Raw genomic sequence first — 72,089 nt, forward strand, 5'->3', positions numbered from 1 at the left:
AACGGTGTGATAATGGAGACCTTCAATTTCTATAAACCAAACCTTCACACCGTTGGCGGATACATTGGAACAGTGAAATGAGCGACAATGTTTATATACAACATTTATATACCTTGTACAACAATGAATCACGGAAGGCCATGTGGAAGGTACCGTTGATAAAAGATCCAGTAAGAATGGGCCACGTGTCACTAGCCATTGGAGACAACGAATGGAATTGTGCCACGTGTCCAACGGTTTGTGAGGTATATATAGAGATGTGGGACCTTATTATTCATTTTTGACTTCCATAGATCTCTGTCCTTGTGTGCGACCACGTCATTCCCAAGGGAAGTTTCCACATGCCTTCAAGTAATCCAGTGTAAGCTTCTTGCTTCCGTAACGGTGCGAAGGGATCAAAAGCAGCATGTGGTTTTGTCCCTATCGCCGCACAGTCTGCAGACAACGTTGTAGGGGTGAGATGACAAGGTTGTAGGGGGCCCTTGAGTTTGTCATAGAAATTAGACATAATACCTGATGTTGTAAGTGGCCCCCTCTCCGATCCAAGCCCTGCCCGGTGCTAGTTCTACCAGAGATAGAGCTGTGTTTTTAGCCGTTCGTATAACGACACGGAGGTATCGAAAGCAACATGCAGTTTTGCCCCCAATCGCGCCGTTTTACGGACAACGTTGTAGTGGTGAGATGACAAGTTCGGTCCTTGAAGCAGTATATGAACCCCTATCACTATGCAAACCTCTCTTTAAAACTATAAATTACCCTTAGGAATGGCTATGGAATGAGTAGATCTACTTCAAGTTTGTATATTTGAATATATTGTGATGCTTGCATGTGAATGTTCACTCAACCAATAGGCTAATTCATCTTTCTTAATGGAGTAAAGAGCTTAACAAGAAGGCTACTTTTCCCTTCTTGATAATGTCTACTCCTTAAGATTGCTTCACTCAATAGCTTGTTTTGTTATCGTAATAGTTTGTTTCATTCACTCATATTTGTCGCCATTTTACAATAGTTAGTTTCATTATGTCTATTTGACAATAGCTTGTTTCATATGATAATAGCCGTCCGTAATGGCACGAATCCCCTGCTTCTTAAAGGGAATTACCACCTACTCACGCCGTAAAATAGAATGTTCTGCATGTCCTTTACTAGAAGTACTTTATTCATTGATCATCCATTGAAAATATGTGGAAATACCTTATCCAACCTCCTTGTTTGTCTTTGGTGTGTGTGCCTGCATATAAGTGTATGAAGAACAATTTTTTCTTACTTCTTTTTAGGACATCCTTTTGTTGTGTGCCTTTTTGAAACAACTAGCCATGTACATCCTTTCTTTATTTCTTCTTGTTTGAGGGTCTTCTATTGATCTAGAAAGGATTTTGACTACTGTTGGCAGGGTTTCTGAAATATTTCTTAGTTTGCAATCTATGGCAAGGACAAAGAAAACTGCAAGGAAAGTATATATTGAAGATCCAAAGATAGCACAGGTTGCAAGAAAAGAAAGTCAAGATGGTATTATATGAAGATGCATTTTTCAAAGATCAGGAAGGCCCAAGATGACAATCATCATCTTATCCCAAGGGCTGCCTTCATCCGTGTAGTAAAGCAAACATGTGATAGGATTGGTCTCTTGACCAAAAGTAATACCCCATTCAAAAAGTGGCAAGCTTCTGCATTGTGGTGCTTGTAAGGAGCAGCTGAAGACTTTCTTATAGATTTCATGAATGATGCTTATATTGCCTCTGCACATGCACACAGGGTCACTTTAATGAACAAGGATTTCTCAGTGGTGAGCAAGCTTAGGTATAGATTTGATAAAGTTCTCAAGCCACTTCCCACCACAGATACTAGGGCCTTTGATATCCTGACAATTCCTCCCAAGAGGTCCCGCAAAGCTGAAGGGCCTACTATTGAAGATGTTACACATGAGTATGAAACAAGAAAAGCACTTGATCAAAGAGAGATGCTTCTCAAGAGGGAGGATAATTTTTATAAAGAGTAAGTTAAGAGACTTGGTGCTATGAATTATGATAGAATGGGCAAGGTATTTGGTCAAATGATTATCAATGTCTCCTCCAACCCTGAGAATGAATATTACTTGAGCATTTCACTTGAGGACAAAGTGATGTTAGAGAAGACAGATATTAAAATATCTGACTCTGTATTATTCTGTTGCATGAGGTAAGCATTATTCTTTAGCCACATTTTTGTCCTTTTCTCTCCTTTTTGCATACTTAATACTATCTTTGATTATAGGGTATACATTTCTACAATGCCCACAGAGGTTTCAAGCAGCATATTTGTGGTTGATCCTCTAATGTCAACAAGTGATAAAGACAGGATCAAATATTGAACGGTTTTTTTAGTGTATATGGCAGCCCTGAGAAACTATTATATATTCATCCCATATAATGAAAGGTAGTATTTTTTATTAGTTTTAAGGTAGTATTTTTTATTAGTTTTAAATTCATAACTCATGTGAGTAGATATTTTCTTACTATTGTTTTATTTGCAGTCACCATTGGAGTCTTATACTCATTGATGTTTTGGATAGAGAGGTTGCTTTCATCATGAACTCCTTAGCTGGTATCCATGGTCAATGCAAAATGTAAGTATCTCTTTTCATCAACTACCATATTATCTCTTTTCATCAACTATCACAATTTTGTTATAAACATTGCACCTATTTGATATGCTCTTTATTGCAGTGCTTGCAAAATTGTATTAGCATATTTAGAGAAGAATTTTAAAGACCTTGTAGATCCAAAGAAGCCATTCAAGTATCTTCAGCAAGAGGTATTGAGAATTTAGTTTGGATGTTTCTTTGTTTGAAGATGGCTTTCTTCTAATTACACTATTATTTCAGGTTCCAATTCACTCTGACATTACTAGTTGTGTGGATGGAGGGTGATTTTGCAAATGCTTGCAGGGCAATAGATTTTAGGTTGTTAAAACAACAATTCAATGTAAGAACCCCAGAGAATCTCCTGCAAATGCTTGCAGGACAATAGATTTTAGGTTGTTAAAACAACAATTCAATGTAAGAACCCCAGAGAATCCTTTGCATTGCTCTTAATGTATTTGTACATTATTTTTCTTAAAACTCCACTTTTTTTTGCCAGTGCAATAAATACCTTGAATCTTATATTTGGTGGATAAGAGAGAGATGTATTGAGATTATATTGGACAGAGCAATTACGCCTGTAGATCCCGACTCTCCTCCTCCAAGAGATTAGGCTACTCAGAGAAAAGGGAAGGAGAAGAAGCTGAAAAGACATAAAGGTGTGTGGTACATCAATGTCATCATGTGTGTGTGTGTGTATAATACAACATCATCCCCATCATAATACAATGAATGAGTCAGTCTAAGTAAATGAGAATCAATGAGATGATGGCAAGTCGATATCGTGGGTGAGTCGTAGAGGCTATCGGGCCCCATGCGAACACCACTACAATAGCAGCCAAAGTGTAATCATACTCAATAGCAGCCAAAGTGCGATAGTGGCCAAAGTGTAAGCATACTCGTCCTCCAAGGATCCAATCCTGTCATGCCATAACTCACCAAATATATCCCATGAATGATCACCATGATCATCATCACCCATATAATCATCTATGGCCACATCACGTACACATCATCATCATCCTCATAAGTATCTGTGTCTATGTAGTCTGCGTCCTCATCAGACACATAATCACGATGAAGTGAGAGTGTGGGAAACTCAATCAAGTCACCAAAAGAAGAATCATCTCACGCAAACAAGACTAAACCATCCATGATGTAACCAAGAAATGAAGTGATGAAATCATCGTGTGTAGACCACCTCGACCATCTGGGCACATATCTCCTCCTCATCAAAATATAAATGCTGAAAATGACTAGGCATTAAATTGTGAAGCTCGAACATCCAATACTAGTATGAATATGCTTCCTCATGATAGTAAGACGTCGGTGAGTGAAGATGTAGAGGTTTAAGCCTCGAAATTCCAAAGGCATGAGCAAATGAGGGAAAAAATATACAATACACGAGAAGACAAATCATGATAGCAATCATAGAGCCATGATGATAGTGTATGAGTGGCTCTCCTACCATCAAAATCAAAATGCTGTTAAAATGATGTTAATGATTATGTGAATCTGCACCATGGCGATCAAATGAAGGATAAAAGTAATAGGAACAACCCATGGTTGCATGTGAACAACCACTAATAAAGCCAAAGGTGAGTAAACAAACACCCAAGATCCCAAAATGTGTGAAACAAGCGCACAATGTGCTAACACAAGTGAGAAAGGCTATAAAACCAAAAATAGTATGAGCAAACACTAACAATGCCCAAGTGTGTGTGAATCAAGGCTAACAATGCACAAACACACATAGCGTGTGAACAAGTCCTAAAAAAAATCAAAGCATGTACACAAAACCCATGACATGCATGTCTCATGTGAGCACCTCAAACATAGCATGTGAAATATTCCCCAAGACAAAGAGTGTGGAAAGGTATAAAGCTCAAATGTGTGCAGGCACACAGAAGTAAAACTGAAGTGGGTAAGATGCAAGATATGGACAAAATGGGTGTGGCAAGTGGGCTAGCCCAAGGAAAAGAAGTGTGAAAGGTCTAAAAAAAAATAAAATTAAAACTAAGTTTCAAGATTTTAGTCTTCTCCTTCATGTAGGCAGCCACTTCCTCTTTCTCTCTTCCTGCACACACTGGTTGGTTGCCATTATTCTTCCTCCTTCTCCTTCTCATGTGTACCAAATGATACGCTGTAGATAGCTTCTCAACAACGCCATCAGAAACTCCCAGAGACAGAAGTTGCTGAGTAGAGAGAACGATAGAAACGCCTCAGAAATGCCTGCAGAAGTGGCTTGTTTCGTGCGATCGACTTCGCAGCAGCTTTTGGTCGTCTGCTGCAGTTATAGGGTTTCCCTAGAGCGATCTGCAGGTGTTACTGCTGTTGTACTTAGCCCTGTGAGATCTCTACATTCAGCAGATTGGCCACCACGAGCACCGGAAAGGGGAGCGCAAAATCCATGTCTACTTGACCAAGCTTGCAGAGCAGGACGAGCAAAACCACGCTGACGCTTGCGCTTGCTGAAAAGATGATATGTAGAATCAAATGGAAAACTGTCTTTGTAGCAATATTGCAGAAACCTCCTCAGTTCACGTAGCTGCTTGTGATGCACTGTAGGGAGCTGGTTGAGCCGAAACGAAAAAGGCGATGAAGCTTAAATGTTCATGTTTAGCTGTAATATGTGAGAGGGAGTGCCTCTACGTGTAAAATAGTAGTAAAACAACCTCTTTCGGCCTGCAGTTTCTGTATCCCACCGCCATGGATGCTTTTGCTGCTGTTGCAGATCATGGCAAGATCTCCACGCAAGGTGGTGGCTCTGCTGCAAGGCTGATTCGTAGGCCGGAAGGTGGTGATCATCAAGAACTTTGATCTTTCATTTCCTGATCATCCCCTTCAGAAGATTCCAGCTCCATATTCAGCATTGGAACACTCCTTGCATAGGTGTTGTTTACCAAAATCTTTCCTCAGAGATGCTTGTTTGCCTTAATTTTTAGTGCCAGAGTCAGGGATAGTAAGCTGCTATAGTTTCAACTCAAGGGATGATAAGTTCACTTAGCATGAGCAATAATCTCCATATGGTCATGTTGCCCCATTGTTTACTACCTTCATCAACCTTGCACTTCTTTACCAAGCTGCATAAGAAATCTTCACTGTGCTTTGTTTCTTGGCAGCCTTTCTTTACATAGCGCTGGTTCTTTGCAGAAAATTAACCAAGAACGGCAAAAAATTTGAAAGATTGGGCAATTACACCATGTTTGCACTCCAAATCTCTACTCTGTAGGCTTAATTTGCATAAGATCTTTAGAACAGTACACTTTCTTGATGAAACTTGCACCACATTAGTGTTGTCCACTCTTTTAAGAAAAGATTTGAAATCTGATCAAGGTTTCCATTGTCAAAATTGTTGTAGACTTGATTTGTGGTAAAATTTTACTCCAATTCCATGCAAAAAAACTTGATTTGCAAAATACCTTTGTAAACTTTACAAATCTGCACCAAGATTCTTCAAAGCTTCAAAGAGTACCTAATATTTGCTCAAATCTTAATTTTACTTTGAAATCTTTATAATTCTACAACATAAACTTGTTCAAATTTGAAATAGAATTGTATATCTGCACAATGGCTCTATAATAATCTACACATAACTATAATCTAGAGAGTAACTCTGCACTAATCTTCAATTCTACACTCAAATCTGCAAGAAATTTGTAATAACTCTGCAATAGATCTTCAATCTCTTGATTGCTGTTGAAAACTGCTCCAAAATCCGCAATATTTATAATTTGTCTCTAATATCTCTGATAATCAACACTTTTCTTAATGAATCTTTCACCAAAAACTGCATAGCAACCAAGAATCTCCCCAAAAATGCAAAGAACTCAAAGGATCTTGCAAATGATAGTAGGAAACTAGGGTTTGTGTGAAGATTTGATGAAAATAGACTCTAATTCATGTAAACATTCTCCAAAATTCAAGAAAATCAAGAAGATTTTCATGAACATCAAGAAATGTAAGAAAATCAAGAAAATGCATTTTGAAAACTATGGAAATTACTAATCTAAGAATGATTAACACTAATCATGATCAAGAAAATGTATTTTAAAAACTAGATTAAGAATAATCCAAAAATAATTCTCATCTAATCACTCCCTAAGAAAGGATCTAAGCCAAGAGCTCTGATACCAACTGAAATAGAGTGATCATAAAGCTAAGATTAAGGATAATCATTATGTTGATTAACATATAATTAGCAAGGATCTAAGCCAAGAGCTCTGATACCAATTGAAATAGAGTGATCATAAAGCTAAGATTAAGGATAATCATTATGTTGATTAACATGTAATTAGCAAGAAATCATACATAATGCCTAAGTGATTCAACCTTTCTCAAAAGGAAGGAAATAGCCTTCCATAAGCCAAGGTTTGAAAGCCATGAGGCTCCAAGAGTCAAGAGGTCAAAAGTTATCAAAAGGTACAATAGTAGTCCATGAACCCCCTTTTATAATTGAGCCCATGACCAAGGTCCTAAACCTTATCTAAAGTTTTTGCTTCATTACACATAAGGAATCCATTTTAGCTTGTTGCCACATGCTCTTAGAGTGAGAATCGCCATAAATACTATATCAGATCATTTTTTGGGTGCTCATCTAAGTTTTGGATTGGGACATCGTTGCTTCAAAGATTGATCATACATGCTTTTGGTGTCTTTGTCTTTGCTATTTGATGTAGAAATATAGTGGCAACTCCTATTAAACCCAAAATTTAAGAACATATAAGTAAATAGGTCTAGTATATGTTTTTGCAAATGCACATTCTCTCTTGTCATTAATTATGTATGTAAGATTTGATTTCAACGAGCTAACATAAGTATGAGAGTGGGGGTGTAAATTATTATTTTTCTCTCTTCTTGTTCTTCTTCGTTTTCTTCTTTTTGGACAATCCCAAGCAGGTTTACAGTTTTATTTCAAGTTGTGGTGATTCGAAGGCTTGTTAGCAATGGAGGAGATATGATATGGGGAGGAGGGTCTAGAGGAACGTTGCACAATCATCAAAGTGAGAGAGTGAATCTTAGTTCCTCATTTGATACATTGAAGTAATGTAAATGTAGCTTCTTAGATATTGCTTTCCCTATTTTGCAGGACTTTGTCAAATTATCTTGAAGTAATCGTGAATTGGACCTATCCTTACATTTTCCATCCCATGTGCTTTCTATATTTTTATGTATAAATATATTTTGTGCTCATTCAGGCAAATATACAATGAAGTTCATTAAAGTGAGTGAATTAGACTCTTGAGGCAGTTTTCGAGGGGCTTCACCTAAAAATATGTAAGTGTAGCACGTGAGAGGAGGGCTATATTAATTTAAAAAAGTTACAAAATTACAAGTGGGGATTTTTAAACCAAAATTTGAAAAAAAAAACATAAGTTTATGAAGAAAAAGGGGTCATTTTATTCACAAAAGTATGTAAGTGTAAGGAGTTTTTTAACAAGGTAGTTGTTGTAAAGTCAAAATAATTAGAGAGGCATGGAAGAATTCTTTTAACTTGCAAGGTTAATTGAAAAGTTCTTTGCCTTTTATGACGAAGAATTCTTTTTACTTGCAAGGTTGATTGAAAAGTTCTTCACCTACTAGAATCTTCTCCATTACAAAGTGATAATGCACCTCAAATTACGTACTTATATAGACACTGGCAGGTACACAAAGTGATAATGCACCTCAGTGTACTTATACAGACACTGGCAGGTACATTGAATGCGTCGAAAACGATGTATCTTTTGATAGATTTTGTATGGATACACTGATGTAGATTGGGCTAGTAGCATCTTGGACAGAAGATACACTGGCAGTTTCTTTAGATGAAGCAATGAATTTTTAAGGCATGTGCATTGTCTAATGTGTGAATTAATAAATAATTAAAGATTAATTCATCTCCTTAAGATGGGCTCTTCTCTTATGCAAAAGAGAGCTAAAATCCTTAATTTTGTGAGCTTTGTGTTAATCTCATGCAATAATGCATCAACATACACTCTAGATGCACTCCTAATCACGTTTTTTAAACTCACATTAGCCCAAATACCACTAAAACTTCTATTTTTTTAAGTTTTTCTACTCTTTCTCTTCACTAATCACTTTCGTAATGCAAACAACGAGTTTGGTTCGTGAAATTAGTGAAAATTAAGAGTTCTTTTATGATTTTTAAAGATTTTCTTTGATGATTAAGCTAGCTAAAATAGATGCTATCTACTCAAATACAACAAAAAACTAATTGGAAGTGCAAAAATTAGTATCTAAAGTCTATGAAAAAAATATAAAAGAATAGACTACTTCAAATACAACAAAAAACTCATCAGAAGTGCAAAAATTTGTATCTAAAGTATATGAAAATTTTATAAAAGTGAGTAGAACTTTCACTAAAATGCTTCCCTAGAATGCTTAATGTAATGTAAATGATGCATTCTAAGCCTACATTATCCTATGTGGATGCTTAATGGACTGCTATATATAACATGTCATATTTGATTATTTTTGCTATATAATATAGAATGCTATGGTTAAAAAAATTGTAAGAGGGTTCATCCACACTATGTGGAATTTTAAGTTAGTGGTACTACATAACATTAGGAGCTCTTTATGGATGAAGGTGTCAAATGTGATAAATTTGTTCAAATACCAAAGTATCTTTATGATCCTTACATTTATCAGTTCACAAAATGTTGTGGTAATGTACTTAATACTTCTCACTTGTAAGCATGATGTCAAATGGAGATATGAATTGTATTACCTTCATGAAATTTTCAAAATACTAAACTTCTAATGAGAAAGGTCCATCTACAAGATTTTTTTAATTACCTCCATAAAATTCCCAAAAAACCTGGACTTCTAACAAGAAAGGTCCACCTATACGAGATTTTGTTTAATTTCTTATTTTTAGATTATAAATTCCATTGTTTTCTAGTTTAAAACACATTCTTTTCAAAACAAGAAAGGGAGCAAAAAGCAACTAGAATCACCACAAATCTCCACCAAATTAACTCCTTTTTGTGGGAATCCACTACTAGAGAGTATGGGAAATGGGTAGGTTATAGATTTAGAAAAGCCAAAGTTTTTCTCCCCAGAAATGGCACCAAAAATGTTACTACCCACTTTGGCCTCTCCTAGAAACACATTCACAAGTGATTACCTTTACAAGCTACAACCATCGTGGGAATGTTTTCGATGGCTAGTGAGCTTGAGCACATCGCTTCAAGATCTCTTGTCGCACCATCACGTTGGATTGCGGGTCCTTGTCCCTCCTCTTATCTCACACCACTCTCACACACTCACTAGCATGCATTAGAGAAGAAGCTAAGAGAGAGCATTAGCAAGATTAAGACTCAATTGAACAATGGGAGAGTATGTTGCGTTATGAGCGAAATGACTTTTATACAAGGCCATTACTATTCACACAGACTTAAACTATGGCTGGCCAAGTGCACCCAAGGCTCATAAGTGGCCTATTAATTATACAATGCTTAATCTCATAATATATGCATGAAGTACATTCATAAGCAATGCATTTTAGCTTGTTGCCACATGCTCTTGGAGTGAGAATCACCATAAATACTATGTCAAACCATTTTTAAATTGGGACACCGTTGCTTCAAAGATTGATCATACATGATTTTTATGCCTTTATATTTTCTATTTGATGTAGGAATATAGTGGCAACTCCTCTTAACCCCAAAATTTAATTTCATATAAGTAAATAGGTCTAGGATGGGTATTTGCAAATGCACATTCTCTCTTGTCATGGTTTATGTATGTAAGATTTGATTTCAACAAGCTAACATAAACATGAGAGTGGGGGTGTAAGGAGGGAGAAGGAGATTTTATTTATTTTTTTTGGGGGGGGGGGGTTTGAAGGAGGAGGAGTAGGGAGGGACTAAATGTGTAAGGTTTCTTGATTTAAATAGTGAAAAGGAGAAAAAACATTATGTAAGGGGTGTACCTAAAATACAAAAACAAAGTTAGTAGGGGTTTTTCAACAATCCCCTTGAATACATTTACTATATAGCTTTTCAATAACCCTTGAATGCATATACCATATAGCTTTTTACATAGTGAGCCCCAACACCACCCTCCTTTCTCTCTGACTCCTTGTTGCTTGCCCATAATGCCTTGTAAACATAAACCACACCTATTGCACTTATCAGCACATGGGATCAACAGAAGGGGTTTTTAAATCCCTTTTGTACACATTTTTTACATACAGAAGGGTACCATTTAAAGGGGGTACTTATAGATTGAGTAGAAAAAGGGTGTGTTTTATTCATGAAAAATTTACAGATAAGGGGTTTTTAAATTAGGCCTTGAATGCGCGTGATATAGAGTTTACATATAGTGAACCCCCCGAGAGACTCGCTATAGATAACATGTCATATTTGATTGTTTTTTCTATATAATGTAGAATGTTATGGTTTTAAAAAATCGTAAGAGGGTTCATCCACATCTCCTTATGGATGAAGGTGATCAAATGTGATAAACATGTTCAAATACCAAAGTATCTTTATGTTACGTTCATCAACACAAATTGTTGTGGTAATGTACTCAATATTTTGGACTTGTAAGCATGATGCCAAATGGAGATATCTTTATGTTACATTTATCAACACAAATTGTTGTGGTAATGTACTCAATATTTTTGACTTGTAAGCATGATGCCAAATGGAGATATGAATTGCATTACCTTCATAAAATTTTCAAAAATACTAAAATTGCAATGAGAAAGGTCCATCTACAAGATTTACCTTGAAGTTCATAAAATTCCTTAAAAAACTAAAGTTCTAATGGGAAAGGTCCACCTACAAGATTTTGTTTAACTGCTTATTTCTATGAATGCAAGGAATATTTCTATTTGGAATTTCTCAATAAAATAAGATGATTGATCTTGATTGTGTGAAGTAATGAGCATCTTTTAGTGTGCATATCAGTATTATATGCAAGCTCTATTCATATTGAAATCAATGCAAGTAGCCTTTATTGTGTGTAGACATTTTACTTTTAGTACATTGATGGTAGATGTCAAAACATGTGATATGGTAGGTTCCTCCTTGTGAATGAAATTATTATGGGGTTGAAATTTGGATACATTCTCGTGTGCATCATAAAGGATTACATTTAGGCTACATTCTCGTGTGCATCACAAAGGGTTAGCCAATAGAATTGGTAAAGTTACAGGATTGCCAAACACGCATGCACAAAAACATGCACATGAGTTAGATAATGTGTGTGCATGCATGTACACACACCTTGCATATGTGTGTGTGCGTGCAAACACACACACACACATGCATATGCACGACATGTACACACACCTTGCATACGCACACAGGCACACCCATACGTATGCATTATTTGCACTTTGCCATTGCGAATTTGATGAGTATATGTTTTAAGTGCCCCTCAATTTTATTAACCAAAATTTTCAATACACGATTTGTCTAACAATATTCAATGTGAGCTCTTACACATATGATTTTGGTAGGCGTGGAGGTTGTTTTTTGCCCAAGGACTTGTATTTCAAGGTGGTTTGATAATTCCGAGCTAGTAGCCAACGGCTGTGGAACAACTCCTATGAGAAAAAATGGTATTACTTCTTTTATTTATAATTATTTCATGTAGAAACCAAATTTTCAATTGTGATTTCTCAAGTTTAGCCGGCGAATGCCATCTTCTTCGAGGGGGAGATCCTTAATCCAAAGTTACGGGTGTTGAAGATTCTCCGTAGACTTGCTATGTGTGTACCAGTGGCTAACATCAGTGTTAGTGAGGAATCATTTATAGCTGACTTAAATTACGTCATAATTCTTTTCACTAAGGGCCTTACGAACTCACTTGGCCATCTCAATTGGATGACCCCATCCGAGCTAATTTTTTTTCATTTCTTAGACATTAAAAACTATCAACCCTTGTGGCATGTATTTGAGTGGGTGTGTGTGAGAGAGAGAGAGAAAGGAGGGCCTTCCTCGTGCCTTAAGAGGGGTCATGACAAGTGGAAGGTTTGTCTCTCTCTCTCTCTCTATCTCATCATGGTTTTCTCCTCATCAGGCAGCATCGCCACCCTCGTGCCTTCAGAGGGGTCATGACAAGTGGAAGGTTTGTCTCTCTCTCTCTCTCTCTCTCATCATGGTTTTCTCCTCATCAGGCAGCATCGCCACCCCTCGATTCTCTCCCCACATATCGCACCTTGGCCCAATCGAAGCATTGCTCCCGCACCTTTCCTCCTGATCCCTTGCAGCACAAAAGAGAATCAATTTTCCTCTCTAAACTCGAGATTCCACCCGCCAAAACCCAGTACAATCCGGCGACAGTAGGAAGCGAGCAGGGCCCAGCTCCCATCTCTGCATTTTTTCATCATCCCTCTTAGGATCTTCAGCCGTGGTCTTCATCAAGACATGCTGGTTAGTGAGCGATTGAAGAAACCTGGTGGCAATTCAGAAAACCCTAACAGTCGAAGCAGGCAGCAGCGAGGAATTTGTGGGCTATCTGAAAACCCTCAGATTCAGAAGTAGGCGATTACAAACCTTGTTATTGAGAGCAATGGATAACTGGGCGATCATAAAACCCAAAAACCATAGAGTTTAGACTGCGGAAATCAGGAAACCTCAAAAGCAGTAAGTGGGCGATACAGAAAACCCTTAATGCCATAGCAAGGGTGAAATTGACCCATCAGCAAACCCTAGAATTGTGATCAGAATAAAAGGAGAACCCATTTGAGAGTACAACAGACCCCTCTTATGAATGGAGACTCTCCATTCTATGCAGGTTTCTTCATGTCACCTCCCCTTTACAGAGAGCACAAGGAGAAGAAGCCATGCATTCCTGCTCACGTCAGCTAAGCACAGGCAGAATGTTAATGCTGGCTGGAGGGCCTTCTCCCAACAACAACAGGAGAAAAAAACCCAGGTGAGATTAGGGTTTCCTTCAAAATTACCCACATCAGGGTCTCCTCCAAGTTTAAGGTTTCATCCCAAAAGGAGGGTTCAAATCAGAGTAGAAGCAGGAGCAGCCACAGTTTCGTCACCTTTTCCATCAAACGGGCCTGCTGATTTCTCACCCAAGAAGAAGATTTTGGGCCTAGAAACCACTACATTGAAGAAAGTGATCCCTCTGGGCCTCATGTTTTTCTGTATTCTGTTCAACTACACCATCTTAAGAGACACCAAGGACGTGTTGGTGGTCACAGCAAAAGGCAGCAGTGCAGAAATCATCCCTTTTCTCAAGACATGGGTGAACCTGCCCATGGCCATTGGGTTCATGGTCATCTACACCAAGCTCTCCAATGTATTGTCCAAGGAGGCCCTCTTCTACTCCTGCATTTTACCTTTCATTGGCTTCTTCGGTGCATTTGCGTTCCTGCTTTACCCTCTCAGAGATGCTCTGCATCCGATTGGCCTGGCTGACTCTCTTCTGGCTACATTGGGGCCGAGCTTCCTTGGGCCAATTGCCATTCTTCGCATCTGGACCTTCTGCTGTTTCTATGTGATGGCAGAGCTATGGGGAAGTGTGGTAGTCTCTCTTCTCTTTTGGGGGTTTGCAAACCAGGTATGTTGATCTTTTCTTCATTCACATAACAAACTGGGCTAAAGTTTTTCTTCACATGATTATTTTTGAACTTTTTGCAGATCACCACAATTGATGAGGCCAAGCAATTTTACCCTCTTTTCGGCTTGGGAGCAAACGTCGCACTGGTTTTCTCCGGCAGAACCGTCAAGTATTTCTCTAGCCTTCGAACAGAACTAGGACCTGGGGTAGACGGATGGGGGTTTTCTTTAAAGGCAATGATGAGCTTAGTGGTGGCACTTGGGCTTGTTATATGTGCCATCTACTGGTGGGTTAACAAATTTGTGGTTAATGATCCCTCCCTCCCAAAAGCAGAGGCCAGGAAGAAGGTAGATTTTGCTTCCTTTTAAGTTTCCATATTTACACACATATAGAGATAGATATATACATGCATGCATGTGCGTGCATGTGTGTGTGTGTGTGTATGCATGCCTGTAAGGTCTTATGTATGGTCCTCATAAAGGCCTGGTTGAGTAAGTGTGCTTTGAACGAATGATTTGTGTAGAAAGAGAAGCCAAAGCTCTCCATGATGGAGAGTGGGAAGTTTTTGTTGAACTCGAGATACATCCGAGACCTCGCAACTCTAGTGGTAGCATATGGTATCAGCATCAACCTTGTTGAAGTGACTTGGAAATCAAAGCTTAAAGCTCAGGTGAGGCAAGAAAACCATTCAGACCCGCACGTGAAATAATTTTCATCTTTGCACGTGGCATTGTTGCAAACCTAAGCTACTCTCTGATGCATACTTCCTTTTTCTTCTTTTTTGCAGTATCCAGGTCCCAACGAGTACTCAGCTTTTATGGGGGACTTCTCAGCCTACACTGGAATAGCAACATTCAGTATGATGCTACTTAGCCGGTTTATTTTCCGCAAATATGGATGGGGAGTAGCTGCTACCATCACTCCAACAGTTCTTCTTATCACTGGGATAGCCTTTTTTGGTTTAGTGCTCTTCAGTGAACCCCTAGCTCCAGCCCTTGCCCAGTTTGGGATGACCCCTTTGCTAGCAGCTGTGTACGTAGGCGCCGCACAGAACATATTCAGCAAAAGTGCCAAGTACAGTCTTTTTGACCCTTGTAAAGAGATGGCCTACATTCCTCTTGATGAAGATACAAAGGTGAGAAAGGTGCCAAAATTTATGCATTATTGAATCTATGCAATATGTTTTTCACTTTATAAAAATATGTAAGATAGAACGTGGGCTGACATGAGAGGTTTTATAATTACATTATTGAAGATAAATTTACATAATCATTATGCAATTTTAAAAAAGTTTGTAAGTTTATTAAAATAAGGGCTCATTTTTCAGGGCCAAGCTTCATAGTTAGGTGTTTTTTTTCCCCTCCGACTGACCTTAGGCCCAAGATCCTCCCGTAGTTACTGTTTTTTCACCGGCTGTAAGCGCTTTTTATAGGCAATGCCACCAAGGACGCACATTGTGGGGTTTGGAACCCAAGATCTCCTGATCTTAGGCAAACATCTTCACCACTTGAGCTATCACCTCATTGGCATAGTTAGGTGTGTTCTATACACTCTTTGAATGCACATGATATGGATGGTTATTAAAAATGCAACCCTGACATAGAACACGAGTTGATTCAGATATTGTGTGCGCGCGCGCTCATGCACGTGCACGCGTGCGGTGTGTGAGTGTGTGGGTGTTCATGGCAAGTCATTGTTTTGGGTCTCTGATGTGCAGGTGAAGGGAAAAGCGGCCATTGACGTGGTTTGCAACCCTCTAGGAAAATCAGGGGGAGCACTCATCCAGCAGTTTCTTATTCTCGGATTTGGTTCACTAGCTAATTCCACACCTTACCTTGGAGGCATTCTTCTTGTCATTGTGATAGCATGGCTATATGCAGCACAGTCACTGGACAAGCAGTTTACCCCATTAGTGCAGAAGGATCTCAAGAGCAAACTCCTTGAAGGAAAACTGTCTGCAATTTCATCCGCCTTGGTCGACAAGTTCAAGAGACCCACACAGGCATGCATTTCTATGCATTTTAAGATGATTCCAAAAGTAATGCCATAAGCTCCTGCTTTCACAACCACAGCATGTTTTTTGCTTTTTAGCTTTTAATTTTTTTGGGATGATACAGGTCACCTATCGGTTTGTGAGTGCTCTCAATGAGCAAGGTTTCATTGAAGGGAAGTACCTTCCTGTAATGGGTGAGGATGAAATTCTGTCATTGGGTTCAGATGATGGCAATGGTGCTGCGACCGACGGCGGTGCTGCACAGGAAGGTTCCCAGGTTGGAGAGAATGTTGCTGGTAAGAATGGGGCTTCTCAAAATGGGGGTGCTCAGGATCATTCAAAGAGTGGAGCTGGGGGTGGGGATGGGAATGGGGGTGTGGGTGGGGGTGGGGATGGGGATGGGGGTGGGGGTGAAATCTCATCACTTGGTTAAGCTTATTGTGTGCCTCTTTCCCATATTGTTGGGGCATGCACTGCCAATCACTTGAAAGACACTGTCAATCACTATGTCTTTGTAAGATTAGTCTGTTTCTGTGAATACAAGCAACCTTCTGGTTGTCTCTGTGGCTACAGTCCTTAAGGATCTGTCTGCAAGTAGCATATTTTCGAATTCTAAGGGAAAATCTGGTGGACTGTTTACTGCTCCAGGATGTTGAGAGATCTTAATGGGAGCCAAAATAGGTAGCATGTTTCTTTTGCAATCCTAGGCAAAATTGCAACCGGTTTTTCTCAATTTGAGCTCGGTGAAAATTACACTAAAGGACTGTTCAAGGATGATTTTTGATGGGCTGGGTCACTTTTCAAAATGATGGGTTTACTAAAAATAATGCTTGTTTTTTTTCAACAATTTACTTTATTTCCTGGCGGTCACTCAAAATAAGTGGCTGTATTTTACGGTCAAAATGCCCAAAAACGAGCATGGCGCCCGCCAAAAAAGCAACCTTGATGGGGATGCTTCTTCCTAGGTATAGCTCATTTGCAAGGGCTTAATAATTAGCAATTGGGCATGATTAAAGATATCTAAAGATGGTGAAAACTCAACTTTTAGAAGGGTTGCATGGTCAGCTAATTTTGTTTTTAGAAAACTAACATTACCACATGGAACTAAATATTTAGACAAGCTACAGTTTTGAAATCATGGGTTGAAATACTTTGTTTCAATCATGGCTAGAAAGGTCTTTTAATTCTCTTTCCATCAAAATCATTAAGTATCCAATTCCATATTTCATTTGTAAACATAAATCTTATAAAAATTAATAAGTATTAGATGATTTTGGGGCAAGCTTTATATCCTTGTGGTAGAATGTTCATAACTTTTGACTCGGATATCCGTGTTGAAAGGTTTTTATATGGGCGCGAAGCGAGCTCTGCGCATCGAGAAACTTCAATTTTAGTGCAACCATATGTATGAAAAATTGCCTCTTTGTTTATTTGCTATTTTTGCATATTTAGTCATCATTTCTTTTTATGGTGATTAATTTCTCTTAACATCTTTGTCAAATTGCAACCCCATGCATTTGTGAATACTTTTTATTGTATTTTACTTTGATATGTTTCGTCCTAACCACCGACTTTTCACGGATGAGCCATACTAACACTCATATGTTTCTATTCACATTATGTTGAGTTGGAAAATTTTCTTCCAACAAAGGATTGCCATTTTATTTGGAGCGGTGAGGTTAGCCAAAATCGTCTCGCAGACCATTCATCTTCCCCTCCATGAATTATGATCTTAAATTTGGTGTGTTCATTTTCATCTTAACTTAGGGAGAGAGAGAGAGGTAAGGAGGTGGTGAGGTTTCATATAAACGTGTTTTGGATTTTGAGAACTAACCAAAGTAGAACCCTCATCTTTGTGTCACATCTTTTGATGGAGACGGCAGACAAGTTTACTTCAGAATCTTTGTGACTTTACCCCACATTGCCATAAATCTTGACTAACCCAATATGAGGAAAATGCAAATGGTTATAGGAAAAAAGCATGCATATAGGTGTTATGACATAGAATTGTATGTTTATATTAGTGACTTAAAATGGCACCACTTATGCTATTCCATTAGGGGGATTAAGAGAGAGAGTATTTCAACACATGGCTTTAATTATATCTTGCCCAAGTACATTTAGTTCCATGTGGTGATGCTAGATTTCCAAAAAAACAACTAACCATGTAGCCCTTCTAGATTGCTTTGATCATGCCCTATTGCCAATTATTAAGCCTCATTTACATGATCTAAAGCTAGTTATTTTTGCACAGAGCTAAACATCATTCTTGTAGACCACAATGGTGAGGTATCACATGATGCTTTAGACACTTCACTTGCCTCAAGATGGTATCATTGCTTGTACTTACTTGACCTTTTGGAAAACTATATGTATAATCTGCATGCATGCAACTTGAAGCCATTATGGATGTCTTCACCTATCCCAAGTGACTTCTCTCATATGGTGGACACATACATATATGGAGCAATCATCTCTATATTTTTTTTATGAGTCATCCCCAAACTATGATTAGGTTTGTATGCTAAAATTGTGAATTATAGAGTTATGGCATACCTATCTTGCCATCTCACCTACTTAGCATGTTCATATTATGGACCGCTTTGCAATAAAGTGTTAAAGGACTATAGGCCTTGGGCATGGCCCAATGTGGAGGGCAAGGTATTAGTAGGTGTGAAAAGGGGGCAAGAGGTTATAAGACAATTATAAGGACAAGTTGTAAATAATCACTTTTATCATCTTAACTCAATAGCAATCAATTCTTGCTCATGCAAGCTTCCATGGTGACCTTCACCCATGTATTGGACTCCATGTAAACAATGTCCTGTGTTCTCGACTCCACGGTAATGAGTCATCTCCTTCCTCTCTTCTCTCATTGGTATTAGAGCTCATGCCTTTAATCCATTTCTAGCATTTTCTTGAAATTGATTTTCTAATTTTTCACTATTTCATGGCTGGAAAAATTTCTAGGGGGAGAGTGATTTTTGACAAATTTTTGGTAGATCTTGAGACCAAAAATTGGGCTCTACATCAATTTGGGACCAAACATGAGCAAATTTGGGATACGGGGACCGAAATTAGGGAAACTTTTTGGAAAATTTAAGTGCCTCACGTTTTTTTTCTCCTCCCTCCTCTTCATCTTCTTGCTTGGTCTTCTGAGTGCCATGGAGCTTCAGTGTGGAGCTTAAGGCTTGCCATAACCTAGGGCTATGGATGGGGGAGGTAAAAGCTTCATTTTCAGCCACAAATATGGATGTTTTGCTGCGCAAATTGCCCCGTGAGGCTGCGGCCTGCTGCGCCCGTTTCATGGCGTTTTGGAGCTCTTGGTTCCCATCAAAGCTTGGCTGAGATTGGGAATGGTGTTAAGCAAGAATAAGCTTCATTACAAGCTTAGTAATGGTGGTTTTCTTGCGTGCTGCGCGCGAATTTGTGAAGCTCCATGAAAGCTCACAATCGGCCACCGCCACAAGGTATGGGGCTCCAAAAAAATCCTCAATGATGCATATAGGGCTGATTTTAGGGTTTTCGGAAAGTTCTCATGAATCAGAGATTTCCTCTTAAATTGAGAAAATTATCTATATAATCTTCTTTTCCACACTTTTCTCTTCCCAAATATGCCCTCAATGTTTGAATCTTGATGGGAATGAGGGTTTATGGTCTCTTTGTAAAAAAATTAGGGTTTCATTTCAATTTTTGGGAAAATTACTTCAATCATCATCTTCCCAATGATTTCCACTACCCTTGCATGTGATTTGTGGTTTTCAAAAGCTTTGAATGGAGAGTTTCTTGCCTCTTTCTTGCATTTTTTAATTTCTTGAGAAATTTAGGTTTTCTCTCATCTTTTTGAGGATCCAAGGTCCTAATCATGTTCATTAGCCTTCCCTTTAATCATCCATACATTCATTGCATCAAAATGGTTGAGAAAATAAGGCTTCTTGGTTGGAACAAAGTTTTAGGGTAGATCCATCAAAATTAGTTCACTTGGGAGTTTCTTGGTTTCTAATGCATAATCACATTCCCATTGACTTCCTTGATCATGCCTTGCATAGTTTTTATCTTTGGGAATAGCATACATCAAGCTTTTGTTCATTGAGACCAAGTGCTCTTCATTTTTTGAGGTTTCTTTCATGTGTTCATGCATAGCAAGATTATTACATATATGCATTGAGCTATTTTGATGAAGACATTGAAGAGTTAACAAGCAATGGAGAATAATTCAAGCAAGAAGATGTTGCATGACCATTGAGCCTCATTATCAACATAAAACCCTTGTATTGGTTGAGTTGTATTGCATGCCTCTGTAAATGCCTTGGATGTACATTGTCATTGAATCATTGGCTCTCACACACATTTGTGAACACCTTTCGATTCAAAATCTAGTTAGAATTATTTGAGGGTACCTTGGCAATTGGAGGAGAGGCCAAGGGGAGCATTTTCATGAATTCGCCTTGCCATGATTGTCATGTGAAAATGGTAAGGTGGAGGATTGGGTACACCAAAGCAAAGACCTGGCCCAAACTTGTGCCCTCGAATTTCAATGCATACTTCTTCTATGATAGCTATATGCCCTTGGTCGTTCTAATAACCTCAATGCCCAACAAGGAAGTACCTCAGCTCACCCAAATCTTTCATGTCAAATTTCTGCTTAAGGAGACATTTCACACTCTCAACTTCCTCTCCACTGTCACCCCCGGCAATCAAGTCATCCACATAAATTGTGCTAACCACAAGGCTCCTATCACTCTTTCGCACATAGAGTGAATGATCAATATCTGCTACATGAAAACCAATGGTGACAAGATATTGTGCTATCTTATCATGCCATGCTCTAGGTGCATGTTCAAGCCATAGAAGGCTTCGTGCAACTTGCATACAAAATCAAGGTAACCCACATCTTCATATCCTGGTGGTTGATCCATATACACCTCTTCTTGCAAATCACTGTGCAAGAACGCATTCTTAACATTCATTTGTTGTAAAACCCATCCTTTTGATGTAGCCACCACAATAATAGCTCTCACGGTTGCTATCTTGACAACGGGGCTGAACATCTCCTCATAATCAATGCCATAAGTTTGAGTATAACCTTTGGCAACCAATCTTGCTTTATACATGCTAATACTTCCATCTGAGTTGTGCTTTATTTTGTACACCCACTTGCATCCAATAGCCTTCTTGTCCTCAGGCAATGGCACCAATTCTCAAGTCTCATTTTCATCCAATGCAACCATTTCTTCATCCATGGCTTTCTCCCAATCTAAATTCATAATACCTTCTTCAAAACATGTGTGTTCAACATCTCGCACAACTTTAGCCATATATGCATAATGATTGTTGAGAGTTTTGATATCCCAAGCTCATCTACATCTTCATCGGCAGTACATCATGAGCTTGAGAGGGGCTATTGAGATTCAAGCTCGATGTCAGTGTGAGCCAGCTATGCTATGTGCTGGCAGATTAGGTAGGAACATGTGTGAGATATAAATGACCACCACGTTGTGCTCTTCCCCCTCTCAAATCATTCTGTTTGCGGAAACAATCTCTCGTCATATGACCATATTTGCCACAATAATGGCATTCAACATCTTGCATAGAATTTTGTTGGCCTTGTCAACGTCCTCGACCACGGGGGTACCTCTGCCTCGCTGAGGTGCATATCCACGACCACCTCGAGCACCATATGAATGTTGAAAATTCTGTTGTGGAGGTCTATCCTGCCATCCACGACCATTACCACCACGTCCACGTGATGCGAATCTCTCCCTGCCTCTAAAGCCTCTCTGCGAGTAGAAAGCCTGATTTCTGCCATCATCATGGCTAGAAGATGCATCCAGAAATGAATCACTGAGCTTGATTTCCTCAACCAACAAGAGTGAAACCAACTCATCGAAGTCGGGTAGACCTGTACTCCTCACTGAGATAGATGTATCAAAGGATTTGTATTCCTTGCCAAGACCACGCAAGATAATATCCACCAAATCATCATCAGGCATGGGGGCATTTATTGTGGCCAATGCATCTGCAAACTTCTTGATTTCTTGCACATAATCATGTATGCTCCTTTTATTCCTTTTCACATTGTGTATCTGCTTTCGCAATTGAGACTTGCGAGCACTCGTATTTGTATCAAACATCTTGACCAAAGTATCCCATGCATCTTTGGGATTCTCAGCATCCTGAATGTGTATGAGCATAGCATCAGATATACATATAGACAAATAATGCAGCACTTTGAATGCTCTCTCTGACCATTGCTTATGAGCAATAAGCTGCTCACCAACCTTCTCTTTGCCTTTTTGTGATGTACCAACTAAATTTTTCAGGACTGGTATTTTGATGCAGCCTGCCACTCCATGGTCTATCAATAGACCCAACACAAGAGGACTCTTCAGGTCCACTCAATGACTTTGATTGTTGACTTGTATTCTGTGCAATCACGTTTCCAGTTACATCAACCCCAATGACATCTCTCTCAGCAGCATACCAACTACTCATTTCATCAAACACAACATCTCTGCTTACCCTCAACTCACGTGTAGTAAATTTATAGCATTTATATCCCTTTTGCTCAAGGGAATATCCAATCTCGGGGGGGGGGGGGGGGGGGGGGGGTCACTATATGTAAATCCTCTATATCACGTGCGTTCAAGGCCTATTTAAAAAGTCCCTTATCTGTGAATTTTTGAGTGAATATAATATATCCTTTCCTATTAAAATCTGTAATTTTTTTTCAAAATACAATAAATAAATCCCCTCTGTAAATATATTTCTGTAAGTTTTAAATATTTAAAATGTCCTTTTGTTGAACCCACGTGATACTTACATATTTATACGAGTGACCCCCCCGAGTATCCAATAAACACACATTTTTTTACCTTTGGGTCCAGCTTCGTACGCAATTTATCTGGCACATGTACATAGGCAATACATCCAAAAACTTTCAAGTGAGACAAATCAGATTTCTTGCCACTGAACTTCTTCTCTAGCGTTACATCATGTATGGCTATAGGAGTCATGTTCATGATATAAACTGCTATAGATTCAGTCCAATAGCTATGCGGCATAGTCTTCTCTGTTATCAATGCTCGTGCTATCTCTCTACAATGTGCATGTTTTTTCACTTAGCAACTCCATTTTGTTGCGGAGTGTATCTATATGTAAATTATCTCTAAATGCCATTCTTCTGCAAGAAATCAGAGAACTCACTGAAGAAGTACTCCCCCCTCCATCTGACCTTAGGCACTTCACATGATTTCATGTCTGCTTTTCAGCCATCACTCTAAAATTCTGCAAATGAGTGAAAACTTCACTCTTCTCCTTCATGAAATACACCCACACTTTCCTTGTGTGATCATCAATGAATGTTACATAATACCTATAGCCACCCATAGACGTGGTTTTTTCAAGACTCCATACATCTGAATGCACAACATCTAGTACATTCTTGCTCACATTTTTGTCATGTGGAAATACATGCTTTGTTTGCTTTACAAATTGGTATGCTTCACATACTTTCTACATACCATTAACCTTAAACTTAGGCAGCCCTATCATAATTTCTTTAGTCTGCATAGACTTCATTCTTTACACATTTACATGCCCAATTCTCTTATGCCAAATGTCTACTCTGCAACAACTCTTGAATCCTATGCAAACATTGCAACTTTCACTTCAGGCATATTTACATCTAGTGTAAACATTCTGCCCACTCTATTGCCTTTTGCAACCAACCTGCACTTGTCTTTAAATTCTTCAACATAACAACCATCAGAGTTAAAGTGCACCTGCAAACTCTGCTCAATCATCTGGCCAACAGAAACTAGATTCCTTGTAATATTTAGAATGTAAAGTATATCTAGAAGGTACTTCACCTTACCATTCTGCATAAACAATGGCACATTTTCAACATGGGAAATTGAATAAGTAGTATCATTCACTGTTTCAACAAAACTTGGCTTTTCAGGATTTTCATATCTTTGAACCACTTGCCATGATTGGTCATGAGATTTGAAGCACCTGAATCCATATACCATACATCATCATAGCATACGGATACATCATTTTTCGACATGACATTAAGCACACGTCGCATAACAAATAACTTTTCATTGTCCTCATTACTTCGGCTAAAGGACACATAATTATTTTGTTACACTTTTTCACTTTTCATATCGTTTTGCTTCTTAGCGATCTGTCTGCACATGCCCAGATTTGCCACAGTAAAAACAGTCTTGTGTATCATTTTGCTGCCTTTGCCAATTTCCACAACCTCTTTGACTCCCCCTGCCTCTGTAGTGGCCTCTTCCACCTGTGTGTTGTTGTGATTCATGGGACTGTTGTTGTTGGTTGACCATAATTTTGATTACACGTTCGGTCACTACCTTGTCCAGAGTCTCAGCCTTGGTCTCTACCTTGTCCTCTACCTGCACTTGTGTAGAAGGCCTGTTGCTCCGAATTGCCTTTGTTTTGTGAAGACTAGTCTTCACCCAAACTCTTTTCTTCAATGATCAGCATTGATACCAAATCTTTCAAGTTGGAAATGTTCTCCCGAGTCTGAATAGACATCTTGAATGCCTTGTATTATGGCCCGAGACCACATAGACATACTTTCATCTTATCATCATCATCATCAAACAGAAACTCCAATATATGCAAGGGATTCTACAATGCCCTTGATCTTCAAGGCATAATCATTCACAGACATGTTTTTCTTTTTCATAGTATGAAGCTCATTCTTCAATTGAATATTTCATGCCTTTGTGTTAGTTTCATATAGCTTCACCAAGGTGTCTCATGCCTCCTTGGGTGACTTGGCATCCTATATATGCCCAATCATGGTGTCCTTTATGCTAATAGAAAGCCAATACATAACTTTCCTTGCTCCTTGATTCCATTCCTTGTATTCTTTTACATATGCAGCGCTTAGTTGGATTAATCTCTAGTATCTCTGGTGGCTCCTCATGTTCACCTTCAATGTAGTCCCAAAAGCGTTTTTCGATCTGAAAATTTATCAATCTAAACCTCCGAGCATGGAAGTTGTTCTTCACAAGCTTCTCTACAACAATCTAGTTAATTCTATCATTTGACATCTTGTCTACAACACAAACTCGCCAAAAATAGCACTCTTGTTTGACTTGCACAAACTGTTATATTCTTTGTTAGCGGTACTATACTACACCCAAACTGTCACAACCAGTGACATACACCCAATAGCACTTGTAAGACCTCTTTACTAAATGCAGAGTGTCTGAAAAACCATGTTCCCTTCTTGCAGTTCCAAAAACAAAATTCTGTAAAGAATCAAAACTTACCCGCTCGTAGTGCATGTGAATGCTTGCGAATTGAAAAACAGAGGTCTAAACGCACCTGAAATGCATTTTCGACCATGTAGTTGCCTTGTAGCTCCGGTCCTACGAAGACATCTCCTCAATCGGAGTTTGTTTGCCAGTGCCTCTCAAGAGCTTCCGAAGTAGTAGTAGCCAACATAAAGGGAGAAGAGTAGGTGAAGCTCTTATCTTCGTACCGCTGCATGTGCTTCTCTTGCTTGCTGCTCAGATTCTTAGCATGAACTTGGTTTTGATACCATGAAAAGATGCAGGGAGGAAGAGAGATTGAGCTCTTACAACAAAGAATACACGCACTCACCCAAAACCCTAGAAGAGAATACACAAGATGAGCTGAAAATGCTTCTTCTTCTTCTTCTTCTCCATAAAAGGTTCTACGAAAAAGATAAGAGAAATACAACATAGTACTAAAGTACTATGTACATGCGGTCCATAATGTGAACACGCTAAGTAAGTGAGTTGGCAAGATAAGTATGCCATAACTCAATGGTGGACTAGTAGCTAGTGTAGTCTAGCTGTAGAGAATCATTGGTGAAGATCTATCATGTCAGCATCCTGCCAAACACGCTAGTAATGTAAGTGGCGAAAACGGTCACCCAGGCATATCATAAGCGTCAGCTCGTGTTGAGCTTGATATCTCAACACTACCAAGTGTTGGATAGTCTCATTGGAAAGCTTTCTAAAAAGCTATTGATCCCTTGAATCGAATTCCAGAAAGGCAGTCAACTTCAAGATTTCCTACCGCACAATGGACCCAAAAGTCCGGCCCAATCATAAATTCTTGGTGCTCATTAAAAAGTGATTACATATCATGAAATAACGTATCAAGAGCTTTCCAACAAGCCTAAGCATGCCTAGTTGTTCGGAGACCGTTTGACTGGTCAACTCAAAGGCGGTCAACTTTTCCACTGGTCAACTTTGGTCAACATGGGAAGTTCAGTTTTCAAATCAATTTTCACACATCCTTCATCTATTCATCAAGAGAATTCCAATGACCCAAAGATCACGCAAATCAGGGTTCATTTGAGTGGTCTACTAGAAAACGGGTGTGCGGCACAAATCTCAAAAAAGAGAGGAATAGCGCACATCCAAAGTGGCTTTTGACTACATAGAGCAAAGTGCTAAACCCTAATTCAGTCAAGAGGGTTTAGATCTAATAAAAAAGTAATCATTGGGCTTCATGACAAGCTTTCAACCTTGTCGATCGGACTCCGGAGTCACTAGTTGGATCAAATTTTGTATCGAGGGCATAGTTGAGTAATTTTGGGTCGAATACACTCTTCGGGAGTCATGGGTGACTATGATAGTGAGGATGATGAAATATATTATGTGGATCAATATGAATATAGTACTGATGATAGTACTCATGAATATAGTACTGATGAATATAGTACTGATGATAGTACTCATGAAATTTGTACCATGAATGAGGAAGATTGCATTGAAGAAGAGGATACTTCCGATGAGGATAGTGACAATCATGAAGATTCAACATGCATGGATAATGATCAATGTGATGAAGACTATGAGTATGATCTTTAAGAGCATACAGAAGGTATGGATTTTGATGATTATGTCTACAATAATCAAGTTGGCTATGATCCTTCCTGTGAGGTCACTCATAGCAAATGATGATTGGATCCATGAAAGTGAACTTGACTCAATCAAGGTGGCTATGATTTTTCCTATGAGGTCACTCATAGCAATGGTGATTGGAACCAAGAAAGTGGATTTGAATCTCAACTCAACATCCTTAAGAGTGATTTTATGGAATCAATTGATGAGAATAATGATGGAGAGGATTTTGATGCTATGCAAGCAAGAAGCAATGTTTATATTAAGCAACCTTCTTCAAGCATGTATGGTACACAAGGATGAGACTTCTCTCAAGCAAAGCCAACTAGAGACTTTTCATCTTCAAGGTAAATGGGTGGAAATGCCTATTAAAGGCCTTTATCAATTGAGATTCAAGACAAAGAACAATATACTTTTAAAGACATAAGGAGTATAGAACATTATAGTGGCAATATTCAAAGTCAAAAGGTTGTGGATGCAAAAGCAAGATTTAGGTTTTCCATGATGTATGGACTTATGTATACAAGATTGTTGAAACCAATGAAAGTGTAAGATTTTCTTGAGTATATGGTGTCTACTTAAGTGGGTAGTCTATGGTTCAAAAGAGGAGAACCATTTGCACAAACATTGTTTGTATTTGATGGTGAAGGATTCACTCATTAAAGCTTGTGGATCCAAGCTCCCATGGAGATAGAGATGATAAGAAAGACTTAATTCATACTAACTAACAATGTGATTAGTGCTAATCTAAACTAGGAAGGTCGATACCTAAACACAAACATAACGAATATCCTAAACTAATTAAGCTTTAGACTCAAGCACAAATAGGTTACAAGATTAAGACTTGCACTCATATAGAGGCTTGAGAGCTTGCTTGTTCCATTGATTGAAAATGACCCGTTTTATATGAGGGATGTTTAACAAATCTTTGATACCTTATGTGGGATAATTTGACTAGGAGACTTGGCACTCTAGAATCACTCATTTCAACAACCCCCCTCCCCCCCCCCTTGACACGAGATTGGACCTACAATTTTTAGGCATTCACTCTTCCTCTCTCTCCCTTTGTGCTACGGTACTTTGGCCCTCATGCTACTTTGGCATTATAAGTACTTTGGCTATAAATTTTAGCTGAGTGCATCATATGGCCTCAGATGCTGACTACATCACACTTTTTGTAGAGAAAAAAGGGGTTTAAAAAATTCAATGGTTCTTTCTCTACAAGAGTACTTCTTTTGTTGGGGCGTCTTTGACCTAGATGTAGTTTGCATGCTTCTTTTTGTGATAGCAATTGATCTTCTTCTAGGTGACCAATTTTTTCACATTACGATATTTATTCTTAGTATGGCCAAGTCTTCCACAGTGATAACATCTTGGAAGTTGAGATGTTGATTAATTTGTTCTTTGAAATCTCCAACCCTTTGTATAGAGTGCTTACTCACTTGAATGTGGTTTGAATGGTTCTTTGCGCTTGAATTTTGATTTATGTTCAAGCAAGGATGATTCTATATCTTGAATTTTAGTGTTGGGCACATTTTTAAGTGTAGCAACAAGTGATTCATATGGTTTTTTGTCAACACTCTTTAATATAATAGCAATAGATTCATCTTCTTTAATAACTTTCTTTAATGCACTAAGTTACTGCTTGATATCTTTGAATTTGTTGATGTGTTGTGCCATGGTCTTGGTGTCCTTGTTGAGCTTGTAAAACTGCATGAGAAGGTTTATCTTTGAGCTCTTTGAGTTGGTTCCCAAAATCTTGTTAAGTTGTCATGCTAATTTGGCATCCTTGATACTAGCAATGTGACTAATCACATCATCACCGAGGTTTTGAGCAATAAGGCCCAATAGTTTGTTGTTTTAAGTGGTTTTAAGCAATAAGGCCCAATGTGGTTCAGCCTCTACTTGTTTATCCTCAATTAGGTGCCAAAGCCCCTTATGCATAAGCAAGTACATGGTCTTTCTTTGCCATGTGTAAAACCCATCACCATTAAATATTGAGACAATTTGAACATGCTCCATGATGAGAGGGTCTTATCATGAGCTTATGCCAAGTCTCTATGGCAGTGTCTGTACTCTCTTACAAGGATTGTGTCCTTGTAAAAAATCAAAGTGATGTACATGAAGTGCTTAGACAATCTAGAGTATTATGGCAAATAACTTTGTCTTGAGCACTAATGCAAAAGAATGAGTGGTAATGCAAGATTTTTAAGTGTGAAGCTTATTTTCGAGCATATGTATATAAATAGGCTTTTCAAAGCTTTGATTTTTGATAATGAGGAATTTAAAAAAGAAATAGTAGGTTGAAATGGCTGCGTAGCTATAGGTTGCACGTTATCATCATTTGATGGTATGTAGGTAGCAGCAAACAGGATAGTCTCATCGGCATGCTGCAATAGTAGCAACAGGCTAGTCGATGGCGGTAGTTATTGATGGCACACAGTATAGGCAGCAAAGAAACAGAGTAGTCGATAAAATTTGTTGATGGCTACTGACTGAGTGGAAGTTGCACTGTTGGGTGGTTGAGAGCAAAGAAGTAAACAACATTACTTGGCTAGGAGAAGGCAGCTCCTCTGATGACTGTGTTTTTGGTGCCCTTTTAAAATTAAAGGCAAATCCAAGGCACCTAGATTTTTGACATGGAGTCACCAAGGAGTCGCTATGGTGCTATGAAGTATTCTTCTTCTTCTTTGTACTCCAAGCTTGTAGAAAAAACAACACCATTCACCAAACCTAAAAACTGGTTCGTGAACCCTACAAAAATGATAAAATCTGACGGGTATAAGATGGATGCTAAGATATAGGGAGCAAGAACCTTGCTTTTATGCCATGTTAAAGCTTGTGGATCCAAGATCCCATGGAGATGGAGATGATAAGAAAGACTTAATTCTATACTAACTAACAGTATCATTAGTGCTAATCTAAAATAGGGAGGATAACACCTAAACATAAACATAATGAATATGCTAAACTAATTAAGCTTTAGAATCAAGCCCCTTTTATATGAGGGAGGTATAACAAATCTTTAATAGCTCATGTGGGATAATTTAACTAGGTGACTTGGCACTCTAGCATCACTCATTTCAACATCACTTGCATGGGACTCAAGGATTGGATTCGTAATTGGGATGCCTATTTTCATGCCTTTCCTTGTGGCGAGCTTGAAAAAGTGAAGAAAGTGACTTCTCATTTCAAGGGAAGAGCTAGATCTTGGTGGATGAAGAAAATGCACAAATATGATTAGGATTGTCCGAATTCGGCATATGATGTTGTGCAACACTTTGTGACCACCTAACAGCAAAAGTGCTTTAGAGATCGATGCATGGTATTCTCACATGAGGACTCTCTATTTAGCTATACGGAGAGATATTGGTACCTTTCCCTTTTTATCCCCAACAACAAAGAGAAGGAAAAGTATAGAGGGTTTTATGCAAAGGTTAGACAAAGACTCCATGCAAGTATCTCAATGTATTGTACAAATTGATGGATGAGGACATTAGTCTTGATGAGATCATAGTGTTGGTGGAGATTGTCCACATGCATACCCAAAGAGTCAATCACAAGGGAAGTTTGTCAAGCTTAGCAAGATAGAAACGAATGATTTGGTGGTACCCATTCGATTGTTGTGGGCAACAAGCACATGTGGATTGGCATCGAGCTTCTTGGGATGAATCATATTTTCTTGGGGTTGACTTAGAGTCGTCTTTAAGAGATATTGACAATGATGGAGTCCATATGTATTATGGAGGTGGATGGTTTTGGGCACTACACCTTCTATTGATGCATGTATCCATGGGCATGATGACTTTGCAGAAGAGATGGATGCCTATGTTCATGAGAGATTGGACGGTTGTGCATCTACTTTGTGTAATGCTCATGGTGTGGACATATGTGATGCTCATGCATAAATTAGTGTTACTCATGCATGGGGGATTTTTTTTGGTGAGCAAATTCGAGCAAGGAGTTTTGCGAAACTGGCCAAGCAGAACATCATTTTATCTCTATTGCAATTTGTTTATCTCTCTCTCTCTATTTATGCCTCTCTTATCTATCTCTCTCAATAGCAAAATAAAATTACTCCAACACACACACACACACACATACACACACACACACACAACTCACATCTCCCTTTCGCTCTCTCTCAATATCTCAAACGCACACACACACACACACACACACACACACACAAACTCACCTCTCCCTCTCGCGCTCTCTCAATATCAAAAACACACACACACACACACACACACACACACACACACAAGCACACACATACTCCAATAAAATAATACATCCCAATAAAATGACACACACACACACACACACACACACAACTCACCTCTGCCTCTCAATATCTCTCAATATCTCAAACACACACACACACACAACTCACCTCTCCCTCTCGTGCTCTTCTCTCTCTCTCTCTCTCTCTCTCACACACACACACACAAGCACCATCAAGTTCAAATACTTTTTTCAAAGATTCTCAATCTAAACTACCCTTTAAGGAAGAAAACTACCAATTATGAACCTCAAAATAACTAAAATATAGCCTCAAAATAAGGACTAAAGAAATCTCAACCATTATTTATTTTTTTACCAATCAAAATAAGGACACCTCTTGAACCTATTCTATATTTGTTTTCAAATCTATAATATATGTTGGTTTTGTAATTAATATATATATATATAAATAAAGCCTTAATATATTTCCCGAGAAAAAATAAAACCTTAATATAAGGGCTACAACCTTTTTTTCATTTTTTTGGTTAAAAATACGCTAAACTGTCCTTTTTTTTTCTGCACGGATGAGTAGAGAGAAAGATTCTAATTTGAAAAAGCGCGAATTTTGAGTCAGGTTGAAGGAATAAATTTCGTAATAAAAATAATTAAATAAATGCAAAAGCTCAAAAATAATTAAATACATGCAGAAGCTAAGATATTTGAAGTAAATTAAATTCCAATTTTGCCCACGATTATTGCATGCATGGCTTTCAATTCGTATGAAAGCTCGAGCAGGGGAGGAGAAGGAGGAACAGGAGGAATGAAGATTAAATTGAAGCTTGAAGCTCAGCTTGAGGCTATCGTGGGTATGGCGATAAGCAGAGCTTGACCTCATGGTAAAATTCAACACAGACAGTACAACCCGAGGCAAAGCTTTGTAAGAAGAAAAAGAAGAGGTGATTAAGTGACAGAGAAGTGGATAGGAGTCGAAAGCTTGAGTAAGCTTTTGAGATGATATGGCCGCAAGAAGAATCGGAGCTCAAGCAGCACAGACACAAGACAAGGTGCAGGAGCTTTAAAGTAGAAGCTTTACGTAGACGTAGACGAGTTGACGAAGACTTCATTGACAACACGCACCGACTAGAGGGCACGCCCCGATTGGCTAGAGGACACACACCGGCCGACCCTCGTGGGGCATATGACATGGCTGCCACATCATATTGCCGAAGCTCAGCAATATGATGTGGCAACCACGTCATATTGCCACATGGGATGCCGATGACGACATAGACGAGGTCCAGGCATTCTTGACGATGTTGTTGACGTAGACACTTAGACGAGTTGACGGTGTAGACAACTTCGAGATCGGCGATGGACAACGTTGGGGCCAATGGATGACGTAGGCTAGAACTTGCAGTTGACGTGGCAGTCAACTGCATCTTCTTGCCACATGGGACGGCCAGCTCGATGGTTTTTTATTTGCCTTCCCACACGAATGAAGAGGGCTTTTTTTTCTTCGTACACACCGGGGCCCACTCAAGTGGGTGGAGCCGATTTCCCCTTCCAACAATTAGTCAATTATCATGGTCGGGCAAGGGCCACGCACCATCGGGCAAGAGCCACGAGAAGAGGGCTTTTTTTTTTGCCAATTCTCGTGTGGTTAATTTGTCGCTTGATAGCAACGAGCCGCTGATTTTTTCGCTCCGTCCATGGCGTTCTTTCATTCCGGGTGAGTTGACCTTTTTTTGCCATGTTTGTGGTATTGTTTTGTTCTCAGAGTTCTATTACTTCTCTTATAATGATTTCGATTAATTTTTTGGTTCCTTCTTCCTTGGAATTTCTTTATGTTCTTCTACCTTCTATTTTTGTTTGGATTTCTTTCCTCTTTTTCTCCCACTCTTCCTTAATTGTTATATCTTCCTTTCCCATCTTGGGCTATTTGATTGTGCACATTTTCTCCATTTTGGTGGACTCTACATGCTCATGTTTCTAGTTCCCATCTTCTTGCCATTGGTGTGAAATATCAATGTTGGCATACATACGATTGCATATGAGTGTTTTTTCTTTCTACTTCACCATTTTGTTGCTATGGAATATATTGGTGTGAAATATCAGTGTTGGCATACACACGATTGCATATGAGTGTTTTTTCTTTCTACTTGCTATGGAATATATGGAGTTCATGGGCACCAATTCTTGATAATTCTATGCTTCTTCTATGTGCCAACAATGATACGACTATCTGCTCTTAATCACCTATTGATCGCATTCTACTACCTATTAAGCTAGGAATGTTTCTCTTATATTGTCACTCTTTGCACTACGTTGATACTCAAATCCTTGAGATCTCACTACTAATGATAACACCACCTTTGCACTACTAATGTCACTCTTTGCACTACGTTGCTACTCAAAATCCTTGAGATCTCACTACTAATGATAACACCACCTTTAGGAAGAGGGTCACACACAAGGGACAACTTTTCATTCACAAAATAAGTATCGCCATCAACAAACATCGACATCAAAAAGGCTTCATCAAACAAAAATTCCAATGTGCAGTCATTAGAAGAATTCGGAGCTCATTTTGGGGCCTTTTAGGGTTTGGAGAAAATGTCTCGCAACCAATCAGGAGAAGGCCAACGTAACGTAGAAAATCCACAAAAAAAGAGTGAAAAATAGAAAATAGAATAGTACTTTATGGTGGCAGAAGCGTGCGAGATGAATAGGGAGATTTGTTTTTGATCCTCTTCTCCAGCATGTCTCTATCATGAGATTTTAGTCCATCTTTGAGCGTAAGAGTCTGTTTGAAACTTCCCGCTCGTGACAATCCAATTTCCTTTCTTCTCAGACTTTCGAGGGACTATTCCATCTTCGACAAGCATCTCTCCTTGCCATAGCTTTGTTGTATTTCACCTGTTGTGGATATCATTTTGTTCTTTCTTTTAAGTCGATCTGCATTACTTAGAATGTTAGATTAATTGAAATCTAACATCATACTATCTTTCTTTTGTGTTGGTTTCTATTAGGGGTGTGTTAGATTCGTAGCCTGAGATGGCACCCAGAAACAATGGACGCAGCATTAGAAAACGTTCGGTGGGTTTAGATGGTGAAGACTCTGTTGATGTATGAAACATATCTTTGCCACGAAGGCCTATCACATAGATTTCAAGCATAGAGGTTTCCAATATTGTAACAGCAAATGCCAGTTGGAAAACGTTTGAAGTAGGAAAAGGAGCTTGGGTACTAATGCAACCCAAGAGGATCAGGAAGAAGAGCAAAAAGCAACAATCAATGAGTACTTTCCTGACATCCTGGAAAGGCAGAGTAAAAGGTTTTAGAGTGAAAGAAGGCAGAAGATGTGTAAAAGAGATTCTGGTGCAGCATGTTCATATGCATCGAGAACTTCAATTGCGAGAATATCCAGCTTATCTTCCACATCATAGACCAAATTGTAAACACATAATATAACTTAAATTATTTTCAAGGCACAATTGTTTCTCTCTTTATAACTAAGATGATCTTTTTGAATGTTTCAGATCTATATCCTTCATCATACGAGGAGTGGCAACCAGTGGAATGCATTTTAGGATTCTTCAATGTCGTACATGGCGCGATAGGAGAGCTACAGTACAAAGGTAGATCTGTAATAAGAGACTTGGCTAAAGTGGGTATTTTTTTCTATGATCACTTCTACCAGCTATTAGACCATGCTCATTCTTATGGCATATTGCAAAGGCAAGATTTTTTGGAATGGAATATAATAGACTGGCCTGTTCCCGATGGAAGTATAATAGAGGCATATAGAGCCAAACTATATGCAGACGTGCAGCATTCATTGAAACCAAATATTGCAACAAGAATAGTCAAAATCACAGTTTTGATGCTTGTCAATGTTTTCATAGATATTTTTCAAGAATATTCAATCCGAGTTTGTAAGACTATGTTTTCTTTTAAAGCAAAAGGCTGTGATGACATTCCAAAATTTTTGGATGATGGTTGGGATAAAATTATGGCCAACACTGTGTATTGTGAGGTTGTCCATGACACAATCAATCTCAAGTACATGTTTGCCTCCCAGAATTTTATTTTCTCATTTTACTATAAACGAAGCCGGATGATAGGTACACAACTTGTACCAATGGAACAAGATGAGAGCTCTTCATATCTAGAAAATGATATTATTGATATAGATGTTGTCGAGAATGTCATTTTAATAGCATCCATCACACTTGGAAGATACTGCACACTCTCGATTACGGAATGACATTATAAACGAGCTCATTTTGGGGCCTTTTAGGTTTTAGGGAAAAATAGCCCTCGACCAATCAATGGAGGGCCAACGTAACTATGGAGGAAATAATAAATATAGGAGGAAAAAAGAATAAAAGTCATATTCAGATAGAGAACGACGAGTTTGCATTGAATGAAGATATCTTTTTCATTTATTATAATTGATATTGTCATCTTTGGTGCAGGATTTGAAATGCAAAATTTGGTGATTCGGACATCGCCGACGCGTCCGAAGCGGTCCAAAATCCCCAAAACGACACCGGAAGCGCTGAAAACGGGCATCCGGAGGCCCGGAAAAGGCCGAAAAGGGCCGGCCAGAAAAATTCGCTGCTGGGAAAAGCGATTTGGTGTCAGTCTGGCAGCAAACTGACACCAAATCGCTTCTGCCAGACTGACACCAAATCGCTTTTCCCAGCGAATTTTCCTGGCCGGCCCTTTTCGGCCTTTTTCGGGTCTCCGGATGCCCGTTTTCAGCGCTTCTGGTGTCGTTTTGGGGGTTTTGGACCGCTCTGAACACGCCGGCGATGTCCGAATCACCTGCTGCCAGACTGACACCAAATTGTGTTTTTCGGCGAATCTCTGTAGTTGCATGTACTTACTTTAATATTTTTGCTTGTGTTTTTCGGCGAATCTCTGTAGTTGCATGTACTTGCTTTAATATTTTTGCTGATTTTGGGTGAAGAAAAATCCAAAAATCGTGAATGTCTTACAGGGCCCTTTTTTCCTAATGGCACAAGCACTTTTTGGAGGACCAATTTGAGGTGTTTAGACAGATGACAGCTGATGGAAGGATTGTGAATAAGGATGAAGCTTTTGTGCATATCAAGGACATATGCCAAAAGGATAAGCCGAGGTATCAATTGAATAGGAGATTTGATGTTCTTTCTTGCTGCTTCAAGGGTATCTGCAATCTCCACAAGAGGTGCTGTAGGATATTGGAGGAGAGCTTTGCATTTGCCATTTATTTACATTATGTTGAGCTTGGTGTTTTTGAAAAGTCTACTCAAGATCATGACTTGGAAGAATATGAGGAAAAGGAGGAGGAGTTGGCAAGTATTTTATTCCACACACTGTATTTTATTCTGGATACATATTGTGATTGTCTACCCCCTTTTCTTGTTGTATTTTGTGGACGTGATAAAAAACTTCAGGCCTTTACTCCACCAATGGATGGCTTGATAGGTACCTCTTTACCATTTGTAGATTTCTTAAGATCATTTGTTATATGAACATCTCCATCATGTAGACCAATTTCTGATAATACCGCTTCCAATGATTGTATTGCCTCTTTTGTTTTCACCTTAGGCCGAAGTTTCCAGGCAAATCCAATATATAGAAAAAAAGTTTCTCAATAATTCTACACAATGCATGCAATGTGCAAATGTGAACATTGCATAATGGAATATCAAGAACTGCTTTAAAATTTGGATCCTTCTTGTCCCTATTGGGTGCTCTTCTCCACCATTTGAAATCCAAGACATGGGCTGGTTGTTTACAATACAAGCAAGGAGATTTGGAGTTACCCCCTTTACTGATATTGTACATACACTTCAATGTCTTAAGATCACCTGCCATATGCCATTCTACTTGAAAATCACCTTTGCCTGGAACATGAAGATGACCCCCTAAAATTTGACTCCTTACAGTTGAGGGTATATTTGTCTATTGAAAAACCCAGTTAAGTGTTTCATAGTCCTCTGTATTCACATGCCATTACAGTAGAATGACATATGGTAGAAGTTTATTAAAAAATATACATGTATATTCAACAAATACTAACACCAAAATAAGAAAATCCATACCTCAAATGATCCCAACCACCATACATGTTTTTCTGATTGAACGCTAAAGTACTTTGAACTGGTCTTTGTGATTGATGGATCAAGTGATTCATCAAGGTAATAGTCACTCTTTCTATCTTCTTTTCCTTTCCCAATTTCACATTCATCAAGCTTAACAACAAACTTTAAAACTCCTTTACATTCCTCAAGTGTGATGTTATAAAACTCCACCATTCTTGTCTGTAATTGTTGCAGCTCCACAAAAATATTATTCAAAGAATCATATAAAGTCCTTCCTTTGGCCCCTTTATACACATTTTCGATAAATATTGTCCAATGAAGTCATCTATTTCATGATTTAGAAGACCTCTTTGGCGCCACACTGCTGCTGGGGTGGGTAACAATACACGTTTTATCCGATGATCTTTGAGAGTAGAAGAAACGATGTTAAAGATTGAAGCATATCCTTTTCTACTAACCCCACTCATATCTAGGGCTTCTTGAACTTTTTCGACATCAACTCTACTTTCTGATATAAACTTTTCGACAACATCACGTTTCACCCTTTTGACATCAACTCTACTTTCTGATATAAACTTTTCGACAACATCACGTTTCACCCTTTTGAACTTTTTTTCATCTATCAAGCTCTGCACGACAACTTTAGAGACTAAACCTTTTATTTGCTTCACTGGAACAAGATTGGAATTTTCATTTACTTCACCAATGGTTGTTGAGAGAGAATTTAGAAATTTTGAAAAATGTAGCATGATTGAAAAACTAAGATAGCGCTCAAGTAGCAAGATTTACTTGAGTTTGGGACCCCAAAAAATATGTATTAACTTGGTTTTGAACTATCTAATCATTTCCGATTGCCAATTTGCACTAACATATTCCTAGTTTTATGAAAGTATCTTTGGAAGGCCAAAATTTTCCTCTTTTTCAGCATCTTGGTAATTATGAGATTTTTGTTATAGTTCACAAGTAGCTTAGGAACTAGGACCTAAAGGAGATTGTGTTGTTTTGAAACCCCAAGTTCTACCAATTGACTTTTACAAACATGAAAAACATGATTTATTCAAGAAGTTATAGGCATTTTATGGGATTTTTGACAAAAAAGCTTCAAATTTCAATGAAAATTTCAAGTTAGAGTTTTTTTGTCAAATTTCTAATATAGCTTGTGTTTTGACATCATGAAAAATCCCCTTTATTTTTTGACTTTTAACCGACCTATGGTTGAAACAAGGTGTAGAAATGTTGTTTCACACTAAAGTGTCCTCAGGACACTTTAGTGTCCAATTAGAACTAGTGTTAATTAAAATTTCCCTACAATAAGAAAGAAACACATCTACAATTATACAATGAGATAATTATAACTCACCTTTAAAAGTTCATTGATTTACATTGAAATTTTTTGGAACTTCTTCATTCGTTTAAACAATTTGGATGCTCATTAATGGAAGTTAACAATGAGATATCGTCATACCTTGCTTTTTGAATTCTGCGCTTACATCCTCCAGAGCTAGCCTTCAACTTTGCAATGTTCCGGATTTTTCTATTCCGTAGTCTCTCTCCTAATACAGTGCCTTTTCTCCTCGCTTTCAGTAGCATTGCCTTTGTCTTTTTATGTTCTTCCTTCTCATTTTCTAGAAGTTGCTTCAATGCCACACACTCTATCTTATCTTGCCTTTTGTTTGCCTCCTCTCGTAGATATAAATTCTTGTACATATTTGCATTAGCACATTGAGCTGAGACGTATCCATACAATCCATTTACTCCATTGCCTACAAACTTCAATAGAGTTGCTGGATTAGAGAATGGAGGTGTTGAATTTCTAATGATGCATGTTGGATAGATGCTTCCGTCACACCACAAGTCTATATGCTGTAAACCTCCTTTCCACAGCATGTCTCTTTGCTCAGTGCGTAGATGCAAACTCTTTTGGTGCTTCAATATCGTGCATACTGTTGTTCCAAGTTGACATGGAAATGATGAAGTCGTTTCCTACTGGTTTCTCCTTCTGCCATGTTTTGCAACAATGCGATGTATTCTTTCTTACTATGTATTATTTTGTTTGAGAGTTGAAGAAGGCGCTAAACATTTTTAAATTCGAAATGAGAGAGATTAGTTATGTAATATTGACAGAAGAATCATTCATACGTGTGAGCCAAACATATGAAAAAGGTATCTTCTCAAAGCTTTTAATGATAAGACCTCGTTGTTTGTGAGTAACAGTATATTTATTGCCTCAAACTGACGGTTTTGGACCTGTTGTGACTATTTTACGTAGTTTAAGAGCAAGATAAATAAGAAAATAGTGAATTTCTTACAGGGCCCCAAAATGAGCTCCGAATTCTTCTAATGCAAGGGGGAGTACAAACTCTCAAAATTCAAAAACCTTTATAAAAGGGAAGCACCTAAATTTAATCATATTAAAACAATTAGGATGCTAACCCCATCATTGTATCTTTCCAAATGAGTGTAAGCTACTAGGCTAAGATGGTGAAAACCTAAGCAAGGAGCAAGGAGGCGATGTTCTCTCTCTATCTTTTTCATTTTTGAATCTAAAGTCTTGCATGCATCTCTCCCCCCACAAATTCTTGCACACATTGTAAAGGGTGTGGGCAGATCTTCCAACGGGGTTGCCTATAGATAAGGACACTCTGCTAGTCCCCCGCTAGAACATTTGGAAGAAAGATCTTGTTGAAGTCACATGTGTGCTTGCCAATAAGTTCTTAAGAGAGGATGGAACCTTTGTAACTTTATTGGTGTTTTCCATGGATTTTGTATTCAATGTCTCATGTATGGAAGAAACTTTTATCAATATCTTGCAAAAGTGTGAAATGTGTTGGTGTGTACATGTGTCAATAATTCGAGAGGGGGCAAGAGAGAGAGAGAGAGAGAGAGAGAGAGAGAGAGAGAGAGAGAGAGTGAAAGAGTGAAAGAGAGTAATGTTAGAGGTACCTATGAGTTACAATTTCAACCACTCGCCAATTTTGCAAAACTGCTCGCCCGTTAACTGCTTGCCAAAAAAAAGCACCCCTCATGCATTTTTGGTGTGGACAGTCATGCCTTGGATTCAAATATGGATAGTGTTGGTCATGCATTGATACGTGGTCTATGGACTACATTTGTGAATCCAACTTATGATGCTTTTTCGAGTTTGGATTAGAAGTTTATGATTGTGAGTTCTATGAGACCACTTCATGTGTGGATGCCTTATCAAAGTCCAGTATAACGAAAGTTGTGCCTATGTTAAATATGAGGATCACATTTGGGACACTAGGGAGGATTACACGTGGTGATGATGAAGCACGTCAGGATTTAGTCTATGTTGATCCTAGTTATGTGCATTACATTGATGCCTTACACACACCTATTGGAGATGCTTTATACTTTATATGAGATGTATGATGATTCTCCAAATGTGAGGAATATTGGCAGGTTCTATGCTCATTTCATAGAGGAAAACCAAGGGAGTTACACCTATGGTAAGTCTATGGGATGATCATGATCACACCTATGCTCATACGGATATTAGCTATGACATTAGGAAAAATTTGGACTCAAAAGGGGGCTGTTTCAGACTTCTATATAATAATAACCACATGGGTTCAGTGGCAGGAAATCCTCCCAATGGGCTTCATTGGTGGTGGGTCCTCTGTACAAACCCACCCAAAACGTGGAGATACTCCAAATCTTCAAAAAATATTAACAAAACCTACGTGTCAGTCCTATGATAATTTTAAATTCTTCTGTCACGCCTGCTATCTGCCCCTCATATTATAAAATAATGTTTATTAGCTTTGTTTGTCAGACCTTCAGCAATATAAAAGTATTTTCACCACACTCAAACTAACGAATTTGTTACATAGATCCACAAACTAAGTCTGAGATTACTTTTGTTGTACTTACAGCTCGACGTTGGCGTGGACGTCCGCCACTGAATTTGCGAGGTACACCCTTGCTGTTTGCACGTCAACGAGTACCAGGCTCCAGTGGGAACTGCATGAGTACGGATATCTTAGTTTATTTCGATATGTGGTGGGAGGAATAAAACATCACATGTCATGGATACACCATCTTCCAAAAAAAATACTCACTCTTCGAAGTATGCAAAAAAGAAGACTCGGGCGGTGTCCACTTGAGCATCCCGGAACCAGGGGCAGATGTCAACATAAGAAGAATCGCTGATTTGAATCGCTGATCAGCGAATCAATTTGGTACACCTGCTCCTGAACCTCCCGAGGCAAAATTGAAATAATATAGCTGCACAACAATTGGAATCAGCATCAGAATACCATTGCTTGAAGAACAGGCCCAAAAATCTCTGGATTCATCACAACGCGAGTTGAACCTTACGTAAAATTAAACACTACCTTTCTCGCGTTGTCATGAATCGTGTAAGTTACAAAGTGTAAGTTACAAAGTGTAAGTTACAAAAAAAGGGGGTTGGAGAAGGTGAGCTTTATCACATACCTCAAAACACACCGCAAGATTTTGTCATTCATCTCCTTGTGAGGATCATTCAAAATCTGGACTTCTTCGTCCAGCATGGGGAATAAGCATTCTACACCTCGAACTTGTATTCCCAAATTGAATCGTGGTCCGAGGACGGCGAGAGATCCCATGTTCATCTGTCGGAGCGCACGAATGGTCTCTCGCCTAGAGGTGAGAGCTTGAAGATCAAGACCCCTTCCATCTTCTTTCAAAAATGCCGCCCAAAGATCTCATCAAAGCTCGACGTGTGCTAAATCAATGTTACATTGAATGTGCAACAGATTCAAAGGTGGAGGCGGAGTGACACTCATTGAAATGGAAGGGGAAATGAGAAACAGGCAGGCTATTTCGGCTCAAAAATGGAAAGAAAGGGTGGAAAAGAGATAAACCCAAAGAGCTTCCCGCTCAAAAGAACTAGGATTCCCGCCATTGGAATAAATTATTACACCATGTCAGCCTTTAGAATAAACTAATACACCACATGTCAGGCATTTGAATAAAAAATTGGACCTTTCAGAGGGATCCAAGGCTCCACAAGCAAATATTATATTCAAAAGTATTCGCCTTTTGCTTACACGTCCCCACCACATGGGCTCTCTTACACGGCCCCTTTTTGAGTCCATATTTTTCCTAATGGGTGTGTATCTTTGGACCTTGTGGGGATACTAACATGAGGTGATGGTTTATGCAATTAGGGCATTCACTTTTGGATGTGCTTTGTGACATTTGTAATGTAAGTTTGATGGAGAACACTCGTCATCAGACGATGGTCCTTTATATTTTCCATTTGATTCAGGAGGATACATGCTTAGCCTTGCCCAATGATGATTTCCAACATTGGTCGTTTGATTTAGGGGGTTCTAGAGGTATTGTCTTGGGTGAGTGCATGATGTGTATTTGCATTCGACCCAGGGGTCACATGGTTGTCTCTATTGATTGGGTGCATTTGGTGGATCAAATGAGGAGGCATAACAATGATTTTGCTTGCTATAATTTCTTGTTAATCATTGTTAGATAGCTTCATACTACTTGGAGATCATGGAACTTGTATTTGGAGGTGTTAATAAGGGAGGTATCATTATGGAGAGAAAGTTTGAGGCTATTTTGCATGCTTAAAATGTGGTTTTTGGCCATTGGAAGCAATTTATAGCCATGAATCACTTGGGAATATTCTTACATAAATCCACATACTTAGTGGACATGGATTTGAGCACTTCTATGTGGATATGCAACCCATGTGGAAGCCTAAATGTTATAAGGTTTCGAGCATGAAACCTATGGGTGGGAATTGTTTGTAATTTAAAGTGCTAAAGGACTATGGGCCTTGGGCATGGTCCAATGTGGAGGCCAAGGTATTAGTGGGTGTAAAAAGGGGCCAAGGGTATATAAGACAATTATAAGGTGAAGTTGTAAGTTAAAAAGGGGCCAAGGGTATATAAGAAAATTATAATGCCAAGTTGTAAATAATCACTTTGATCATCTTACTTAATATATCAATCAAGTCTTGCTAATGCAAGCTTCCATGGTGACCTTCACGTATGTATTGGACTCCATGTAAAAGATGTCCCGTGTTCCCGACTCCACTCTAATGAGCCATCTCCTTCCTCCCTTCTTTCATTGGTATTAGAGCTCATGCCTTTGATACCAATGAAATAAGGGAGGAAGGAGATAAGTCATTCGCGTGGAGTCCGAGAACATGGGATATTTTTTACATGGAGTTCAATACATGGGTGAAGGGCATCACGGAAGCTTGCATGAGCAAGACTTGATTGATATTGAGTAAAGATGATAAAAGTGATTATTTGAAACTTGGCCTTATAATTGTGTTATATACCCTCGGCCCCTTTTCACACCTTAGTACTAATACCTTGGCCTTCACATTGGGCCATGCCCAAGGCCCATAGTCCTTTAGCACTTTATTACATGCTTCTACATAGTACCCTAGTACTTATGTTAGTTTTCACTTATCTTTTGTAGACCTCTTTTGAGAGCAACAACAAGAAGAAGATTTCAACCTTCCATCTTTATGTGTGTGTTATGCATTGTTGTGTGTGTGTGTGTGTGTGTTCTCGCAAGAGATGAAGCTCTCTCTCCTCCCAAACTTTTCATGGTATCAGAGACTAGTCTAGGCTAAGGAGCTGAGCGGTAAGAAAAGGAGGCTACAAAGGTAAAGGAAGTGATACACGAGTAAGAGCATCATCATCTCCTCCCCTTCTCTTATTTAGGTACGACATCCTCTCAGATTGTGTCGAAGTACTGCAGATGCTACACAATAGATATTACTGTGTTTCAAGTTGCATACAAAATTGTCTATTTGCAGTTCTTTGGTTATTATAAGCAAAGATGTCTGACAACATCAACCAGATTGTAAGTGAAAAGATTTACAAGAATAACTTCCATGCGTGGAAGTTTATAATGACTAATTTCCTAATGGGAAAAGTATTTTGGGACTATGTTGAAGGAGACAATGAGGAGACTCCAGAATTGCGAATGCTACTCCAATAGAGATAAAGGCATTCAAATACTAGAACCAGGGTGCAAGGAAAGTCATATATTGGCTTTTAGTCAGTGTAAAAAATGATAGGGCATATATAGGATGACAATATTCTAGCAGTAACTGCATGGCAAAACCTAGTGAAGATGTTCTAGATAAACATAAAGACAAGAAAGTTAACTAAAACAAGAGTTACATATTATGGAGAACAAGAACATGTCTATCAATGAGTATGCATTGAAGATCAAGAGTATTGTTGAATACCTTAGATCCATTAATGTCTTAGTGGAAGATGATGACTTGGTGAGCGTCTGTTTGAATGGGCTTGGCAAAGAATGCAAGCCATTCAAGACTAGCTGTAAGAAAGAATGTTCCCAATTTTTAGGATTTGGTGTCTGTGTTAATAATAGAAAAGAAGTCTTTGGGTGAAGACTCTTCCTCTCAAAGAAAAAACACTTCAGAATAGGCCTTCTACTCAAATTTAAGTAAAGGTAGAGGTAGAGGTCGTGGTCGGAGCCAAGGTGGTGACCGCTTTGGAAATCCAAATTATGGTAGTAGTGGAGCAGCAGTCCAATAATTCATAGTAGTAACAAACACACATAGGTGGAAGAGGCTAAGTCTCAAGGCAGGGGGATACAAAGAAGCCAAGGAAATTGGCAAATACAGTAATCAAGATTAGGTTTAAAGGATTCCTTTTATTGTGGAAAACCATGCCACTTTGGAGCAAAATGTCACAAGAAGTAGAGTGACAAATTGCAGCAAAATAATTATGCATCTTCAAGCAAGCAAGGTGAAGATATATGTGAGCAGTTGTTGTTTGTTATGCAGCACATGTTGAATTCAAGACTGCAGATGAATCCATAAATAGTGATGATGTATGGTATATGTATTTGGGAGCCTCTAATCACATGACTTGTCAGAGATGTCAAAAATTTAGAAAAATTAGGTTATGCTGCAGAGATGGATGACAAAACTCATCCTATTTCTTACATTGATAATGTGCCATTAGCTATGCAGGATGGTAAGATGAGGTATTTGGCTAATGTACTTCATGTGATAAACATAGTTCAAAGAATTTGGTTTTTGTTGGGCAGATGGTTGAGAAGGGTTTAGAGGTATTCTTTAACCCTAAGGGCTGCTATGTTGAGGACTTCAAAAACAAATATCATTTAGTTGCAAAGGTAAAAAGAGTGGGCAGAATGTTTAACTATGTCTAAGGTAAAAGTTGCTATATTTTCACAACGTATAGGTATTATGGGCTGATATATATATCTCTACTAGCACAAATGTATTGGTCATGTGAATGAGCAGCAATTGAAGTCTATGTAGAATTCAGAAATTGTAACAGGTTTCCCAAAGTTAAGGTGGATGGAATGCATAAAGTATGTGAAGCATGTCAGTTTGATGAAAAACAATGCACTTTCTGGAGTTTTAGATCTCCCATAGGCAACATAATAATGTTAAAAATCAAATCAACATGTTCACCATTTGATGTCCATCTCCCAACAATCAACTCGTCCCCCCATTGACTTTGCACCCCTAAATTGCTCTGGACCCATTTCTCAGTCTTAACCCAGGCTCCTCTAATGGCAGGGCAATCCCAAAATGCATGCTTCCCATCTTGCAAGGCAATCTTAAATCTAGGGCAACATTAACTTGTAAAGTTTCTCTAAACTAACTTAGAACTAGTCCCTGAAGCTCTACCACAACCATCCCAAACCATAAGTTCCAACACCTCTTTCCATTTTTTACAAAGCATCCTCCATAGTGAGGACTCTGTTACTTTGAGAGGAGCATGAGAAAACACTTTATTTTTCCATCTTAAACCTTGCCAAACTCCATCAAGATAAGCAGTTGAGTAGTCCACTAGTTCCTTTAGCATCTTTGACCAGATTTCCTTCTGTCGAAGAAATTTGGGTAAAAGGGCAGCTAACCTAGCAATAGTGTGAGAGGGAAGATGAAGAATGTCTAGACCAACTTCACTCTTAGGTAGGCTCATTATGTCCCAAGCTAGCCAGGCCAATGCCTTTTTATTGGCACCAGCATTACTCCACACAAAATCTCTTAGAGGTTTGGCTATCTTTTGCTAGTGCCCTTTTCCAAAATCCAACACAGGGCATAGAAACATTATATAGGCATTCAGTATAGTGTTGCATATAGCCACACTATCATGGATGGGGACCCTGATACCCTCCCATTTGTTAAGTTTCACAAAGAATCTGTCCAGTGCCCAATCTGTCAGTTGTTTGTTGTTCACCTCAACACTAAATGGAACCCCTAAATATCTAACAATTTGACCTCTCTTCACCACCTCACACCCCCATCTCTCTAAATTAAAGCCATTATCCTCAGACAGTGATTAATTTAGACTTGTGAATATTACATTTTGAGCCTGAAGCATCAGCAAACTCTTGCATAATGCTTAAAGCCAACCTACCATTATCATTATCAGCTTCCATATGAAGAGTAAAGAATCATCTTAGCAAAACATTGGATAACCAATTGCTCCCCATTTCTCAATTTTAACCCAGTTACCCAGTCTTGAGTAGGGGCTTGCTCTAAGGCCCTAATCAGGTGGTGAGAAGTACTTGAAAAAAGTAAGAGAGCAAGGGGATAGCCCTCTCTTATTGATCTATTTACCTCAAATCCCCCAACAACTCTCCCATTCAACAGTAAGTTGGACTTACCCCCCAAGGTAAGAGTGTATATGCAAGAAGACCTTCTGAAGCCAAACCCCATTTTTTCCATCACTCTAGCCAAAAATGACCAATGCACCCAATCATAAGCCTTTTCCAAGTCAAGCTGTAAGAGAATACATTTCTGCTTAGTCCTCAAGGCTACATCTCTCCCCAGCATAGCAGCATAAATGTTGTCATATATAGACATTCCCTTTATAAAACCATGCTGTTTTTCATACATAACTTTGGCCAGAATTTTGTATATGACAGTTAACAAAGTAATAGGCCTCCAATGATTAAACTTGTCACAAGCATTATGCTTAGTAATAAGCTTCGTCAGACCGTCCTTTAATTCCTTATCCAAATTTCCTGATTTAAAGGTATCTCTACAGATTCTTCAAACAAACTCCTTTAGAAAGGGCCAGAAAGAAATATATAACTCCTTACACAGTCCATCCCAGCCAGGAGATTTCTCTCTCCCTAGCTTTAGGAGGGCCTCCCACCATTCCTCAAGTTCTATAATCCTTTCCAACCATTTGGCCCTATCTAGATCCAAGCTCTTACTAACTTGCTCAAGCAAATTGGACTCAGCTTGAAACCTTGTAGTTGAGTAGTCCTCCTTGAGACTAAGAGTTTCCTCTAGATACTCAACCCATTTTTTGGCTATTACTCTCATAGTCTCAACCCTTTTAACTCCTACCCATTTTCATCCAAAATCCTACCTATCACCTCCTTGCCTTTCAGCTTTTCAGTTAGCTTAAACAGATACCCATTTGGTCTCCTTTTGTTGGTGAAGGTTTTCCATTTATACATAACCTCTTCCCTCTTGGAGAATTTCTCATCTTCACACTTTAGCCCAGCTTGGCATTTAAAATACCAAGTTGTCTCTTCAGCAGAGCAGTTAGTTTCCCAACCTGCCTTTTTTTCTATAAAGATTCCAACTTAGATCTCCCCATCTCTTTCTCTCCTGTCTACTTTCCTTAGCTCTTAATTTCCCAACCCCCCTAATTATACCCTGCATTTCATTTGAAAAATTCCTCCAAGAACCTTGCAATTTGCCTCTCCTTGTACGTCTCTCTGTAGCCTCCTCAGTTCTAACAAATAGCTCATCCTTTAGAAGCAAATTATTAACCCATTAGGAACTCAATGGAGTCTTCTTGGGCCCTTTAATTTGCCATGAGGTTATGGAAACGTTTAACTTTTTGACAAATAGGAGCCCGCCATGTAAGCAAAAACCATTGGTTTGTAAGAGAGGTGTAAGAGTGGTCAAAGGGTGCACTTTTTTCCCCAAAAAGGGGAGGGGGGGCAATTTTACAATTTTCGGACCTCCATAACTTCTACATACAAGCTCTGATCTGAGCGGAGATTACAGATCCGTGATCTACGCATCAAGAGCTTTCCATAGATATGTTACATGATATGGTTTTATCCGCTAGATTTTAAATTCCATTTTCCCTCCCAAATTCAAATTCGAATAAAGTAGCCGTTTTGAAGCTTCAAATTAGAAAACGTTTCTTCTTAAGAGAAAAGGTTTGACTTCCTTAAACTGCCAAATAAAAGGGCCCAAGAAGACTCCATTGAGTTCCTAATGCTTAGCTTTCTAGTGGGAAACTTATTTAATTCAGCTTCTTCCCCACCTAGAACATGCCATACCCATTTAAGGGGCATGTGATCAGACAAAGAAGTGCTGGAATCAACTGACATTTTAAGAGTATGAGGTACCCATATAGCTTGTTGGCTAAAGAACACCCTATCTATTCTAGAAGAAGACCCAAAATATTATAGGCTTAAATATGTGTGTCTAGGGTTTGAGCCCCAGTCATCCATCTCCCAACCATCCCTTAGGCTTAACTTTCCTCTCAGATCTTCCCACTTCATCTTTTCATATCCCATCAACATAGTGCTCCCCCCACATCTGTCCCTCTGTTTCTCAACCATGTTGAAATCCCCCATAAACACACAATGCCCTTGACAGGTTACGTTAGCTATCCATTCCCACATCCCACTCCTCACCTTATGTGGTTATGAGCCCCATAGATATTAATTATCCAAAATATTTCCCCTTCCAAAACAATCTCCTTTACCAAAATTCTCCCATTAGGATGATTAGCTATGACATTAGGACTTAGACAACTCTTAACAATGGTCATAACACCACTAAACCCTCCATTCGTACCCCCATACATTACAACCCAATCCTTAAACTTATCGTTTCTCAAGATTTTAGACCCATATAGATTATGTTCCTGAATAGCTATAATAGGAAAATCCCAATCCTTAATCAAACTCCAAAAAGAAGAACTCTTCTTTTTATCCTTAATCCCCTTAACATTTCACGAACATCCACTAATTTTGATAGTAGAGATCATGAGAGTGCAGTATTAGGTACCATCTCTATCTCCTCTCCACTCCCCCATTGATCCCCTTATTTTTGAATCTCCTTCGGGGCTTCATCCACTTGCCAATTGAATTTATGAACTAATGAGGTCCCACTATCCTCCTCCCATGGTAAATTAAAAGGGTTCGAATACATCAATGGGCTTAGGCTACCAGAATGTTTGCTACCTTGATTAGCCCCAACTCCTCCTCCGCTTGTTTTCTTTCTAGATTCCTCCTTAGCTCACCTTACACTCATTTTCCCCTTCACTGTCCTCTAGCGCCCCTCTCCAACAGAATCCCCGTCCTTCCCCATAACCCTTTTTCCCTTATCCTCTCCCCTTTATCTCCACCGACTTCCTTTTCCCCAATTTTATTCTCTCCCCCATGCTTATCCTTATTTTTACCCTCAGTCCTATCTTGAACCCCCTTTACACAGTTTCTAGCAATATGACCAAACCCAGGGTGGTTGCAAGATCAGGGTGCCCAGTTTTGTCCACTCAGGCATCCTGTAAACAGTAAAAAAACAGGCATTTGTTTACCTTTAGTAGCTAATCTCTCCTAGTAAATGAAGGAATTTCGTTTCAAGTTCTTTTGTTGGAACATCATATTCAAAGTTGGTAATATAGTTGCATAATTTGATTAAGCATTAGATATTCAAAAGTCCTCATTTTCTTAGGTACAAAGTCAATGTATACACCCTGTCCCAAATTTGAATTGATTCCATAAAATGCTAATATTTTTTACATATAAACTCATATGAGATTTCCACTTTGTACCTTAGATCTTCACATAATATGGAGCTTAACTTGATTTTTTGAGAAAATTTTAAGATATCTGTCTATTTTCTTTAAATATTTCAAGGTCTTTAAAGTGTTATAATATACGCCACTTTTTGTACCCACAATAACTACCACTTAAAATCCTCAATCTTGTAGATCAAAAGAGTGGGTAGCTACTGAGACATTAGTAGAATGTGGTGGTTAGTAAAAATTACAAATCCAATGGTTGGATTTTTAATGATCTCTTTTTCAAAATTCTTCCAGACTATCAGAAGGCCTGCAAATATCAATAATCTAATTAGTAAAATTACATTTTTGATGTGAATCATCTAAAACCTATAGGGACTATTGTACTTATAATGGTGCATTTATGGAAAAATAAATTGGATCACTCTAAGTATGGAAAGATCATTTGTTTATCATTTCATCATATTTTTGATTAATTTTGATTAATTAGACTAATTTATATTAATTTAAGTTATATTGGGTTAATTTAAGGGCAAGCGTATTTTCTATTATTTGCTTGATCTCATTTTAAGTACCTTGCCCCCCAAAATTTGCTCTCCAAGCATTGTCCCAGTCCGGCATAAACTGGATAAAACTGGATACCCTAATCTTGCAACAACCCCCCACCACATTTAAAGCATGCACCAGGAAAAGGCCCGAATTTCAGCATCAACTCCAGCTTATCTAAATCGCCTAAATCCACTTCTACAGATTTAGGTGTCTCTATGGCTCTATTCCATGCAATACACATACTATTAACTTGCAATACACATACTATTAACTTGCCAATTACCCGCATCATCCTTTGGTAAATATAGCACTGGGCCGATGCTGCTTTAGTGAACAGAATATTAAATAAACCTTTTCCTAGATAGAAAACCTGAGAGATAACTCTACCATGAAAGACATCATCCTACAGAGCCATCTAGCAACATCGGCTTTAGACGGAATTTTACGTGAGCAGAACATAATCACACTACACAAAGAGAACAAATCAACCTGAATCCTCACCAACTCAGAGGACACCTACAAACATACCTTCTCGCCTTTGGTTAGGGGCTTTTGCGCTTGAGCAATTATTCTATCGACTACCCTTTCTGGCAAGGATTTCTTAACGATACCTTCCCCTCATCATCTATCTCCCGCGTCCTCCTCATCTCCTCATATCCTTCATTCCCCTAGTCCCCCCAATTACCAACATCTTCATTTGGGCGATGCTCCCAGTCACACTCCATGCATGTACTCCATCACCCTTCACTAGGTACGGGGACATGCATCCACACATGTGAGGCCAATCCCACTCACCACACCTCACTCGCTTTAATAACCACTTAACTACCTTCCACTCTCACACTCTTCCCCTGAATTATGGTCTCTTCTATGAGGTTGGTATACAGTTACAGGTGTATGGATACACTAATGTAGATTGGGCTGGTAATATCTTGGATAACATATCTATTAGTAGATTTATGTTTTCCTTTGAAAGTGGTGTTGTTACATGGAGTAGCAAGAAGAAACCAATAGTTTCCTTGTCGAGTACAAAGGTAGAGGGGTGCTATGATGGTAGCATGTGAAGTATCTTGATTATGTAAGCTACTTTGGATATTTGGAGCCATATGTGGATAGGCAGGTTGCCATCTATCATAGCAGACAATTGGCTAGTGTTTCATGCGCGGACCAAACACGTAGAGGTCCATTATCACTTCATTAGAGAGAAGGTCTTGGTAGGAGATGATCTCATGTAGGTCAGAGAGGAGTAGGTAGCTAACATTTTCACTAAGGCATTGGGAGCAGAGAAGCTTCACAAATTATGCAATATACTTGGAGTCTTGGAGATGGAGTTGACCATGAGGAGGGGGAGTGTTGAGATGTCAAGATTAACATGAGATGACACTCATGACATGCCTGGGTGACCGTTCCACATTTACACTACTAGCTTCTTTGGTAGTTGACATGATGGAACCTCGCGAGTGATTGTATAGCTAGACTACACCTACCTAGTCCAACCAAGTTATAGCGGCATACCTATCTTGCTAGCTCACCTACTTAGCATGTTCACATTATGAATCACTTGTACATACCCTAGTACTTATGTTGGTTTTCACTTATCTTTTATAGACCTCTTTTGAGAGCAACAAGGAGAAGAAGATTTTAGCCTTCCATCTTTGTGTGTGTGTTATCCATTGTTGTGAGAGTGTGTGTGTGGTGCTTGTAAGAGCTCAAGATCTCTCTCCTCCCCTAATCTTTTCAATTTTAATAAGGGCTTACCTCATTCATAGATCTCTCTTTGAGATCTATGCATAAGATAAAGGGCTTATGCATTTTTTAGAGAGCTCTATGCATAAGGTAAAACCCTTATAAACATACATAGAGAGCTCTACCAAATGCATGAGAGCACTATGCATTTGCATAAGGGCTCTACCAAATACATGAGAGCATTACACATTTTCATAAGGGCTCTTACCTTACCCATAGAGGTGTATTTGATCTCTATGCATCAGATAGAATCCTTATGCATTTTGATAGAGCCCTTATGCATTTTTATAATAGAGAGCCCTACCGAATTCATGAAAGCTCTCCAAGGGATCTTACCTTATGCATCTACCAAATTCATGAAATCTCTCTAAGGGATCTTACCTTATGCATTTACCAAATGCATAAAGGGCTCGTTTTTTGCTCTATGCTTAAGGTAAAGACCTTAAAAATTTGCATAGAGGTGCATAGAGGGATCTACTAAATGAATGAGAGCTCTATATTTTCATAAGGACTCTTCACTTATTCATAGAGCTCTCTTTGATCTCTATGCATAAGATATAGTCCTTATTCATTTTTGAGAGAACTCTATGCATAAGGTAGAGACCTTATGCAAATGCATAGAGGGCTCTACCAAATGCATGAGAGCTCTATGAATTTGCATAAGGGATCTTACCTTATACATAGAGATTTCTTTGAAATCTATGCATAAGGTAAAGCCCTTGTGCATTTGCATATAGAAGGCTCTACCAACAAATGCATGAGAGATCTTGATGCATTTGCATAAGGGCTCTTACATTATCCAAAGAGATGTTTTGAGATCTATGAATAGGATATACCAAATGCATGAGAACTCTATGCATAGAGCCCTTATGCATTTGCATAGAGGGATCCACCTAATGCATGAGAGCTTGCATAAGGGCTCTTCCCTTATACATAGAGGGCTCTATAAAATACATGATAAAACTTTGAGAGGTCTATGTATAAGGGCTCTTCCCTTATGCATAGACCTCTCTTTGAGCTCTATACATAAGGGAGCATCCGCATAGAGATCTTACCTTATGCCTAGGGGACTCTTACCATAAGGGAGCTTTGTGCATAGAGCTCCTACCTTATGCATAGAGGGCTCTTAACATCGTATGCATAGAGATATCTTATACATATTTTTTTTTCATATAACTCATGTTTTTATGATGTGTTGTCTCTCTCTCAGGGGGTGGGTACTTTTAGGAAGAACTACATACAAAATGTGTTCAAAGGGTATTAAAAATATCATTTTCTGTGAATTTTCACTTCATAAAATGACCCTTTTTTCTTTATAAACTTATGGGTTTTATTTTAAAATGCCATTTAAAACCCCCTTATATAAGTAGATTTTTGTAAATGTTCCTCAAAATCTTGGTTTAAAAAACCAATCCTAATGATCACATGTAGTAGACTTATATATTTTTAAGTGAACCCCCTAAGACCTCTCTATACATTTGCATAAGGGATTTCACCTTATGCATATAGCTCTCTTTGAGCTCTATGCATAAGGTAGACAAATGAATAGAGGGCTCTACCAAATGCATGAGACCTCTACATGAGAGCTCTATGCATTTTTATAAGGGATCTTATTTTAGACATTTTCATAAGGGCTCTCTTTGAGCTCTATTTATAAGGTAGAGCCCTTATTCTTACACATAAAGAGCTCTACCAAATACATGAGAGCTCTATGAATTTACATAAGGGATCTCACTTTATACATAGGTCTCTCTTACCTTATGTATAGAGATCTGTGGATTTGTATGAGGGCTCTTACCTTATGTATAGAGATTTGTGGATCTGTATTACCTTATGCATAAAGCTGTCTTTGCGCCCTATGCATAAGGTAGAGTCCTTATGCATTTACATGGAGGGCTCTACCAAATGTATGATCTCTCTACCACCTCTATGCATAAGGTCGAGCCCTTATGAATTTATATATAGAGCCTTGATCTATGCATAAGATAGAGCCCTTGTACATTTGCATGGAGGTCTCTACCAAATGTATGAGAGCTATACCTGCATTCTTAGAGCCCTCATCTATGCATAGAGTTCTTTGTGCATGCATAGAGATCTCTATGTATGAAGGTATAGACCTTATGCATTTTCATGGTGGTCTCTACCAAATACATGAGAGCTATATATGCATTCCTAGAGTCCTCATATATGCATGGAGTTCTCTATACATGCATAGACATCTCTATACATGTATTTGGTCTCTACCAAATACATGAGAGCTATATATGCATTCCTAGAGTCCTCATATATGCATGGAGTTCTCTATACATGCATAGACATCTCTATGTATGAAGCATAGGGCTCTCTATGCATTTTCATGCAGTCTCTATGCATAGGGTTCTCTAAGTAGTCTCTATGCATGCATATAAAGTTCTCTATGAATTTACATAGGACTTCATGGATGAATAGAGCCTCATTCATACAAAGTTCTATGCATGAATAAGTCTCTCTATCTACACATAGAGTTCTCTATGCATGCATAGACACCTATGTATGCACAGATGTCTCTATGCAGGTATATGGCCCTCTACATGCATAGGGATCTCTACATGTCCTATGCATGCATAGAGGGAGCTCTATGCATGCATAAAGGACTCTCCTAAATGCATGATAGAGCACTCTATGCACTCTTTGAGATCTTTATGTATGCATGTAGCCCTTTATGAGTTCTATCTATGCATAGAGCACTCTATGCATCCATAGGGCTCTCCCAGATCAGGAGACACTTGCAAACATACCTTCTCTCCTCTGATTAGCGGTTTCTAAGGATGTTGCGGAATGAGCCTCTCGGCTACTCTCTCAGGCGTTGCGGTCCCTTCCCTCATCCTCTATCGCACGCACCCTCTTCATCTCATTAGACCCTCAATCCCCCCACTCCCCCCAACCATTATCTCCTTCATCCGGGCGATGCTCCCAAAGGCAATCCATGCATGCAACCCATTAGCTTTCACTAGGTACGGGGGCATGCACAAGCACGTGTGAGAGAGCCCCCCACTCCCCCAAGATTGCCGCCACCTAGCACCAGATATAAAGATTTACCTACTCGATCTCCTATTTTCCTTCTTTCCTTTTGTATTTGTATAAGATGATGATGATGATGATAATGATAATGACGATGAAGATGATCTTGAGGATGAAGATGAATAGGACACTCTACGAATACATAGTTTTTTTTTGGGTTTAGAACACATGGTTGAGGATACGATTCCTCTTTTTGTATATATCATAAATGTATTTTTGCTATTTTGGATATTAATTATAATGCATTTCTATGCTCTCAATTGCAATTATAAATGTGGCTATAATGCATCCCAACCCATCTCGCAAACTTGTAGCCGCATTGTTAATCACGTCTATAACCACAAAACATGACTTTCCTTTGATTGCTTTATAGATATAAACATGGATATACCCCCTATTTCTTATAGTGTTTAAATGGCTACCACCAAATTAGATATGCGCTATTTGGTCGGATTGGTGAGTTAGTTTATACAAGTTCCACATTTAGACACACCGGCTAGGATGACACTCAGGTATATAAAGTCCACAATACATTATGGAATTCTCTATGATGCTGGGATACAAATACATGTATATGAGTACAACATTAATGCAGATTAGGTTGGTAGTGTCTCAAACAAGATATCTACTAGTGGCTATATGCTCTCTTTTGGGAGTGTTACTATTAGTTGGAGAATCATGAAGCCTTTGTTAAGTATAGAGGCTAAGTACAGGGGTACTACTGTGTCGACACTGGTAATGGTGACATGTGAGGTAGCTTAGTTATAAAAGCTACTTGCAAAGATAGGTGAGCCCATGGATAGGGGCATTTGTCGTTTATTATGATAACATGAGCAACATATAATTGTCCATTAATGTATCATGCTAGGATGAAGCACATTGAGGTGCATTATCATTTTGTGAGGGAGAAGCTTCTAGAAGGTGATGTGGATTTAGTTTATGTCAGCACATATGATCAAGTGGCTCATAACTTTATGATGACATTAGGTATAAAGTAGTCTCACAAGTTTTTAATCTTACTTGGACTGTAAGGTATGGAGTGGAGCTAGAGCGGGAGTGTTAAGATATCGAGCTCAACTAGTGCAGATATGGCATTGGCATGGTTAGTAATATTATGGTTGATTTACCATGGTTGATTTACCACTAGTGGTTTTATAGGTTGTATGACAAACCACTTTGGTTACTAGAGTTATGGCATAGTTATAGTACTAGCTCATATAGTTAGGGGGGAGTGTTGAAATTAGTGTGAGCTCATATAGTCGAGGGGGAGTGTTCACATATCGAGCTCAACTAGTGCGGGTATAGATAATACACTAGGATGACACCTCCGCCTTTATACCACTGGCATGGTTAGTGAGATTACGTATAGTCGAGTTCACACTATAAACCTTGTATGTTTTAATAATAGAGTACTTTTCCTTATAACATGTACTCTTATCTTTTTGTGATGATGGTTGTAGAGAAGTGAAGAAGATAGACTAAAATTCAGTTATCTAGCTCTTTCTTATGTTCTCTCTCTTTGCTTGTCTATTCTTGTGTGTGTGTGTAAGCTTGCAAGGAGCTCAAGCTAACCCACTCCCTCACATTCTTCTCATTTGGACTATTGTCTTCATGATGCTCTATGTTGTTCACGAAGGATGATGATGTTGTTGTATTTACCTGATCTTATTCTTCATATATCTTATTTAAGGTGCTACTAGTGGAAAGAATGATGAATTTGTCCCCAAGGTGGTAGCCTAATGGATAGAGCTTGGGTTTCACATTCGAGAGGTTCTGAGTTCAATTTGTCTTAGGGACACCCTACCTAGTTTGTGTTCATGTGTAAGTTGGCATGATGGTTGCCATCTCACACATTAGTCAATCCATCACTACATCGTCCAGACATTCCACCTCATCATCGACGATCATGTGGTACAACAGTGTGCTATGTTTGCCCCTCAAGTTTCACGCTTTGGATCAAGGATGGTGGCTTTCCAAGGACTTGAAAGATTGACTTCAAGGATTGCGACTTCAAAGATTGCGACTCGATTTTAAGACGCCGAGTCGCTAAAAACCATGTAGGGTGTTCACTCCAACTGAACAATGCCCACCACTGCCTTCAAAAGTGGCATGTCCCATGGCTTGTCAACACCGCCTTCACTGATGTATAAATGTGTTCATATGTATTGGTCTATACACTTGGTTAATAAATTGAATAAGGATGAGATGGTGCAGATGATTCAGGCACTGCAAGCAGCCATATCTTGACTTTCTTTATGGAAGGGGAAATATTCAGGCATACTTGGCTGAGCTTAACTAGTTGAGCACTATTTTTGTATTCAAGTAATAGGCACTCAATAATCAGTGATGCAATTGAGGTAAGTCACGTCGATAACCTTATAAAGGTGTTCTTGTATCGTAAATATTGATCATTTCCTAAGAAAAAGAAAAACACATCCTTCTAACCTTCCTTGCTTAGGTTACAAAAAGATTAGGCCATTTAGTCCATTTTGTTTGTTGTCTCTCTAGGGCTCTCTCTCACACTTAGATACACGCATTGGATTCTTAAATGATGTGGTGCCAAATACCACATCTATCTATCTATATACACGCATTGGATTCTTAAATGATGTGGTGCCAAATACCACACCTATCTATCTATCTATCTATCTATACTATATAAACGAGGGAGTCTATAAGTGTACACATGTTGAATCTGTAGAATTTGTAATCTATACTATATAATTCTGCACCCTTCTCCAGGCAGGTACCTCCGGCTCCATCTATCTGCGCAGATCTCAGAGATGGCAGGCTCTCAGATGTCTTAACCATGGCTAAGAAAATTGAGAGAGAGAGAGAGAGATCTCAGAGATGGCAGGCTCTCAGAAACTGCCGGCTGCGTCAACGAAGTTCGAGCCATGGCCACGGCTACCATGGATTTTTCGAATGGCTTCCCAGAAGGAGTGAGCGACGCTTGAGCCATGGAAACCAGAGATTTGTCAGAGAGCGCAGAGATCATAGATTTCTCTGCTTCCACCACAATCGTCTCCTTTTGCTGCTCACATAGCCAGCAGGAGTCAGGACTCTCAAAATCTGTTCTGAGCATTCGTGCTTTCTGCCGGAGAGGAAAACGCAGGAAGAAAGAAGAAGAAGAGAAAAGAGACAAACAGTTCTCAAGCTTATCCGGCTATGGCGTTCCGAGGCTCTCTACGGCTGCTTTTGTTGTTGGTTGGCATTGGTTCTTCCATCAGCCTCACCTGCCTTTAATGTCGTGCCTTCTCCCATTTGCTTTCACCTACCCTACTCTCCCTTCTGGAAGAATGTCTTCTTTACATGGTCTGCCCTCGCAGCATTGCAGCTCTGTATCCACCATAGCCAGACCTTTGGCCTCCGGTAAGATCTCTCTCTCTCTCTCTGGGTTTTCTTAGCCATAGCAGATTTGTCAGAGAGCGCAGAGATCATAGATTTGTCTGCTGTTGCAGCCATGGTTATGGATTTCTCTGATGAATGCGCAGTGAAGGCCGTGTTGCATATACCATTTGGGTGGTGGTGGTTTGCATGAGTAACCTGTTTATCATCATCATGCCATTCTCTTCTTCTTGTCCAGTTTAAGTTCGCCTTGAGTCTGGCTGATAGCCATGGATCACGAGGGATGTTCAATGACCACAGATTTGTTGGTGAAGGCCTTGCAAATGCAGAGAAAAGCAGTGTAAGAATGGCATCGAATTTCTCGCGAGTACATTCGAGTAAATTAAGGCACCAAGATAACCGTTATGCAATGATCAAACACAATAATTAATGAGAAATCTTCAGATTTCTCATCTGAGCGCTGTTTTCCACATTGAATTTTCATCAGCATGGAACTTTAACACCGATGGATTGGAAAACAAGGTTTTGTTATCCTTGCTATGTCGCAAATGCTACTAAATTACTGGGGAAAAGATTTTCGAATTAAGAAGAAAAGACTGATCTAGCTAGCTAGCTCACCATTTAAAACAACGCCCACATAACTGGATTTGGATGACGCATTTTCTTAGTCGGTCAAAAATTGACAATATTGAGCCCAATATATTCTCTTTCGCATTAATTAACTAGACAAGGGATTAGGGAGGAGTATACACATAGAAACTTTCAGTGTTCACAGAAAACTTAACTTACAAACTCTTATAACTCATGATCTCACTTGTAAATTATATTTTTGAAATTTTAAAGATCGATAAAATTTTAAGTATTTTAGTTATATTTTAGTGGAAAAATCTGTAAATATTGAAGAAAAGCTTGAAAATTTTAAAATTGCAAGTTTTAAAATCGGAGAAAAAAAATATTCTCAATGAAGTGAACACTGATACAAACGTTAGCTTGATTAAAAGGCGTCAAAAGGTTGGGCCTAATTGTTATTATTATTATTATTATTTTCTTTTAGATGGTTTGCACTCTTGAATGTTTCATGGCAAGTTTAAAAACAGATTGTGTTGCCTTTTTCAGTTGGGCAGAAGCCCCGCAAGAGCGAGAGAGAGAGAGGTTGACGGAGAGAGCGAAGTTGGGCGAACGACAGAGCGAGAAGACAAAAATTCACGAACCTTGACAGAGGGAGCGAACGTTGAGAGAGAGAGAGATCATTTCTGCTTGAAATGGTTTCTTCCGTTGTTACTTCATGGTGGTTGGTGGTCATCTCGCGAGAGAGAGAACTTTTTTAACGTCATAGGAAACTATCCCAAGAGACAAAATTAATCTATCCGACAAGATTTGAACTCAAGACCTTTGATTCAAGAGGGAAATGAGCTAACCAATCTACCACACTTGAGAGAGAGAGAGAGAATATTGAGAATATGTCTAATGAAAATTGTAAATAATAAACAAAAATAACAATATATGTTGACAAAATAAACATCGTCTCTGTTTCAAGTAGAGTATTTATTGACGAGAGATTTCGACCATCTCAGTCCAGTAGTTATTCTTAAATGGCGTTTCTCATGTACTCTGAGAAACGCTCCAAGTTCTGAAGAGAGGAGCCCCCCTCTTGTCCTGCTGCAGCACGTTTGGCTGCTTCTCTCCATTCTGCAGCTCTAGCCCTGAGCTCTTTCCCTTGTGCTCCTACCATGAGCTCCTCCACTTTCCTAGCAACCTCCTCTTTGTAAACTACGCCTCCTTCGCCTCTCTCCAGTCTCAGCCCCACCTTCCAACTGTCCAGAGCACACCTGCAATTCAAGGACTGGTCGGATATGGAGGACCAGCCGAGCAAGGGCACCCCAGCGCTGATGCCTTCCAAGGTGGAGTTCCACCCACAGTGGGTGAAGAAGCCCCCGATGGCTTTATGCACGAGGACCTTGCACTGGGGTGCCCATTGGATTATAAGAGATCTCGTCTTCACTCTCTCTAGGAAACCGTTGGGCATCTCTGCTTCTTTGCCTCCTGGCATCAGACCTGCCCGGACAACCCACAGGAAAGGCTGCCTGCTGACCTCCAAGCCAAGTGCAATTTCTGCAATCTGCTCTGCAGACATTACAGCAACGGTCCCGAAACAGGCATAAACCACAGAACCCACTTCTTGTTTGTCCAGCCATCGCAAGCAGAGATCCTCTTCTTCTTCTTCTCCTCGACTGTGTTGGAAGCTGTCCTTGAAGAATGAAGGGGGAAGCAGAGGCCCCACAGCAATCACACGGTGCTCCTTCCGCAAGGCAGCCAGCGTCTCCTGCTCGAGCTCGTCAAAGCTGTTGATAAGAATCCAATGCGATTCTCCGATTCTTTGGAAAGGGCGGTTGAAGACGTTGAACATGAAGTCCTCATGATCATAGCACTGCAGAAAACTGTTCATTTCTTCCAGCCTCAAGGGTGGCACTCCAGGTATACTGCGGCCGATAAGGTCCGAAGGCCGGGCGCCTGCTCAACCAGTTAAACAAGATTAGGCTCAGTATAAACTGAACATAAGCCATGAATTAATCGATGGATCACCTTCGGGGGGCCTGTAGCCCTTGGCCACCAGCAGCACCGAAGCATAGCTTGCAGCCGACTGCGTCCAGAACGCCACGTAAGGCAGCCCAAGCTTCTCTGCTGTGTGCTGAGCGAAATCCAGAAAAGCGTTGGCAATAATACATGTGATTGGGGGATGCTGTGGCAGCAGCAGGCTTTCTATCAGCTCCTCGAAAGGGCCTCCCATGTGAGCATACACAGACTGAAGAAGCTCCACCAAGTGGGTGCTGCGCCCATGCTCGGGTGGCAATGTAAGAAAATCTTATGTTGGGATTATTAGCAGAAGCTGGGGTGCGGGTGCGATTGAATTCCGTGTTGACAAACGTGATTGTGAAGCCCTTAGAAGCTAGAATGTAGCAGAGCTCTAGCATAGGATTGACGTGGCCAGGCAATGGCATCGCTAGCATCACCGCATGAGGTTTTCTACTTGCCATAGCCATGCCTTCCTCCACCACCACAAGTCTGAGCAATGCAAACACTCTTAGATTTCCCCTCACGCTTAGACTCTTCTAATAAACAGTCTCTAGATTCTCTGACGTTTGCACACCATCAATTTGAATGGCCCAAATTTTTTCAGTGCTATAAAATTTTCCTTCAATGTATTTTTCAAGGCCTTGAAAAAACGTTGAGACCTTCTTCAAATTTCTAGTTCTCAAACACAATAATGGGTGTGGGAAAAAGTCCACATCCAAGACTTTGTACTTGTTGAAAAAATTGGTTAGGAAGACTTCTCTTGACTTTTACTTGTTGAAAAAATTGTTTTGTGGGCCCAGTACTAAAACAAGAACCCCCTCCCAACACACACACACACACACAAAAGGGGGTGAAACACTAAAAGGGGGAGGATAAACACAAGCACAAAAGAGAAAGTAGCACTCATGTAAATATTGTCAAGATTATTTATCATTCCCTATGTTTAGGCATTAGTTAAGGAAAGAAATGGACCTGTTAAAAAAATTATTTATTAAGATCTCGAAAATAGGTTTCATGTTGTACTCAAAATGGGCTGAACACATAGTTTACCAAAGGGTGGACCTATATAGAAATCTTGCATTCATGGAGTCTTGGCCATAATCCTATAGTAAAATGTGTGCATTTGTATATGCATGTGTGTATGCGTAGGCACGTGTGAGTGCATGTGCGAGTGACAGAGAGTGCATGTGCGAGTGATAGAGAGAGAAAAAGGTCATACTAGCACCTTGGGACCATAAAAAGAATGTGCTAATGTACAAAAATACATCTACACATTCATTGAAATATTATGGCTTACACTTACTTTTAAAGAATGCACATAAATCCGTGCATAGAAGCATATGCTTTTTATCTTTCTTGGTTAAACTATTTAATTTACGATTTACTTTTAAAGACTGCACATAAATCCATGCATAGAATCATATGCTTTATATCTTTTGTGGTTAAATGATTTAATCTAAGATTTACAAAACAATAAAAGAGGCTTTATGTCATGAAATTTTTTATTAAAGGTTTACAAGACTTAAAGATATGTTGAGCATATGCTTTATATCTTTCTTGGCTAAATGATTAAATCTTATTTCTCTATTTAAGATTTGCAAACAATAGGCTCTATGCCATGAAAATTTCAAAGCTTTAGAAAAAGTTACCTATTTGTATTTGATGTCTTATTCAATATAGTTGCAAGTTTCTTCTTTCTAAAGATTACATAGGATAAATGTGTCTTTTAAGGCATGGATCAATGCCCAAAAATACATTTATTGAAAGAAGAAAAGTAAATTTCCTTAAGTACAATGAAAATAATAAAAAAATACCATAAATTATTAACTACATTACTTTTATTCCACAACTTCAACCATGCCTTCTTGGTCTTCAATTTTAGCCAAACCCTCTTAATTTCAATCCTTTTACGCATTGCTTTTTGCAAGTTTCATGATGGGGCTTTCATTTGAGGAAAACTATACATGAATGGTCTACATAACATGTTTCTACATATATAGACATGTGTATGTGTGTACATATATATAAGCATATATGTATGTATGTATGAATACACACACACACACACACATGTACATATATACATGAATATATGTGTACACATGTGTGTGTGTGTGTGTGTGTGTGTGTACACGTGTGTGTGTGTGTGTGTGTGTGTGTACACGTGTGTGTGTGTGTGACACACACACACACATACACACATATAGATGTATGTGTTTATAGCCATGCATGAGAATATATATAGATACACACACACATATATAATATATAGATCTTTCCCTCCTTTTGTGAGAGAGAACCATCATGAGAAGGACCATATTTTATTGCCTCCATGTAGGCATAGGGAGCTCTCCCTTTCATCCCTTTGGCAAAGGAGCATTCCGGTGTGACAATTGCGTGAGGATATGATGGAAAAGTTAGCACATACACATAGGGATTTGATACAAATATATGTATATATATACAAGTATGAGAATATATATAGATACACACACGTATATATAATATATAGACCTTTCCCTCCTTTTTTGAGAGAGAGAACCACCATGAAGGACCATGTCTTGTTGTGCCTCCATCTAGGCATTGAGAGCTCTCCCTTTCATCCCTTTGGCAAATGAGCATTCTATTGTGGTGGACGACAGAGTAAGGACATGATGAATAAGCTAGCACACCCACATAGGGATTTCATTTGTGATTTGCATGAAATAGGAGCTCAAGTGGCTTAGATTTCATTGCTTTAAGCCAATAAATAGCTTAGAAATTGTGATTCACTTCGAAAACATGAGCCATAAGCTCCATTAGGGTGGATGAGAGTGGGATAGTGAATTGCATTCATGCATTTTATAGTTTTTATATTTTCTCATACATTGTTTGAATGGGTAGCTTAGAAGCATGCAATTCCATTAAAAAGCACTTAATTACTTGCATTAGCTTTGATTAGCTAGACCATTAATCATCAAGTCTAAAGACCCTCAAAAAATATAAAAAATCAAGCCAAAATATCTCTTGAGTTGGAGACGTGAGCCAACAATCCCCTACAAAAAGATGTGAATCTAGACATGTGAGCTGTAAGCCTAGACATGTGAGTCATGAGTCTAGACACATGAGCTATAAGCCTAGACACATGAGCTATGAGTTTAGACATGTGAGTCTAAAGGCGTGAGTTTAAAGGTAGGTATACCTAAAATTATATCGACCAATCACTACCATGAAGTCTCAAAAGGACATACTTACTCATGTCCTTTGAGGATTTTCCCATTATATAATCTACATTAACTATAAATTCCAAGGAACATTATTGATGTCCTTCGTAATTATTGGAAAATTAAAGTACACCAACCCTATCTCATAGGCCCAGTTCCTAGAAGTCCATGCCCCAAGAAGGCTTCTTATGGTATTTTTTAGATAGGTGAACACATCTATGGTAGCTGAAACTAGATTGTTAGTTTCTAAAAGTTTAACTTCAAAAAGGATGGTTGCAAGATGAGGGTACCTGGTTTTGTCTCAGTAGGGCATCCTTGGTTTAGCTTGAGAACATGCATTTTTCACAGAGAATGCCCAATCACTTCTAGTTAACCTAAGAATTTTACTTCAAGGTCTTCTAATGAAACATCACATACAAAGTTGGGCACCTAAAAATATAATCCTATCAAAATTTTAATCTCTTAAGGTCCCATTTGCATAGATACAGAATCTATGTAAATGCTCTCTTCCAAGTTTAGATAAGTGGACTGTATGCATTTGTATTGCCCATAACTTTTACACCTTAACTCATATGACCATGAAACTTTGTACATTGTAAATTGACATAAGAGAGCTTAACTTGATTTATGGAGTATTTTTAAAGGTGTTTTTATATTTTTAATTTAAGTTTAAATGTCTAAAAATATTTAAAAATATTATTCTATGTTCTCACCATATCTACCATTTACAAGGTTAATTTTGTATGGATCTAGTGACCAAAGCATGGGGAAAGATCAACAAATGTGGTTCTAAGGTAAAATTACAAATCCATGTCAACCCATGCCACATGGCACTCGTGCTACCACATGGCATGCATGATGCCACATCCTGGATACATCCTTATTTTAAAATATTTATATACTATTAAAATGATATTTAATTTTTTATTTTTTAATTATTTAAAAATATTTTATTAAATTAATATCAAGTATTAATTTTGGAAAAAATATTTTACCACCTTCTAAATATGTATTTTCATGATAGAGGTATATATATTATGGAGTAAGATAGAAGGATATAAGGATATTTATTTAATATAAATATAGAGTTTTTTAATAACTAAATAGTTGATGTGTTAATATAATAATTCTATTTTATAAGAATCTTTAAGTACTTTTTTTTAATAATATAATTTATAATTTTTTAAAATTAGACTAATAATATTCATATGTTTGTTCATTTAGATAAAATACAATCTTGCACCGTAATGAAATCTTAAGTGGATAAGTTATTTTTCTTATATAACTGCACATGTCTAGGACCATCCCATCAACTACCAATTTAATTTGATCCCTCTTGTATTTCTCTCTATTAGCTTTCTTGTTGAGAATGGGTTCTCAAAGTCATAAGAGCTGAAAGTGTGATAGGACTAAACTCCCCTTGCCCAATAGGCTCTTGAGGAGGAGAGGAAAAGAGGTTCATGATGAGTGAAAGAGGGAGTGGAGAGTACGCCAACAAGCAATTTAAACAATTGCTACTACCCTCCTCCTCCTCTTCCCTTATCCCCTATTTTAGTGAGCCCAACCCACTCCTCTTCCCCTATCCCTGTTTTTAGATAGTTCACATGAACCCCCCTTCCAGCTCCAAACGAGCCCATCCCTTTTCCTCCACATGAACCCCTTCTTTCTCTTCCATATGAGCCCATCTCTTCTCCTCCACATGAACCACCCCCTCCTCCTCCACAAGACTCTCCTTCCCCCCTTCTCCTCTACAAGAACCCACACCCCTTCTCCTCTACAAGAACCCACACCCCTTCTCCACAAAGTGCCTAAAGTGTGGATAGGAAAGAGCTACCAAAGTCCTCAGTCCATCATCATGCCGCCACGACGATCTTTGAAGCCTATGTCAAGGATCTCACACCTTCATCAGAGTCTTCTATGCTTGATGCTTTGATCGAGCATCTCCACATGGCGGAGTGCAGGCACTATCTTCTATTGGAGGTGAAGAAGAGATAGAAGCGTTGGCATGGCAGTGCTCACAAGTGTGTGTCAATCCTATGTGGTTTATCAAGAAGATGAATAGTGTAGATGCTTTGGCTTCTTGAAGGGCTATTGTATAGTGGCTATAATTAGCTCCCAAATGGGGAGTAAGGTGAGTGCCACATCTCTCATCCTTTCTATAGCATCATGCACACTTAGAGTTGGCTCTAGTTGAAGGCAAAGTTTGGATTGTGGGCGAGTAGTGGTCATGCACCTAAGTATGATCACTTATTTGACAAAACCAATAGAGCCATCATATAAAGGTTTTGGAAGGAGAATTGATGTGCCTCACCAAATTCCAAGAGAACTTTGTCTCGGGGGGTTCACCTCAAAAAAAATTAGTGTACCACGTGCGATCAAAAGGAGGGGTATTTTAAATCAACTTTAAAAAAAAATCCGTTAGTTCATAAGTAAAGAGGGGAGATTTTATTGGGGGGGAAATTTTAGTTAAGGGGTTTTTTTAATGCCCTTTGAACTCACGTGATACATATGATTTTTTAGAAGTGCACCCCCCGAGAGCTTTGTGTGTAAGAGAGCTGCAAAAAAAGACATGTGTTCATTAAGCATGATTCTTGCTTTCTTGAGATGACACAAACTAAGTTGCATTCCCAGTTTGTGGCATCATTTCCAGACCCTAAAATTGAACACAGGTCATTTGAGGAGTGTAAGCCTTGGTTCATGAGGTACTCATGAGAATGTGACACATGTTTATGACACTCTCATGTTGAGTTCTGGACTTTAAAAAATGTGTTTCCTTCTCTTTTTGGGCATACAAGGTTGCCTCATAGTACTTGTGATTTCACCCGCACTCTCTTGTGTGATTGCACGGATGCTTCCCTTTACCATTGCCTCCCTTGTGTGGAGAGTAGTTGCATGAGAGTTACACATCATGTGAATTACTTACAAGGCTAGAGATGCTAGATCTAGATGTAAGTGATGAGGAGCTCATGCCTGGTGGAAATGCTATGAGTATGTAGTGCATGAGCTCCAAGGTGGTGGGGAGTCTAAGAGGTTGCAACTTGTGGACAAGTATACACCTCATTCTTAGTTCACATTGACATTCAGGGAGAAGGTGTACCCAAACACTTGACACACTCATTCTTGGGACAGGATAGCTAGTTTTGAGAGCTTAGAGGAGTTCCTTATTGGTGTGGTTATCTATGTGGTAGATTTTTTAGAGAACCACACGTTCACACCTTTTTAAGATATAGTGACTTAACTACCAGCTTTTCCCTCCCCTGTCTCACTAGGTCACTACTCTGGTACATATGAGGATTACCAAAATTTGAGCGATGACTTTTGTTGATTTTCACAACAAAGTGCAAGTTATTTATGTTCCAAATAGAGGTATCTCTCATTCATTTTTGGAGAAGAGCTTATGTACATGATTTTTTTTGAATATGAAAAATCCACAGAAATATGGGAGCAACGGTCTTAAAGTTTAGAACATATATCCAATATCAAAAGTATAATTTGTGGTTAGTTAGCTCTGATTGCATCTATATGTTATAAAAAATTACATTGTAGTTATATCCCTAGTTAAAATTTCTTTATTGAAAACATCTCTAAATATAGCCCTCTTTGCTTTATTTATGGTTGATGTTTTTCCCACGTTATTTTTGATGTCAAGAACTTCAAGGATTAAAATTTTAGCAATTACTTTTCCTTCATTCAAACAAAAATAGTCTCTTAAAGATTGAAAAACCAAAACCACTTGAGCATCTATGTCATTGTCAATTTGTACAAATCAATTCATTATCCTCAAGTCATTTATGTTCCAAATATAGGTATTTCCCATTCATTAATATACAATCCAAAAGTCCACATGATTTTATTGAATACAAAGAAATCCATACACATTTAGAAGCAAGGGTTCTTAGACTGTTACCCAACATCAAAATAGCAAAATTACATCAAGGGTAGCTTTGACGCTTCTATACATTCCCAAAATTACATTGTAGATATATCAGAATATATATAAGCGTTTCTCAAATTCTTCTCCCAAAATAAGCTAATGTATCCTCATACCTATTCCAAATACATAAGGCTGGTCCAAAATGATCCTATGTAGTCTCAAAATTCAACCAAGTAGCAGGCCAATACTTGGCTGGTTTCTATGAGAAGCTAGTGCTTGGAACAATTGGACCACCTTTGTAAGAGTTGATTGGTGCATAAACTCGTGCACTTTATCACTCAATCCCAAAACACAGATGAAGATAAAGTAGATGTGTTTGCATGGAATATACATCCCTTTCTTTGTATCTCGTTGCATGAAGTCCTTACAGGAGCAACGTGAAAACTCTGATATTGTCACTGTGTATGTCAAACCCTTTGTAATAGAACTTTCTGTACACACATAGAAAAGATGCATTTCATTTGGACTTATTATCTTCTCTTGCACTACTTCAGCATTCAAACATTGAGCCTTTTGAATCCTTTATCGAAAATATTTACTTAGCTTGGATCTCCACTTCACGATCCTAATATCTCTTTGACCATCCCGAACATGAATCAATGTTGTTGCACTCTATATGTTTGGTCCTTGCACATGCAAACTCTCATTCTCCTAAAGAACAAAACCTGCATGTTGCAATTGCTCCTTTTCATGTTTTTTTATGGAAGTCCTGACAGAAACCTTCCACACCCCAGGGGAATGGCCAAGCACACCAAGGATAGACTGATCAACACTCCATGTATGGGCTACAGAGGTGTTGTAAAACCACACAAACTTCTCTTTAATACCATTAGGATGTTGTCTTCTCCCCTTGAAGCAAGGTGTAGGGACACCCTCAGTTGCACTTCGACCTAATGTATTTATGAGTGCTCCACATCTAGCCTTTGTGGCATCAATGAACCCAAAGCATGTCACCACACTATGTGGCTCTGTTCTTCTAATGGCCCAATTAGTGTCATGAACAACACTCTCCTTGCATAGAATCTCCTCTTCGTGTAAATTTGAAGAGGTAGGTATCCTCCCACCAACTAGTCGCCTACCTGCTCTGTAACAACATAAATGTACTCTATGATGACTGTCATGCTCCATCACTACAACAGTAGTGGCAGAGCCTCTTATCCTTCTAATTTGGGATTGCTCCATTGATGGCCTTTGCATTTGAGGTGTCTGAAGCCCAACCTCTTCTATAATACTGTGGGCAACATCAACTAGTCTCTTTGTCGACACATTAGTTGAATCTCCTGTCATAACCCTCTCCCTTAGTTTGTCCAAAGTAGGTCCTAATCCCAAATGTTTGCCAGACATGTAGGCATTGTAGTGTGCACTTTTAAGCACAGACATTGCCAGGTCTGAAGCAGTAGCCTCATATAAGCTTATGTGTTTAGCATATCCATGAGCATCCCTCATACTTGAATGCTTTGTCTCTGATAAATTCACAAAAGGAACAAATCTTGTGTCCTTATGTTGTTGCATGAATGATCCCCCCCATTGGGGAAACCCGTATATCCCACCATGCCAACCATGTCTCAAGGGAAGACAACTCACCATCTTTTACATGCATAGGTGTCCACCACTTCTTTAAAGCATCTTTATAAATCTCTGCACTGTCGCTCTCTTCCAGTTTCTACATAGCTACTTATGCTCTTCTTGAAAAGGAGTCCTAATGCATTTCCTTGTATGCTCTATCATGCTCATTTCCCAATGAAAACCACATGTTCTCTCTTTACCCTCCATCACATTATCAGGTCCACCATTATACATTGTTCTAACTACAAGATAATTTGCACCTGCTTCATCTACCATAAAGCCTCTAAATTCTGGCAAAGGGAATCCATTTTTTAATATTTGATCATTAATGAGCTGCCAGAACTTTATTTGTACACGAGTGTCTTCGAGCTTAAATTCACATGTAGCAATTGTGAGAAGCTCTGTGAGATGAAAGGGTCATACACGTGGACACCCATGGTAAACCATCTCTTAACCTGGTGGACATGGTCAAAGTGCAACCATTGTTGCACCAAGCTATCACCTGGCCTCATTCTATTTCACCAAGTCAAGCCCTGAACCTAGACCAACAGGCAGACATCTTGAAGACATGAGGTTTTTGATCATTTGAGAGGTGTCTAGGAAAAAGGATACTATGTAGAAATGGATATATGCACCGCCATTTCAAATCCAGGAATGAATCAAGCCCACAATCCACTCCTCCTAATCCATATCTAGCTGATTGCATGGATCTTTGACTCCTCCTTCTTTGTGACAATGGTGTGATTGTCTCAAGAACCTGCTGAACACCGAGCTCATCCAACTCCTCAGTGGCTTCCTCTTTACCAACAATCAACATGACCATGACAATATCTTTGGCAACACCAACTTTAATATTTTTGCAGGACATGAAAGGGTTCTTTCTTGCATGGTCTGATACCATTTCATCTACTTTCTTTTTTTTACCTCGACTGCTCCCCTCATCAACAGGATGCTCATTAACTCCCACATGCACTGCATATCTTGAAGTATGTTCACGATCATGCGGAATGCAGTAGTAAATGAAAGCTTTACATTGTACAACACAAATTGGTATCTCACCACAATGAATGTATACCAGGGAACCACACTCTATCAATTGGACCCACTGGACATGTTTTTCTCAATTTTCCTTTCCATTGCATTTCATTGCATAGTTTTATCCAATCAATATAAGGACAATCTAAATTGCAACACCTCAAGTATCTCTCACACCTACTTATTCTCGAACCATTCCATTGAAAGAGTCTTGTGAGCTTGTAGAGTATAGCGTCCAAACATGACCATCAGACTTTTGATCCATCCCAAACATTGCAGATCCCAGAGAAGATGGCGGAAGCTCAAACACAATGTAGCCATTATAGTGTCGTGGCAACTCCGAAACCTCCTCTATAGTGGTGGCACTGAAGAAAGCAACATGCAATGAACTATTAAGTGGGAGATTTTCAAGCAAGCTGATCACACTCATAGTGTCCCTCGATTTGGCAAAATGTGTAGCCTCCTGTGTCGTTACTATAGAAAACACACAACCATACTTTGGCTGCACCTTGAATCCAAATTCTCCATTTTTTTATCCCATGAAAGGGCAAGGTTAAGCACCCGAAGATGCGATTGTATGATGAACTTTCTACATCAAGGATGATGGTTGTAAGTGTGAGAGAAGGCCGCAATATCGCGGCCTCCTAGGAGGGGGCTAACAGGAAGAGGGGGCTATATATATGTGAGGAACACTAGTCGGCCAACAACAATCCCCTTCACTTAAATGTTGTCTAAAGTGATGCCTGTCTGTGCTTCACTTCAATATTGTCCTTGAGCTTCTTTGAAGGGCCCTAAAAATTGTTCAAAGGAGGGGACTCTTGGGAGGCCATGATATCGCGGCCTTTTGGGAGACCCCTTTGCTCATTTTTTATGGCCCATCAAAGAGGCTTAACAAAGAAGAGGAGGTAG

At 38.9% G+C, this 72,089-nt stretch overlaps 2 protein-coding genes and 1 long non-coding RNA gene across 3 annotated transcripts; 1 reads left to right on the forward strand and 2 right to left on the reverse strand.

Annotated features, from left to right (window-relative positions):
• Positions 1-12,817: 12,817 nt before the first annotated feature.
• Positions 12,818-16,708, forward strand: LOC147619539 (ADP,ATP carrier protein 2, chloroplastic-like). The gene is made up of 6 exons (XM_086773228.1): positions 12,818-14,155; positions 14,236-14,502; positions 14,679-14,825; positions 14,943-15,290; positions 15,873-16,157; positions 16,273-16,708. Exons 1-6 carry the CDS (start codon positions 13,352-13,354, stop codon positions 16,579-16,581), a joined length of 2,160 nt encoding a protein of 719 aa, XP_086629354.1. The 5' UTR covers positions 12,818-13,351; the 3' UTR covers positions 16,582-16,708.
• Positions 16,709-40,988: 24,280 nt separating this feature from the next.
• LOC147619540 (uncharacterized) lies at positions 40,989-41,552 on the reverse strand. Its single transcript, XR_015261920.1, has 3 exons — positions 41,472-41,552; positions 41,284-41,373; positions 40,989-41,067 (listed from the first exon to the last, which is right to left on the reverse strand). It is a non-coding gene; the product is annotated as an uncharacterized LOC147619540 (long non-coding RNA).
• Positions 41,553-60,327: 18,775 nt separating this feature from the next.
• Positions 60,328-61,750, reverse strand: LOC147619541 (linamarin synthase 2-like). The gene is made up of 2 exons (XM_086773559.1): positions 61,452-61,750; positions 60,328-61,379 (listed from the first exon to the last, which is right to left on the reverse strand). Exons 1-2 carry the CDS (start codon positions 61,654-61,656, stop codon positions 60,457-60,459), a joined length of 1,128 nt encoding a protein of 375 aa, XP_086629685.1. The 5' UTR covers positions 61,657-61,750; the 3' UTR covers positions 60,328-60,456.
• Between the last annotated feature and the right edge of the window lie 10,339 nt (positions 61,751-72,089).

This window comes from Cibotium barometz, chromosome 33, assembly GCF_041138505.1.
Source record: "Cibotium barometz isolate CiBa-2024 chromosome 33, ASM4113850v1, whole genome shotgun sequence".
Taxonomy (NCBI): domain Eukaryota; kingdom Viridiplantae; phylum Streptophyta; class Polypodiopsida; order Cyatheales; family Cibotiaceae; genus Cibotium; species Cibotium barometz.

Excerpts from the sequence above, each read along its gene's own strand:
- LOC147619541 (XM_086773559.1), bottom strand. The coding sequence starts at position 61,656 with ATGGGAGGCCCTTTCGAGGAGCTGATAGAAAGCCTGCTGCTGCCACAG. Across the intron at positions 61,380-61,451 it reads GGGCTACAGGCCCCCCGAAG|GCGCCCGGCCTTCGGACCTT; the intron begins GTGATCCATCGA and ends CTGGTTGAGCAG.
- LOC147619539 (XM_086773228.1), top strand. The coding sequence starts at position 13,352 with ATGGAGACTCTCCATTCTATGCAGGTTTCTTCATGTCACCTCCCCTTT. Across the intron at positions 14,826-14,942 it reads AATCAAAGCTTAAAGCTCAG|TATCCAGGTCCCAACGAGTA; the intron begins GTGAGGCAAGAA and ends TCTTTTTTGCAG. Across the intron at positions 16,158-16,272 it reads AGTTCAAGAGACCCACACAG|GTCACCTATCGGTTTGTGAG; the intron begins GCATGCATTTCT and ends GGGATGATACAG.